Source organism: Salminus brasiliensis, chromosome 18 (assembly GCF_030463535.1).
Source record: "Salminus brasiliensis chromosome 18, fSalBra1.hap2, whole genome shotgun sequence".
Taxonomy (NCBI): Eukaryota; Metazoa; Chordata; class Actinopteri; order Characiformes; family Bryconidae; genus Salminus; species Salminus brasiliensis.
Window position 1 is genome coordinate 33,263,684 of NC_132895.1, and position 72,089 is coordinate 33,335,772.

General features: G+C 41.9%; 1 protein-coding gene and 2 long non-coding RNA genes across 5 annotated transcripts; all 3 read left to right on the plus strand.

The window, feature by feature from the left end:
* The first annotated feature begins 15,527 nt into the window (after positions 1 to 15,527).
* LOC140539647 (uncharacterized) lies at positions 15,528 to 19,031 on the plus strand. The gene is made up of 3 exons (XR_011977838.1): positions 15,528 to 15,929; positions 16,501 to 16,605; positions 18,050 to 19,031. It is a non-coding gene; the product is annotated as an uncharacterized lncRNA (long non-coding RNA).
* Positions 19,032 to 21,305: 2,274 nt separating this feature from the next.
* On the plus strand, positions 21,306 to 27,979 carry LOC140539441 (uncharacterized). Of its 2 annotated transcripts, XM_072662153.1 has the most exons (4): positions 21,306 to 21,391; positions 21,809 to 21,928; positions 25,475 to 25,555; positions 25,909 to 27,979. In XM_072662153.1, exons 1-4 carry the CDS (start codon positions 21,380 to 21,382, stop codon positions 26,470 to 26,472), a joined length of 777 nt encoding a protein of 258 aa, XP_072518254.1. In that variant the 5' UTR covers positions 21,306 to 21,379; the 3' UTR covers positions 26,473 to 27,979. The 2 variants fall into 2 exon arrangements, with proteins under 2 accessions (XP_072518254.1, XP_072518253.1); XM_072662152.1 differs by lacking the exon at positions 21,306 to 21,391 and having other exon boundaries at positions 21,468 to 21,928.
* Positions 27,980 to 29,303: 1,324 nt separating this feature from the next.
* On the plus strand, positions 29,304 to 35,525 carry LOC140539563 (uncharacterized). 2 transcript variants are annotated; one of them, XR_011977836.1, is made up of 4 exons: positions 29,304 to 29,389; positions 29,807 to 29,926; positions 32,714 to 32,794; positions 34,456 to 35,525. It is a non-coding gene; the product is annotated as an uncharacterized lncRNA (long non-coding RNA). The 2 variants fall into 2 exon arrangements; XR_011977835.1 differs by lacking the exon at positions 29,304 to 29,389 and having other exon boundaries at positions 29,466 to 29,926.
* The last annotated feature ends 36,564 nt before the right edge of the window (positions 35,526 to 72,089 follow it).

Genomic DNA, 72,089 nt, shown 5'->3' on the forward strand with positions numbered 1-72,089 from the left:
ATGAATTTACTTCTGAACAGTTCTGAACGTTATTCACCATTTTCCCTGCAAAAGTCTTGTAGGTCTGTGACTGTTCTTGGGGTTTCTTGCTGCTCTGCTCTTTTGAGATTTATTCACAAATATTTGATGATGTTTAGGTCTGTGAGAAGGTCTGGGGACTGTTGAGGACCATGACAAAACCTTTCTTCTGGAATACTTATTCCAGTATTCCATTGTGGATTTCGAGGTGTTTTAAGATCTTTATTCTCTTTTCATTTTTTAGCTTTTCCAAAATTCTGAGATGTTTGATTCCAGATTTTCCATTCTTCTCTCTATCAGTGAACACCCTTTGCCTTAATTCTGTATAATTTTTTTCTTTCATTTAATCCTTGCTCACTGTGCCCAAAAAGTTCTATTGAAACTTAACTTATCTTCAAGACCTGTTTCCAAATAGCATCAGGCTTGTTTAGATGTTCCTGAACTTTGTGGTGAGGAACAGGAAAGGTTTTCTTCTAATAACCTTCATCCATATTAGAGCAGGTATCGGTATGCAGTAGAACAGTGTTCCACCATTTCAGAGTCTGATCAATCTTCCAGAAGGTCTTTGCCATTAGACAGGATTGGATTGATTGATTTGCCAGCAGTCCTACAGGACGTTCTCTCTTAAAAGGTTTTCTCCACAAACTTGATCTCCACTATCAATGTCTTTAAACACAAGTTTTAGATTTACTTGACATATTCTGTCTTGTTATGTAGTCCCTGTAGAGAAGTACCTGTACTGCTCGTCTGATAGAAGAAGATTCTCTGGGGCAATTAAACACTGATGAACCTGTTGGCACCATGCCTAACGCCAGGCATGAGCTGAAGAGGGGTATAAAGCCCCCCAGCACTAAGATACCTGCTTGCCTTTGTAAAAAGGAAATATGCTTACAACAATTGTTTTAATTGTTTTGAATTGGTAAAAAATACAAAAAGTATATTTTCTATTTCATATTTTTCAGATTGTTATGTATTTCTATAATATGTTTTAAAATAATATTTGAAATTATACTTTAGTGTGCTGATGAAGAATACATGCACTTCTGAAGATACTAGAACATGTTTAACAAGAGTACATTTTATTATCATGTCAAATGAGGTGGATTATTCAAAAAATACATGCCAAAGAAGTACACTTAGAAGAAGTACAACATAGAACATGGACTTCAATTAATGCCTTTCTATCCATAATGAAGCACATTTTACCAAACCTATATTTAATTCATCATATTATTGTAACTGTTTTGTTAATAAAAAAGGTTTAGAGAAGTATTTTCTATGTAAAAATAAAGAAATGTCTTTTAAAACTTAGGAAGTATTAGGAAGATCTTTTAATGCATTTTATCACATCGTACAGTATAATTTTTAAAAGTAAACATTGAATTTCACTCACATACTAAAGTTCATAGTTCATACTTCAACAAATGTACTGAATGTAGATCTGTCAAATCAAATTAAATGAATTTATTTCTTACCATGTTTTGGCAATGAACTATTTTCTTGTCATGTAATCAGTAGGTATTATTAAAAGTGTGCTTAAAGTAAACATGGCTATCATATTAACACATACAATTTATTTTAAATCTGAAAAACCTGAGTAGGTTTTGTACATTGTGAAATCATGCAACATAACTTGCATAGTACAGACATTTGGGATTGCTAACTGAAAACCTGTTTCCCCTGTTCCCCTCCATTTCTTTAAAAGTCTCTTTGTTGCTTCACCTGCAAGAATGTTTTGAAAGTAATAAACAAAGAATCCAAAGAACAATAGGTTTCCATATCACTGCTGTCACGTTTCACACCACGCAGTTTTGGGTGTAGCATTGGACTAACATTGTGACGCTGCACTGCCATAATGATTGTGCAAGACACTTTCTGTCAGACATGAGAGAGCATACCTCTGTGGCTGTTTTCTTCGGGAAGACATTTCTCGAAAGGTTCCCATGACTATACTTTTACACTTTTACAGCAGTGCTTCACTGTTTACTCAGAAAATGCCCTTAGCTAGTTTGTATAGACTAGGATCCAAATGATCCCTTTTAAGCCTACGTTCTGCTGAATAATGTGGAAGTGAATGTGGAGACCATAAAACTCGACACTACTCTTCTCTTCGCCTGAATACTGAGTACTCAGAAGCAGAGGGTCTTCAGTCTGGGTTTGAGGACAGCGAGTGTTGGACTCTGCTGTTCGGACACCCAGGGGAAGTTTGTTCCTCCACTTCGGTGCAGGACAGAAAAAATCTGGACGCTCGTCTTCCATGGATCTTCGAGATCTGGGTCGAGCCGAGCCATACTTGAAGCTGGAAGGGCTCTCGGTGCAGATCAGACACTTCCTGTCAGACATGAGAAAGCAGACCTCTGTGGCTATTTTCTTCGGGAACACATTTCTCAAAAGGACACTTTTAGAGTCACTTAATTTGCTGCTTAATATGACCATCGTTTCTGTGTAAGCGACCGATTACAGATACTGTAGCAACTCTCTGCAAATACTTGACTCCAATACTCCTGTTGTGTGGAAGTTAGGAACTGAAGTGAATGTTAGGAGATTGACCACGCCCTTAACCTCTCAGTCTATCCCCTCCCCATCCCTCCTCTTCAGACCAGCACTCTAACGTGGGGGGTGGGGGTGGGGGTGGGGGGTGGGGGTGGGGGGACCGTTACAACCTGGCGGTGATTCGAAAGACTATGGTGGTGCGGATACTGGAGAGCAGTTCATCACCACCAGACTTTGCTGGTTCTGGGATTATGGGTTAATACGGGAAGAGGAGCTCAAAATTCAATGTTCTTTCGTAACATTGCTAAAAACAAAGCTGTGCTTTTTCTTTGTGAAAGTGAAATCTACATGTTTCGTGCTAAGATGAAATAACAGGGTGGTAAACAGTATTGTTAAAAAGTATCTAAAACTCATTTTAAATTAGTACATGTTGTGTGTTATATGTGGTGATTAAACATATAAAAAAGCAACATTTATATGCACATTTTTTGTTAAACTGTGTTTTACACAGAAATAAACCCTGTTAATGTCTAAGATAAGACTCGTCTTGAATGCACTGAACAAAGCTTTAAGTTTCCGGCTCTGGTTGGGTTTTGCTGGATGTTCTTGTGAAGAGGGAACAACAGTGGTTGTGGTTCACGGTTTGTCACTTGTACTGATCTCTTATTGTTCGATTAAGATCTTCGAAAGCATTCGTTCGAGGCCAGTGGCTCCACTCTGAGATAAGTACAACCCCTCTGGTGGAGGTATGACAGAAATAAAAGAGAAAGGAGGAAAAGCAAAAGTGAAAGAGAGGAAACCATGCTGAGAATTCCGGTCCTGTCGAGAAAAGGAAAGTGAAAGTGTTCAGTGCGTGTTCTTCAGTCAGAGAGGAAAGAATGCAGTCGGGTTGGTGAAATAGTGCTCTAGATTTGTACTTTCCCCAAAAGAGACCCAAAGCAACTGCTTAAACCCCCATAGCAAGAAATGTCCCCAGGCTCCTCACGCTCAGAGAAGAGCAATGGGCTTGGGTAGTAATGGGATACCCAATAGTAACGGTGTTGTGAAATCAAGATTTACAAATCAGGAAAAATGTAACTGTAATCCACTACAGTGTAAAAATTAGTAATTAGATTACAGGTATATTTCAAATGTTAAATAAGTGGGTGTTTGCGATGTTCAGCATGAGCTCTATCTTTTTTAATGACCCACACAGAGATCATTAATTCTAACAGCACCCCCCGGTAGAGAATCTTGAATTTTGATTCCTCCCTGGAGTACTGTGAAAATGCAGCAGCCCTGTACACTGCTATACTTGAAAACCCAGCATAGACAAGCAAACCAGATCAGCATAAACCAGTTTAGAGCACTTCACTGTTTACTCAGAAAATGTCCAAATGATCCCTTTTAAGCCTACGTTCTGCTGAACAACGTGGAAGTCAACGTGGAGACCATAATGCTCGACACTACTCTTCACCCAAGTACTCTCAGAAGAGGAGGGTCTTCAGTCTGGGTTTGAGGACAGTAAGTGTTAGACTCTGCTGTTTGGATACCCAGGGGAAGTTCACTCCACCACTTCGGTGCAGGACAGTAAAAAGTCTGGACGCTCGTCTTCTGTGGATCTTAAAGGACGGCGGGTCGAGCTGAGCCGTACTTGAAGCTGGAAGGGCTCTTGGTGCAGATCGGCTTTTGACCATCGCCATCAAATACGGAGGGGTTGGCTGGACCAGTCTTTGCTTTGTCGGCCAGAGTCAGGGTTCTGAATCTGATGACCTGGGCAGCAGCTACAGGAAGCTACAGTGAAAAGAGAACGCAGCAGCAGAGGAGGAGGAGCTGAACATGACTGAATTTAGGAGCGTTGAAGACGACCCGACCCATGTCGCTTTGTTCTGGATAAGTTGCAGGGGTCTGATGGTGTGCAGAAGGAGACCAGCTAGAAGAGAGCTGCAGTGGTGAAGTCTTGAAGTGACGAGAGACTGAACGAGCACCTGGACGACTCTCAAGAGAGGAAGAGTCAAAGTCAGAACTGCAACATGAATGACTACACCAAGGCTTTGTGCTTCAGTCTATGGATTGACCAGTGAGTTCCCAAAGTGAGTTCTGTGAAGTTCCCATTTTAACAATATGTCAATTGGTAGACTGGGGAGTTGCTTTAACAGGACACAAGATGGGTTTTGATGTGGAGAGGAGCTGGATTGATATTTGGTGTGGACACACAAAACAGTTTCAAGTGAATTTCTACTGAGAGGATTTTATTTGAATATTTGGCTTTAAAAATGAAACACTCCACCTCGCTGTTGTAACTCTATATGAATTACATCTCACTCAACACTAGGGTGGAGCCTGGCCATGGAAAACCTGAGAACAAAGGGCGCTGTGTTCCTCCCTGTACCCCACCTGTGGTGTTTCGGTTTCACAGAGACCATGTTCGAATCTGAATAAACTGCAGCGTTTTGCGAGTCGGTTCTTCTTACTTTAGACCAAGGTACAGTTCTGTCCACTACAGGAATCAGCGATGATTGACCAGTATATGCTAGAACCATTTATCGACTCCCATAAGGGGAAGAACATATGCCTTCTTTGTTCTTTGTCCTCATTGTGGCAGAAAAGTTTATTGAGGCTGACGCCAGGTACAACCTTTGCTGCCACATTTTACATTATAGGGAATGCGGATAAGCCTGCTACGGCAAGGTGGCAATCAAATATGGACACTGGTCGGACTAGGGCTTTCTTCTGTTTCAGTCAGCTAGCAGGAAAACAAAACAAAACCAAAAAGAGGAATGACTGGATTTTGGGAGGAGGAGCATCCCTGAAGCGTTTTCTCCACCCAGTTTAACGTCCTATAAATTCTGCATTTCTTCACCATCCATGCTAACTGCACTCTCATTCGTCCTTCTTCGTTTTTCAGTGTGCGCTACAATGACTTTGAATTTTTTTAAAAGCACCCTTAAAGAGAGCCCCATTGAGGCTTTTGTTTTGTTCAGTTTTATCCTCGCTGTTGTTGAGAAAATAGTGGAACATGACTTTGTTTGCCCTTGCAGGAATGATAGAAACATTAGTTTGTTCTGTTTCTATGTTTTTGTGCCAGCTTTCGCTTGTTTTGTTCTTACATATGTCCTCCTGGAGCCAGACAACAGAAATGCACTACATGACCGGAGTCAGAAGCGCATTGTTTACTCTTTTAGTTCGTCCCTCATTTGGCTGGCCATTCTCCTCCTCGATGGCAGATACGTAGCCTGTGCAGCTTCGGGCGTGGAAGGAACGTACACTGCAGATTTGGTTTCTTGGTGTAATCCAGCTGACAATACAACTTCGGCAACAGAGCACCGTCTTCGCACTCAAGCAGTGTTTTTTTACTCTGAGGTGAGTAATGACGTGGTGTTTATGGTTTTGTTTACTGTTTTATTTGATTACTGACTTTACTCCTTTCTTAAGCATATCAGAACAATCATTTACTGTGGCAGCTGATGCATAAAGAGTGGTATCATGAGCATACATCTGCAGCCTGGCTTTATTTAACAGCAGGTCGTTTATGTATGGTGAGAATAATAATAGACCAAGACAACTTTCTTCTATCTGAGAGAGAACTTTAAAGCATGCTATTTCAGTTGAATCCATCCCATATCAAACTAGCTTCTCTTCCAACAGATTTGACTTTCAAATGCAGCACTAAGGTCTAAAAGAACCACTCCAACTAACTTCTTTTCTTCTAGATCTTTTAACCAGTCATCATTTATCTTTATTAATGCAGTGCAGGTTAAATGTCCTCTCCTGTATGCATGCTGAGAGTTAGTCAACAGATCATTCTCGAATAAATAGCTTTGCATTCTCCATGTTATTACTTTCTCTAATAATTTGCCTAAGACTGGAAGTTCAACTTACAGGTCAGCTATTCGGACCTGCTGTCTTTTTAGGATGTGGTATCACTTACTTGCTTTCTTATAGCATATTATTAATAATACAAATTTGAAACCATTGAAACACATGCAAGGCAACAAAAAGGATTTTTACATTATAATGACTTCAGAAATCTGATCTTCTACAGGGACCGAGAAAAAACAGTCACAGAGACAAACACCAGACAGCACACAGAGTAATATGCCAGTTAATTGGAATTGGTTGATTTAATTTACTAACAAATTGCTCTTAAAGTACAAGAAAATCAATAATCAATAACATGGCCTCTATAAAGCCAGAAAATGAGATGTGTCCATATCGGGTTATGATAACGATGGCTTTTCTCTATTTTCTCTCTATTTTCACTTCTGTGAAATACAGTTTTACTATTGCAGTTGTTTTCATACTGTTCTAGCAGTTTCACTTCCATGGCTTTTCTCATGCTGGGATCCTTTGCATTGCCTTTTCATGCATAGGTTCTCTAGAATAGATATTGCCTTTTTAGTTTTGACTACAATAGAGGTTATGTTCATTTGGCTCCTCAGTTTATGGTTTAGATCTTTTTATGTGGGTCCTATATCGTGTCATATATATATATATATATATATATATATATATATATTATTGTTTGTTTGGTTTTTTTGCTTTCAGGTGGCTGGATTTCTCCTGATGACAGCAATCATTATCATGGTTATAGTATTGTATAAAAAAAAGTGGCACCGAGGCACAAGTGTGGAAATGAATCCCTTAAATCAAGAAAGAGAAGAAACACAATTCGATTCTTCACCCAATTTGCTCCTTCATTCCCTGCCAAATCCCCAACCCGTACAAACTCTCCCCCCAATTGCTGTACCCCTGACACCAATGAGGGTGGGCCAACACACCGATGCAATATCACTGCCTGAAGGGGACATACCCGGCTTCGACACACTTTGACAAACCAGCCTGCAGTGAGTGCCATCTACCCACCCTGCAGAGAGCAAGGCCAGTTGTGCTCTCTCGGCTGCCGATGGCCGGGATTTGAACCAGCGATCCTCATACTGACAGCACCGCTGGACCACTCGGGCCATTTAATGTTTTTTATGTTATTCTCTTTTTCTTTTATTTGTATTTTCTTTCTGTTAAGCACTTTGAGAAACATTGTTATTAAAAAGTTTTATATCACAGTGTTGTTGTTGTTGTTGTTATTATTGTTATTATTATAAATACTATTTCTTTATTTTACAGCTCATGATTCTAAAACCTTCTAAACCATTTAATAAAGTGTGGCTAATGTAGGAGGCTGCCTCTGTTATATCGAGTGGTGCTACCTTATCGAAGCATTTACCATAGTGTGTATTTCTACGTAAATCTGCCTAAATAAACCAGAGGGTGGGAAGTTTTGATAGGCTAAAAGCGTCTTAGAGATCACTGATCATCTGACAGGTCTAATAAAGACCATCTCAACACCCACAGCCAGCTGCTGTAGACCTGCTGCTGACACCAGTCTGGAACTGGAGACTAACTGGATTGGGCTGGGATTGAAGGGCCAGTGTGAGGGTTTTGGGTTAAGGTTAGGATTAGGATCAGGATTAGGGTTAGGTTGTGGGTAAGGCTGGGTTAAATTGTGGGTTAAGGTTAAGGTTAGGATCAAGGTTAGGGTTAGGTTTTGGGTTGATTTTAAGATTAGGATCAGGGTTAGGGTTAGGCTGTGGGCAAGGCTGGGTTAAGTTGTGGGTTGAGGTTAAGGTTAAGATTAGGATCAGGGTTAGGGTTAGGTTTTGGATTGATTTTAAGATTAGGATCAGGGTTAGGGTTAGATTGTGGGTTGATCTTAAGGTTAGGATCAGGGTTAGGGTTAGGCTGTGGGTACGGCTGGGTTAAGTTGTGGGTTAAGATTAAGGTTAGGATTAAGATCAGGGTTAGGGTTTGGGTTGATTTTAAGATTAGGATCAGGGTTAGGGTTAGGTTTTGGGTTGGTTTTAAGATCAGGGTTAGGGTTAGGTTGTGGGTTGATCTTAAGATTTAGGATCAGGGTTAGGATTAGGTTGTGGGTTAGGCTGGGTTAAGTTGTGGGTTGAGGTTAAGGTTAGGATTAGGAAAAGGGTAAGGGTTAGGTTTTGGGTTGATTTTAAGATTAGGATCAGGGTTAGGATTAGGTTGTGGGTAAGGCTGGGTTAGGTTGTGGGTTCAGGTTAAGGTTAGGATCAGGGTTAGGGTTAGGTTGTGGGTTCAGGTTAAGGTTAGGATCAGGCTTAGGGTTAGGTTTTGGGTTGAGGTTAAGATTATGAAACTTGATTCGCTATGCATTTTTCAATGCCTTACAGATTGTTGTGGTCCGGAAATCCCATCAGTTCAGCAGTTCTAGAAATCCTCAAACCAGCCAGTCTGTTTGTCAATCATAATGTCACGCTCAGAATCACAGATCATTTTTCTCCATTTTGATGGTCGATGTGAACATTACCTAAGCTGCGAGCTCGTATCTCCATGATGTCATGCATTGCAGTCGACTGTTCCTTAAAGAGTGTATGTCTGTATATATAATATGATATGATATAATATAATATAATGTTAGTTATTTATTATTAGGAGACAGCACTGATTTTACTATGCTGTTCTTGGTTTTACTATCCAGAGTTATTGCAAGGCTACTTCCTCCTGATCAGATTCAGACGGGTTACATTAGGGTTGTGTACATTAGGCCATTGTTTTGCATTCATTCCAATAGTCAGAATGAACTATGTTAGTAGTATGTTGTATGTTGGTATTGTTGGTAGTGATGATTAATTAATTTAGCACAAATTTTCTGTGCACTGTAACAATTGCACAATGCACCGTAATATACAGTGTAAAACGATATACACTAAACGGATTATAAAATACCCACAATCCATTGCGTTGTTTGCTTTTATGGATTTGCGTGCAGCTTCTCTGAGGAAGTCTGACATTTAGATAATGTTAATGTGGCACAATCACACATGACTAGGGGTCTAAAATCACTATACCTTTAATAGTGCTCTATATGGGGATCAGGATCTGGATCTGGATGGGGGGGTGGTCTGTTTTCCTTTTGTATCAAGCAGCGAAAAAGCAGGATGTCTTGACATGTGTCTTTGGTGATATTGCACATCCTACTATATGACTATTGTGCATGTACACGTTGCAATGATTCACTCACATTTACTGTAGTTATATTAAATAATCTTTGTTTGCTCTGAACACCAGCATGCATGTCGTTACCAGTAGCGTGACTGGGAGGCTTCCCGGTTTCAGCTGTGGCCGTTTGGTGTGATCTGAGCTATTTGTTTAATAATGTTTGTCTTATAGCCAGTTTTCAAACCATAAGGGCTAAGTCAAATTCCGGGTTGGTGGTGTTGAGCTCCTCAAGATCAGCTTCAGAAATGGTTCTGGCAAAGATTAGCATGTTTTTTGGACAACACCCTTTCAGCAGTAATGTGATATTTAGCATAATTCTTGTTGTTTTGGAAAAACTGATTGAGAATGGCTTCATCTGTCCCTGTAAAAGCAGATACACAGAGGCCGTTTTCTGCCTTTATCTCCTGACTCCGATATTTGTGACTTTTTCCTTCGGACTTTGCCTCATATTCTCTAATGAGGATTGGGAAAAACTCAGACAGACAACCTGCTGTTGGAAATTTCTTTCCTGTTTAATTCCACCTGTTGTTTGGCTGGCTGTGTTCTTAGTTGATGGACGATACATGTCTTGTTTGAAGACCACAATAAAGGTGGAGTATGATGACAGTGAAGAGAAGCCTCTGTGGAAATGGTGTGACAAAAACCAAACGCTGACCGATGACCAGATCCATGCCTGGGGATCATTTTATCATTCTCAGGTAAGCTACTTATCATAGCACACATGAGTGCAGTAAAATCACTGTAACACTGCTGTAACACAGTCACAAAGGGTGTTCAGTAAATCATTTATGCAACAGTTTTTCTACTCAGCAGAGTCCACTCTTACAAATACAGCTACTGCAAAATGTGCTTTGAGAGATTCTTTAAATGGGTAAAGAACCTCAACATCAATTTAAGGTTCTTTAGGCTGCAAATACGTTTTTTTATGCAGACAAAAATGGTACTTCTGGAACCTGTTGGAGCGCCTATGTTTTAAAGAGTGTAGTTGGTTACCAGCAGCTTTGTAGATGAAAAACTACACTAGCCTGTTTTATAGATGGACAGAGAGAGAGTATAATAAACAAATGCCAACATTTTCACCAATTTTTGTTTTAAGACATTTTAAAAATGTGGGAGATTTATGAGAAACTATGTAAAATATGGGAGATTGATAATGTTATGAGTCAAAGAACCCTTTTCCAATGCTATCTAGAACTCAGTCAGACTCTCTGTAGCTGCACTGCTTTACATTAGTATTTATTAGAACTTTTTAATAACCTAAGCTGTTGTTGTCTTTTGTTGCAGTTCAGTGGTTTTGGTCTCTTCCTCCTCATCTCAATTCTGGTGCTGTGTAATTCATGCTACAAGAGTTGCTGCAAGAAACAGCCACGCATGGACCTGAGTGATGAGGTGAGGCTCCAACCAACACTTCCGCAAATCCGCACACTTGATCAGGCGTGGGCGTGGTGGTGCACTGTTCTACTGTGGTTCCAGATGGGCATGGGTTCTGAGTGGGTTTGTACATGTGTTGTTAATCCATCCTAATCTCACATGGGTCATCTAGACATTGGGACACCTAGGCCTTGTGTGCAGTGTACAACCCAGATGGAGCCCATGTTTAATCCTCCTGGTCTAATCACTGATGGGCATCCATACATGGGGCCAATGTGGAACGCATGGATAAAACCCATGGTCTACCCATACTGGCCCCACCTGGGTATGTTATCTGGCTTCTTCCCCCAGGGCATCAGGCTCACCTCACCTGTCTCATCACACTGGATGTCTTATCACACCTTTAACACTAGAAGCGCTAGAATCTTCCTGTGGTCTTGCTTCATAATTGTTACTAAAGCAGAACTTGGATCTGTTGCTGGTCACTCGGTCAGCCGCTGATGCTTGAAATTCAGAGAGGCGGTGGTTTCTTATTATGCCTCCGAACTCTGGAACCCGTGGCACTGGCTGCCTAATCCTGTACTCACTGTGCCTGCATTTGTTGCGGTTTTGTTAATTTTGAACCATTCTTTCTCAGCAATAAAATTTTAAAATTGTGAATACAGCAGATCAGTTGGAATTTTGTTTATTAAATAATGAATGGTGTGTTTTTGGCCTTCAGTATTTGCTTCTTGTACGAGTTTATATGCAAAATCTTTACTTTTATTTACATTGATTAATGATAATCAGTATATTTATTTATTTACAGAAAAATAAATAAATAAATAAATAGATCTTTTTAAAAATCTTTGGCTCAAAGCCATTTCATGATCTTTCTCAGTTATATAAATTTGTTATTTTAAAGTATTTATTTTTTGCCTTTTAATGATTTTATCCATCTGTCCCTTTTTCAGTGTTTTTTCTATTTTTTTCTATTTTCTTAATATATTTTATTTATTAGATTTTTCTATAATTATTAACATTAGTTTTACATACTAAAACAGGGTCACTTGGTAGTTCTGTTTAAACCTCAATAGGAAATATCAATCACTGCACATAGAAATCACTACTACTACCAATAATATCATATACTGTTTTTTGTAACATTTCCATTTTTTCATGACACACAAAAATATTAAAACATTCTGGCAATCAAACAACTTAGGTGAAATCGGTCCAGGAAGGGATATTACTCCTTATCTTCCATCCTTGTGCACAGCTAAAGACAATAGCCCAGTATCCCCCAGTATTGGTCATCTCAGATGTTTTGCAAGATGTGCTATCAGCAGTCAGTGGCATTTCATTGTTTGTGTTATGTTTGATGTTTTATTATGTTGAACAGGTAATCAGAACTTCATAAATATCAATGTTTTATTGTATATAAGGTCATTAGTATATAAGGTCATAAAGGTCATGGAATGTTTTCTTAAAGCGATTAAAAGTGTTTTTTCAAAACTATATAGAACAATTTTTTTTGTATTTATAAAATAGAACCATATTATTCCTGTAAGAAATACAAAAACAATTATTTTATTGATTTATTTATTTTTACAGTGTTCATTTAAACATGTTATTCCTATGTGGTTTTCAGGTCCCCTGCTGCTCAGCCCATGGCCAGACATGTGGCTCAGCCCACTGCAGAACCTGCTGCTCAGAACACAATAACATTCACTGTTTAGCTCACCCACCCAGAAATGAAGACTCAGCCCCTGGAAACCCAGACTCTGGAAACCCAGACTCTGAAAGCTCAGAAAGAAATCCCCTTAACCATTTAAAAATGGAACCCAGAGGCAACACAACCAGCAATGTTGGCAGCCCCTGTGCCACAACCAGCGATGTGGGCTTGCACTGGGAACATGTGGAAAGGCATTACCAGTTGTGTTAGAGAACATCTGCCTGTCCATTGTGAGGAAAGTTTCAATGGGAAACAACAAAGATAAAGACTTGCAATGTATTTCTGTTGGTGTAAAGGTTCTACCCTATAACTGCAAGATTTACTACAGTCCAGCAGGGTCCTTCTGGTTTGGAGTCATTTACAACCTTGATAGACTAGAAACCATACCCACTGTGTGGTCATTACATCTGTGGTATAGTCGTTACCCTGATATCCCATTTGAGCTGTTGGATTGTTCACTGAGTTTGAGACGGGTCTCCTCCTATTGAGTGGGACCCCACCTTTGTAGTCAGACTTTAGCTCTCTGGGGCGGGGGTAGATGACTATTAGACTTTATTCTCAGGAAATTCTTTTTCTGCTATCTTTGCCACAGTTGGGGTGGTGAGTAGAACTTGATGGGGGCCTTCCCACCTCAGGCTAAACCAGTTCATGATAACTTTAATCAGGATTCTGGTTTCACCGTCTCAGCTACCGGCTCTACTGGCTCTCCTTGAGCACCGTGTTTGGGACAGACCGAGCAGGCTAAATAAATATTTGTTTCATTCATGTGCTGTAAAAAACCTTTTGTATGCTATCGATTCTGTCACCTTTCCCTCGCCCGGTGGTGACAGGCCTCTTAGACAGCAATTCAGCTGGAGGGCTTTTGTTAGGAGTCCCGGACTCACCCGTGCACATTTTCAGTCCCAATTCTGGGTAGTGGAAAGGGTCTTGGGATCCAACTCGAAGGACCAAGTTGTTAGAAGGATTTCCCAAAAGAGTCGCTGGAGTCACAGGTCTTCTCCATCATTTATTAATGCATATGCATATGAGAGTCACAGCAAAAGCCAGACAGGTCTTAGATGCAAGCAAAGCCTATGTTGGTTGGTTGGTTGGATAGATGGGTAGATGGTTGGATGGATGGACGGATGGATGCTTGGGTAGATGGATGAGAGGATGGTTGGGTAGATAGTTGGGTAGATGAATGGATAGATGGATGGAGGGTTGGATGGTTGGATGGATGAAGAGTTAGGTGGGTGGATGGATACATGGATAGTTGGATGGACTGATTGATAGATGTACCATAGTGATCACAGAGAGGCCATTTTCTTCTTTTCATTTAAATATCGTTAGTAATACAGTTATTCCTGTTGAATTTCCTGTTTTGAAATATGTTAGATTTGCAGTTTTCTTTCATGTTTTTATTTCTTAGGTTTAACTGGAACATTTATACTGAGATTGTAGCCTGCTTATGTGTTCATTATGTGTTCATTCAATTTTGGATGTATCAATATTATATTTAGGTAAAACAGTTTAAGTAAGTTTTCTTGTATGGATGTTCTATTGATATGTAAATAATGTTTGATATTTTCTGTTTTAATGTGGTGTAAACATAGATATGCGCTGAACTGAAACTGAGTTAGACTATATGTGTAAGGGTTCAGTCAACACCGCCGATCATCAGCAGGGGATCAAGACAATTTAGTAAGAAAGCAGCTGGGAGCAGCTCTGAAAACTCCATTTATCAGAACCCCCAGCGCTAACTACTGCTGATCAGCCACACCTGTTGGGCTCTGCATAAAAGCTCTCCCAAACAGTGGCTCAGTGCTGCACCTTTGAAGAAGGGCAGACGGTACTCGACGGTTAAGAGAAAACTTGAACAAGAGCAGAAGCACAGTATCTTCAGAATGTCATTCATTTTACTCCAATATTGGATATACAGCATATTATTAATATAATGACTTTGTTGGATCACTGACTCTAGGGACTCTAAATCACTCTAGGTCAGAGCTGTTTTGGTGGTCCTACATAATATTAGGCAGGTGGTTTTAATGTTATAGCTGATTGGTTAGGCAGGGTAAGGCATTTACATATAGGAAAGGTTAATAGTTTCTACTGTTCAGGAAATGAGTTGAGCAGCACTCTCAGATTTGGATAGTTTAATTTACAGAAGCATGAAGAGCACTGTTTTTTAGCCAGTACAGTACAAGTACAATTAAATAAAATCAGACAGTAACGTTTAATCTGCAGATGCTGCCGTCATCTACAACAGGATGTGGTTGACCTATGTGGTTGCAAATGCGCCGTCTAGCAGAAACAGAGAAGAGTGAAACTGAAAGGACGATACCAAATCAGATATGATTGAGAAAACATGTTCTACACACAATACACAAGAGTCATTTCATTAACCATTGCAGTGTAACACAAGGGAAGGATTGAATCTGCATTAAAACGTAAGATGAGTTTCTGAAAATCTGAAATGTTCCTCAGCATATTTACTGTAGTTGTATTTAATAATCTTTGTTTGCTCTGAAATTTAACTGCAGTTACACCAGCATGCATGTTGTTACCAGCAGTGTGGGACGTTTGGTGACTTGGAGGCTTCCTGTTTTCAGCAGTTTTCTGTGATCTGAATGTGCTGAAAGGTGGGGCAAACTTAAGAAAATCTCATGACATTAGTGACATACTCTCATGACATACTACAGCTGGTCTACAGCCATCAAGTTCAGAATCCGGGTTGGTGGTGTTGAGCTCCTCACGATCAGCTTCAGAAATGGTTCTTGAAAAGATTGCTATGTTTTTTGGAAAACAACCTTTCAGCAGTAATGTGATATTTAGCATAATTCTTGTTGTTTTGGAAAAACTGATTGAGAATGGCTTCATCTGTCCATGTAAAAGTGGATATACAGAGGCCGTTTTCTGCCTTTATCTCCTGACTCCGATATTTGTGACTTTTTTCTTCGGACTTTGCCTCATATATTCTAATGAAGATTGGAGAAAAGTCTATGTACCGGAGTGGAAGAAGTGGAAGGAGTGGGAAAATAATAAATGTTGTAAATGTTTCAGCAATATATATTTGAAGTATCAATGCTGCTGTGAAAAATTGATTGAAAATGGTGCAGATTGCGATAAAACTTGCTGTTGGAAATTATTTTCCTGCTTTATTCCACCTTTTGTTTGGTTGGCCGTATTCTTAATTGATGGGCGGTACGTGGCTTGTTTAAATACTACATCGAAGGTGGATTATGATGACAGTGATGAGAAGCTTCTGTGGAAATGGTGTGACAAAAATCAAACGCTGACCGAAGACCAGAAAAAAGCTTGGAGATCCTTTTTCCGTTCTCAGGTAAGCTCAGTGTAAAACTGCTGCAACACAGTCACAAAAGGTGTTCAGTAAATCATTTATATAACAAAGAGTGGATTGCACTCTTGCAAATACAGCTACTGCAAAATGTGCTTTGAACGATTACATAGAAGAACCCCTTTGATCTCATTGAGAAAATTAGATAAATAGACAGGCCCCATCTAGGTATGTCATCTACGTTCTTCCCCCAGGGCATCGGGCTCCTGAACAGTAGCACAGTGTTCCACAAACTCATTTCACCTATCTTATCACACCTTTAACATTAGAAGTACCACCCCTCCTTGACCTTCTGATACATAGAAGCGCCAAGAGACAGTTATTTGACCGCTGTGAGTATCTACTGTGAGCACTGCATTGTTTTCCTCTACTTATAGACTGCCTAGTCTTTCATTTTCATTCATGTTTATGTTACTAGAACATATGTGTGTGTTTATGTAACCTATTGTTATAAAATCATTGAGAAAATGAGATAGATAAATAGACAGACAGACATTTGCATTAATATTTATTAGAACTTTTTTTTAACCTGAGCTGTTGTTGTCTTTTGGTGCAGTTCAGTGGTTTTGGTCTCTTCCTCCTCATCTCAATTCTGGTGCTGTGTTATTCATGCTACAAGAGTTGCTGCAAAAAACAGCCATGCATGGACCTGAGTGATGAGGTGAGTGTTATAGAACCATACTGTTAGGCTTACATTTACACATTAGTAAAGGTTCCAACTGACTATTTTCTGCAGATCATTTAAGGAGTAATGGTTTATAAATAGGCAATCCCATTGAGTTCACTTACAAAAAATGCGAACAACAAAAATCCAATCCCTTGCATATGTATGTATGTATGTATGTATATGTATGTATATGTAAATATTGTTAAATGGTTAAATATGTTACTACAGCAGCACTTGGATCTGTTGCTGGTAGCTTGGTCAGCCGCTCACGGTTGAAATGCAGAGAGGCAGTGTTTTCTTATTATGCCTCAGAACCGTGGCACTGGCAGCCTAATGTGCCTACATTTGTTGTGGTGAACTGATTTTTCTCAGCCATAAAATCGTGAATACAGCTGATCAGTTTGGTGTTTATTAAATAATGTGCTTGAGAATGAGAGCTTGAGAATGTTTTTTGGCTGCAATGTTTTTTATGATCTTTTTACTAAACTTGTCCTGTTTATACGCAACATCTTTACTTTCATTTATGTTGATCAGTTTTTCTGAAATAGAGAAATAAATAAATAGATACTTTTTAAAATCATTTTTATTCTCCATAGCCATGGCCTCAAAACCATCTCTTTCATTTAGCTTTTAGTGTTCTGTATTATTTTATTTATTGTGTACTGTGAGCTCATTTAAATCCTAAATTTGATCAACTTGAGTTATATAAATCTGTTTTTAAAGTATTTACTTTTTGCCATTTAATACATCAATCCATGTGTCTTTTTTCAGTGCAATTTCATACTATTTTTTGTTTGATGTTTCTATAATTATATATTTTTATTCATTTTATATAATATCTATAACTTTTTTTTATAACATTTCATGAAACACAAAAATATATAAACATTCTGGCAATCAAGCAGCTTATGTGAAATCGGTCCAGGAAGGAATATTATTCCTTATTTTCCATCCTTGTGTTCAGCTAAAGACAATAGCCCAAGTCACTGTAGATGGGATCCCTCCTCAAACACAATCTGGTCATCTCGGATGTTCCCTATATAGTAGACTGCTTTGCAAGCTGTATCAGCATTTCATTGTTTGTATTATGTTTGATGTTGAACAGCTGATCAGAACTATAACTTAATGTTTTGTTGTACATAAAAAATAATATTTTTTTATTTATTTAAATACTGTTTAGCTTCTCTGTAATCCAAAAAAGTTTGCAAGATTATTATAAGTTATTAAAAGTCTGTTAGACATAAAAAAACTAATAATTTTTTTTATTTATAAAATAGATCCATTTTATTTCACTAGGAACTTCATTTGATATTTTTTTTATTTAGTTGTTTTTTTATTATGGTGTTTAACCACATGTTTATTTGTGTGTTCATGTGTATTCTGTTTGTACTGATTATGATGTGTGCATTTAAACATGTTATTCCTCTGTGGTTTTCAGGTCCTCTGCTGCTCAGCCCATGGCCAGACATGTGGCTCGGCCCACTGCAGAAACTGCTGTTTAAAACACAAACAAACCTGCTGCTCAGAACACAAAAACATTCACTGTTTAGCTCACCCACCCAGAAATAAAGGCTCTGGAAAATCAGCCTCTAAAAAAACAGACTCTGGAACCCCAGACTCTGGAAACCCAGACACTAGAAACCCAGAAAGACAGCCCCTTCAACAATTAAAAATGAAATCCAGAGGCAACACAACCAGCGATGTGAGCAGCCCCTGTGCCACAACCAGCGATGTGGGCAGCCCCTGTGCCACAACCAGCGATGTGGGCAGCCCCTGTGCCGAAATCAGCAATGTTGGCAGCCCCTGTGCCACAACCAGCGATGTGGGCAGCCCCTGTGCCAAAATCAGCAATGTTGGCAGCCCCTGTGCCACAACCAACACATGCAGCTGTCTCTGTCACCAAACCTGTGACTGTAAATGTCACAAGCCCAAGCCTTCACTCCCCCCTCACTGATTCAATTCCCTCCTTTTTACTGATTCAGTTTCTTCTGCATCACTGACTCTTTTCCCTCCTGGGTCACTGATTCAGTTTCTCCTGTTTTACTGACTCTTTTCCGTCCTGGTCACTGATTTATTGTCTCCTGGGTCACTAATTCTGTTCTCCCCTGGGTCACTGACTCTGTTCTCTCCTGTTTTACTGACTCTTTTCCCTCCTGGTCACTGATTTAGTGTCTCCTGGGTCACTAATTCTGTTCTCTCCTGGGTCACTAATTCTGTTCTCTCCTGGGTCACTGATTCTGTTCAGTAAACTGATGTAGTACAGTACACTGATTTAGCTTAAGTTGCTAAAATCTCTTTCAGGGTTTAGTAAACAGCTGTTAATACTCCAGTGATATACTGAAATTGTGTTCCGCAGGTGGGCCAGTACAGTGCACAGGTGTAGTAAAGCATTTTGTGAAAGGAGCGATGGACAGGTAGATAGTTGGGTGGGTGGTTGGATGAGTGGGTAGTTAGTTGGATGGGTGGATGGTTTGATGGATAGTTGAATGGACTGATAGATGTACAATAAAAGGCCATTTTTCCTTCTTTTCATTTAAAAATGATTAGATACAGTTTTCTTTCATGTTTTTATTTCTTAGGTTTAACTGGAACATTTAAACTGAGATTATCACCTGTGTATGTGTTCATTTTAAGGGTTTCTGTGATAGTGTTAACCTAAATAAGGTGCTGAACTGAAACTGAATTAGACTGTATGTGTAAGGGTTCAGTCCACACCGATTTGGTAAGAAAGCAGCTGGGAGCAGCTCTGAAAACTCCATTTCCCAGAAGCCCTAGTGCTGATTACTGCTGATCATTGCTGATCAGACACACCTGCTGGGCTCTGCATAAAAGCTCTCCCAAAGCGTGGCTTAGTGTTGCACCTTTGTAGAGGAGCAGATGCTGCTGCTCAGGTTAAGAGAAAACTAGAACAAGAGAAAACAAGTCAATTGATCTGTAATTTAGGTTTAAATTCTAGGTTTAAAGTGTGAGCTGAACCAATGGCTCAACTCGTTAATTAATTCCTGCAATCAAGTATTTTAGTTGCAGCCTTATTCTCAGTCCTTAGACTGAGGGTGGTTCTGTGCTGAACTCTGCGTTGTCTCCCTTTGTTTGAGGACGCCATTTTGTGAGTCTACTTTGTTTGCCATTCTTACCTTTTTGTCCCCCATCACTTCCTGGTGTGTTTTTGTGTTTTAAATCATTCTTGTCCCCTGGTCACCTTTTCACCTTAGTTGCCCATTTCTCAGTTTGTTTATTTATCTCTCTGTTTAAAATAAATAAACCAGGAGCTCAAGTGTTGGGTCCACCACTGGTGATATTACGTTCTTTAAGAAGGCTATTGTATACAATATATTGCATTGTAAAATATAAATAAACCATTTTAATGGCATTTCTTCACTGGAGTAAAGAGTTTTTCATGTCATACATATTAAGCAAAAACCACAGGTCTCAACCACCAGTATCGTGCCTAAAGTTTTTCTAATTTGTTCTACACCACATTTATTGATGTGTTTTTATAGAGCAGGATTGTTCACATCGCTGCTATTACAATGATGACGCCACTGTCCCCCTAAACACATCCTTAATAAGAAACCCTGAGGAATGTCAGAATATTTGTCACAACAGTGTAACCAACCACATCCTGTTGGAGAAGAGACTATCTATACTGCCCCAGATCACTCCACATTTCCTACATTTATAAATAGTGTGTAAATGGTAAATACTAAAACTATTGCTGAATATTAATGACTTTTGGTTAATAATATTATGCACGGTTTGGGTGGAGGTGCACCAAAAACCTTCATGTTGGCTTAAGAGGCAGGGCTGTGAAATATATTGTTTTAGCATTGTTATTGCAATTTGCAAATATTTAATAGTCTTGTGCAAATGTCAAATTGATACAAAACAAAAAATTCACACTATTACCATTTTCCATGACAGATCTAGCAAAACCTCATAATCTGCCCTGTAAAATTTTATTTTACTCCAATATTGGATTTTCAGTATCTTACAATATTGTTCACTGTAACTGTAACAACAACAACATCTCCTCAAGTCGCCATTGCATTTCACTTCAGCTTTGAAAAGGGCTTTCTGTAGTGGAAGAGTTTTATGTACATTTTGGGAGTGTAAACATAATTCAAGATTAAGATTATTACGTAACATTTTTGGGGTTTTGGAATTGGCGTTTTCTTAGAATTTGTTTGGGATTTGCTGGATTAATGAAGCCAATTGCTCCTATAGATCTTAATGGTTTGTCAAGATATGAAAGCAGAATCAGAATTTTAGTTTGTGAAACAGTAAAAGAGGCACAATAGAAGAGAGGAGTGAAAGTGAAAGGACTATAACAAACCAGATATGACTGAGAAAACATGTTCTACACACGATACACAAGAGTCATCTCATTAACCATTGCAGTATAACACAAGGGAAGGATTGAAGATAATCAGCTGCCTTAAATTTAAATGGAACTGTGATAATGAAATGCCTCCTAAAGGTATGACCGATCAGAAGCACTAGCTCAATTAACAGATCAATACAATAAATACTGTCAGAACTTTTCTAAACTCTGCATCTTGCTCTGTAGCAGAAGCATCAAAAAGCACAACATGAAGATCTGAGACCTTCCAAGGCATATTTACATACACACAAATTTATTGTAGTTATATTGAATAATCTTTCCTTGCTTGGATCTTTAACTGCCATTACACCAGCATGCACGTCATTACCAGCAGTGTGGGGATTGTGAGGCTTCCTGTTTTCAACTCTGTCAGTTTGCTGTGATCAGATGATGCTGGAGGTGGGGCAAACTATCTCAAAATGTTAGTCCTACATCTGGACTTCATTAAGTTCAGATTCTGGGTTGGTGGCGTTGAGCTCCGTGTGATAAGCTTCAAAAATGATTCTAGCAAAGATTATCAAGTTTTTTGGACAACACCCTTTCAGCAGTAATGTGCTCTTTGGCATAATTTTGACTGGTTTGGAAAAGATTATTGAGAATGACTTTATCTGTCCATGTAAAAGCGGATACACAGAGGCCATCTTCTGGCTGTACCTCCTGACTCCCACTGTTGCGTCTTTCATTTTTGGACTTTACCTTCAACACTGTGCAAAGTTGGATAAAACTTGCTGTCTGAATTTTTTTTCCTCTTTTATTCCACCTATCGTTTGGCTGGCCCTGTTCTTTCTGGATGGACGGTACATGTCCTGTTTAAAGACCACAATAAAGGTGGATTATGATGACAGCGATGAGAAGCCACCGTGGAAATGGTGTCACAAAAATCAAACGCTGACTGATGACCAAATCCATGCTTGGAGATGGTTTTTCATTTCTAGGGTAAGTTACTTTTTATAGCACACAAAACCACTGCAGTCTATGGGTTATTGGAAGAAATTGTCCCATGTTCGGAAGACACAGTGTGAAGTTGAGTGAAATCAGAATAATACTGCTACCTACGTGGTATCACACCTGAAACCATGCTTCTAAATGCCAAAGCCGGCTGAAACATAGGCTTCGCCACATTAAACTCACTATGCTTCAACCACGGCTGCAAAGACAGAGCATTGTGGTTGTTAACTGTGTTGTAACTGCAAAAATTAGTCCATTTGCAGCATTGCATGTTTAATAAGAAGTCGAATTAAACGAATTAAGAATGTTGCGACAATGCAGTATTGCCTTCAATCTGCTAACCTATTTGCAACAAGCAAAGCCTTTTACTATCAGCATATACGGTTTTATTTTTAACATTCTAACTTCTACTTTTAATCAGCTGTAGAATACCCTTTATCTGTTAGTGCTGGGGGGCTTTATACCCCTGACATTAGGCATGGTGCCTATAGATTCATCAATGATGATGATCTGCTCCTATTCTTTTGGCAGTACTTCTCTACAGGTACTAGACAAGCTGTGTATGCACTTCTGTTAGCAGTGCTTTCATTAGAATCAGTATCTACAAACTTTTGGACATGGTGTATATTTAGATTTATATTTTTATATTTAGGTATATTTTCATTTACTTAGTTTTTATGCTTTCATTCAGTGTTTCTGTAAATTCTTTAATTCCTCCAGCAAGCATTTGAGATACATTTTCTGGGTTTTCTGTTTGTGAGTTCAGAGATCAGAATTGTCTCCACAACGAAATTTATACATAGAATAACGAACAGTAACAATTATACATGTGGACAAAATTGTTGGTACCCCTCGGTTAATGAAAGAAAAACCCAGAATGGTCAAAGAAATAACTTGAATCTGACAAAAGTAATAATAAATAAAAATGCTATGAACATTAACAAATGAAAATCTGACATTAATTTTGGACAATGCTTAAACAGAATTATTTAACAAATTAAACTCATTAAACAGGCCTGGACAAAAATTATGGTACTCCTGAAAATAATGTGACCAAAGGGCCATGTTAAATCAAGGTCTGTCCACTAATTAGCATCACGTGTCTACAATCTTGTAATCAGTCAGTGGGCCTATACATAGGGCTACAGGTAGTTGCTGGGCTGTTTGGTCACATGGTGTGTACCACAATCAACATGAACCAGAGGAAGAGAAGGAAAGAGTTGTCTCAGAAGATTAGAAAGAAAATTATAGACAAGCATGGTAAAGCTAAAGGTTATAAGACCATCTCCAAGCAGCCTGATGTTCCTGTGACACAGTTGCACATTTTATTCAGAAATTTAAGATCCATGGGACTGTAGACAACCTCCCTGGACGTGGCCACAGGAGGAAAATTGATGACAAATCAAAGATGGATAATATGAATGATAATATGATAAACTTCTACAGAGATGATTAAAGGTGAACTTCAAGCTCAAGGAACATCAGTGTCAGATCACACCATCCATCATTGTTTAAGCCAAAGTGGACTTCATGGGAGACGACCAAGGAGGACACCATTGTTGAAAACAAATCATAAAAAAGCCAGACTGGAAACTAAATGTTGACAAGCCCCAAATTGAACTTTTTGTCAAGGCACATCAGCTCTATGTTCACAGATGGAAAACTGAAGCATATCAAGAAAATAACACTGTCCCTACTGTGAAACATGGAGGAGGCTCTGTTATGTTCTGGGGCTGCTTTGCTGCATCTGACACAGGGTGTCTTGAATCTGTGCAGGGTACAATGAAATCTCAAGACTATCAAGGGATTCTAGAGAGAAATGTGCTGCCCAGTGTCAGAAAGCTTGGTCTCAGTCGCAGGTCATGGGTCTTGAAACAGGAAAATGACCCAAAACACAGCTAAAAACACCCAAGAATGGCTAAGAGGAAAACATTGGACTATTCTGAAGTGGCCTTCTATGAGCCCTGACCTAAATCCTATTGAGCATCTTTGGAAGGAGCTAAAACATGCCGTCTGGAAAAGGCTCCCTTCAAACCTGAGACAACTGTAGCAGTTTGCTCATGAGGAGTGGGCCAAAATACCTGCTGAGAGGTGCAGAATTCTCATTGACAGTTACAGGAATCGTTTGATTGCAGTGATTGCTTCAAAATTTGTGCAACAACATATTAAATTAAGGGTGTCATCATTTCTGTCCAGGCCTGTTTAATGAATGTACTTTTTAAACTAATTCTGTTGAAGCATTGTTCAAAATCAATGTCAGATTTTCATTTGTTCATTTTCATAGAATTTCTATTTATTATTACTTTTGTCAGATTCAAGTTATTTCTGTGACCATTATGGGTTTTTCTTTTATTAACCAAGGGGTACTAACAATTTTGTCCATGTGTATATGATTTAATGCAGTTTAATTTCCATCGTTTCTGTTTAAGCGACCCGTTTACAGATTCTGTACCAACTTTTTGAGAAAAGTTATTTATGTTTAGAGTCAGTGTTGACTAGTTTATTTATTATGGGAAACTTTTACTGGTCAAATCTGATAAAAATGTTAAACATGATGGTGCAGCTCATCACCTCTATATTCTTCTAGTTTTGGGAATACAGGTTGCTATGAAAACCAGGCTTTATGACCACAGAAATCATAGGCTACTTTTCCACTGCAGGGCTGAACAGATCTAAACATGGAGGATAACCATTCCGGTGGCTTTTCCACAGCATGGAAAGCTTACAAACCTGGGCCCCTGGGATAAACCTGATGGATATTCTGTCCATGAATTTACATATCAGGCAAATAAATCGAAATGTCATCAATGCAAGCTATAAGAAATGTGCCTGTCATTTCATGAAGAACATTGTTGTTAAAAGCTTGAACCACAGAAGGGGCATTCTGTAACCCAAACAGCATAACCAGGTACTCATAGTGTCCACTACTGGTGCAGAAGGCAGTTTTCCACTTGTTTCCAGCCTTTGCCTGGACTAGATTGCATGCACTGTGGAGATCCAGTTTTGTGTATACTGTGGCTCCTAAGTTGTTAAGGGGGCAGGGACCAAAAGGCAAGGAATAAGCTTGTGGTTTCATGATTGGATTGAGTCCTCTGTAATCAGCCAGATGTAGGTTGAATCTAAGGTGTCTACTGATGATCTGGAATTTGGGTCAATCAGTCAATCAATGCTGAAAAGACAGAAGCTGAAAAGACAGTACTGCAGGTCCTTCCTTCCTGCTGCTGTCAGACTCTATAACCAGCACTACTCCCAGCGGACCACATACACTCACAACTCATATACAGGTAATAGAGCTCCTTTAATGCATCAGACAGGTAGGCAATACTTTGCAAAGTGACAGAGAGGTTTAAGAACAAAAGGGACCAAGAACAGGCAACACTGATTAGAACTCTGGGGGGTGAGAACAAGTGAACTTTGCATGATTGGTGGAGAGGGGACAAATGGAGGTTATCAAACTCTGATTCTGGCAATTGGAGTTTGTAGAGTCTGTACTGTAAGATCCATTAAGCAAAGCTGTGTTTTCTTTTATTGCAGTTGATTGGTTTGGGTATCTTCATCTTCATCTTGATTCTGGTGCTGTTTTATAAATGCTACAAGTGTATGTACCAGAAAAAGGTGAGTGTCCCGACCAATAAATCTGCACAGCTAAGCTTGCATGTTAAAGTGGTTGAGTTCACAGTTGTGATTTGGTTGCTGTATCACTACAATAAGTTTGGTGTAGTGTAGAGGGTAACAACAACATCTTAACTGGAACAAATTTTGGTTTCCAAGCTGGACAAGCACTTAATAAGAGAGTCATTAGGCAAGACTCCTGACTCTACATTCTTTTACCATTGTAACATGATCCACATGTAAAAGCTTTGGATTATTAAGTGTAAATAAGTCAAACAAACATCACTCTACAAATACACACTTCTGCATATTCCAAATATGTGTGCATTTAAATGTTATTCCTCTGTGGTTTTCAGGTCCTCTGCTGCTCAGCCCATGGCCAGACATGTGGCTCGGCCCACTGCAGAAACTGCTGTTTAAAACACAAACGAACCTGCTGCTCAGAACACAATAACATTCACTGTTTAGCTCACCCACCCAGAAATAAAGGCTCTGGAAAATCAGCCTCTAAAAAAACAGACTCTGGAAACACAGACTCTGAAAACCAACAAGAAAGACAGCCCCTTCAACAATTAAAAATGAAATCCAGAGGCAACACAACCAGCGATGTGAGCAGCCCCTGTGCCACAACCAGCGATGTGAGCAGCCCCTGTGCCACAACCAGCGATGTGAGCAGCCCCTGTGCCACAACCAGCGATGTGGGCAGCCCCTGTGCCACAACCAGCGATGTGGGCAGCCCCTGTGCCACAACCAGCGATGTGGGCAGCCCCTGTGCCAAAATCAGCGATGTGGGCAGCCCCTGTGCCAAAATCAGCAATGTTGGCAGCCCCTGTGCCAAAACCAACACATGCAGCTGTCTCTGTCACCAAACCTGTGACTGTAAATGTCACAAGCCCAAGCCTTCACTCCCCCCTCACTGATTCAATTCCCTCCTTTTTACTGATTCAGTTTCTTCTGCATCACTGACTCTTTTCCCTCCTGGGTCACTGATTCAGTTTCTCCTGTTTTACTGACTCTTTTCCGTCCTGGTCACTGATTTATTGTCTCCTGGGTCACTAATTCTGTTCTCTCCTGGGTCACTGACTCTGTTCTCTCCTGTTTTACTGACTCTTTTCCCTCCTGGTCACTGATTTAGTGTCTCCTGGGTCACTAATTCTGTTCTCTCCTGGGTCACTAATTCTGTTCTCTCCTGGGTCACTGATTCTGTTCAGTAAACTGATTTAGTACAGTACACTGATTTAGCTTAAGCTGCTAAAATCTCAGGGTTTAGTAAACAGCTGTTAATACTGCAGTGATATACTGAAATTGTGTTCCGCAGGTGGGCCAGTGCAGTGCACAGGTGTAGTAAAGCATTTTGTGAAAGGAGGGATGGACAGGTAGATAGTTGGGTGGGTGGTTGGATGAGTGGGTAGTTAGTTGGATGGGTGGATGGTTTGATGGATAGTTGAATGGACTGATGGATGTACAATAAAAGGCCATTTTTCCTTCTTTTCATTTAAAAATTATTAGATACAGTTTTCTTTCATGTTTTTATTTCTTAGGTTTAACTGGAACATTTAAACTGAGATTATCACCTGTGTATGTGTTCATTTTAAGGGTTTCTGTGATAGTGTTAACCTAAATAAGGTGCTGAACTGAAACTGAATTAGACTGTATGTGTAAAGGTTCAGTCCACACCGATTTGGTAAGAAAGCAGCTGGGAGCAGCTCTGAAAACTCCATTTCCCAGAAGCCCTAGTACTGATTACTGCTGATCATTGCTGATCAGACACACCTGCTGGGCTCTGCATAAAAGCTCTCCCAAAGCGTGGCTTAGTGTTGCACCTTTGTAGAGGGGCAGACGCTGCTCAGGTTAAGAGAAAACTAGAACAAGAGAAAACAAGTCAATTGATCTGTAATTTAGGGGGAACATTCTAGGTTTAAAGTGTGAGCTGAACCAATGGCTCAACTCGTTAATTAATTCCTGCAATCAAGTATTTTAGTTGCAGTCTTATTCTCAGTCCTCAGACTGAGGGTGGTTCTGTGCTGAACTCTGTGTTGTCTCCCTTTGTTTGAGGACGCCATTTTGTGAGTCTACTTTGTTTGCCATTCTTACCTTTTTGTCCCCCATCACTTCCTGGTGTGTTTTTTCCATTTCTTTTCACGCCTCCCCTATAGTGCAGTGGTACCACACTGCCCCTGGTTCGAGTGTGTTGCTGGTTCAAACCTGGTTGCTCACTAAGCAAAACACACCAAATCATTCTTGTCCCCTGGTCACCTTTTCACCTTAGTTGCCCATTTCTCAGTTTGTTTATTTATCTCTCTGTTTAAAATAAATAAACCAGGAGCTCTAGTGTTGGGTCCACCACTGGTGATATTACGTTTTTTAAGAAGGCTATTATATACAATATATTGCATTGTAAAATATAAATAAACCATTTTAATGGCATTTCTTCACTGGAGTAAAGAGTTTTTCATGTCATACATATTAAGCAAAAACCACAGGTCTCAACCACCAGTATCGTGCCTAAAGTTTTTTTAATTTGTTCTACACCACATTTATTGATGTGTTTTTATAGAGCAGGATTGTTCACATCGCTGCTATTACAATGATGACGCCACTGTCCCCCTAAACACATCCTTAATAAGAAACCCTGAGGAATGTCAGAATATTTGTCACAACAGTGTAACCAACCACATCCTGTTGGAGAAGAGACTATCTATACTGACCCAGATCACTCCACATTTCCTACATTTATAAATAGTGTGTAAATGGTAAATACTAAAACTATTGCTGAATATTAATGACTTTTGGTTAATAATATTATGCACGGTTTGGGTGTTGGTGCACCAAAAACCTTCATGTTGGCTTAAGAGGCAGGGCTGTGAAATATATTGTTTTAGCATTGTTATTGCAATTTGCAAATATTTAATAGTCTTGTGCAAATGTCAAATTGATACAAAACAAAAAATTCACACTATTACCATTTTCCATGACAGATCTAGCAAAACCTCATAATCTGCCCTGTAAAATTTTATTTTACTCCAATATTGGATTTTCAGTATCTTACAATATTGTTCACTGTAACTATAACAACAACAACATCTCCTCAAGTCGCCATTGCATTTCACTTCAGCTTTGAAAAGGGCTTTCTGTAGTGGAAGAGTTTTATGTACATTTTGGGAGTGTAAACATAATTCAAGATTAAGATTATTACGTAACATTTTTGGGGTTTTGGAATTGGCGTTTTCTTAGAATTTGTTTGGGATTTGCTGGATTAATGAAGCCAATTGCTCCTATAGATCTTAATGGTTTGTCAAGATATGAAAGCAGAATCAGAATTTTAGTTTGTGAAACAGTAAAAGAGGCACAATAGAAGAGAGGAGTGAAAGTGAAAGGACTATAACAAACCAGATATGACTGAGAAAACATGTTCTACACACGATACACAAGAGTCATCTCATTAACCATTGCAGTATAACACAAGGGAAGGATTGAAGATAATCAGCTGCCTTAAATTTAAATGGAACTGTGATAATGAAATGCCTCCTAAAGGTATGACCGATCAGAAGCACTAGCTCAATTAACAGATCAATACAATAAATACTGTCAGAACTTTTCTAAACTCTGCATCTTGCTCTGTAGCAGAAGCATCAAAAAGCACAACATGAAGATCTGAGACCTTCCAAGGCATATTTACATACACACAAATTTATTGTAGTTATATTGAATAATCTTTCCTTGCTTGGATCTTTAACTGCCATTACACCAGCATGCACGTCATTACCAGCAGTGTGGGGATTGTGAGGCTTCCTGTTTTCAACTCTGTCAGTTTGCTGTGATCAGATGATGCTGGAGGTGGGGCAAACTATCTCAAAATGTTAGTCCTACATCTGGACTTCATTAAGTTCAGATTCTGGGTTGGTGGCGTTGAGCTCCGTGTGATAAGCTTCAAAAATGATTCTAGCAAAGATTATCAAGTTTTTTGGACAACACCCTTTCAGCAGTAATGTGCTCTTTGGCATAATTTTGACTGGTTTGGAAAAGATTATTGAGAATGACTTTATCTGTCCATGTAAAAGCGGATACACAGAGGCCATCTTCTGGCTGTACCTCCTGACTCCCACTGTTGCGTCTTTCATTTTTGGACTTTACCTTCAACACTGTGCAAAGTTGGATAAAACTTGCTGTCTGAATTTTTTTTCCTCTTTTATTCCACCTATCGTTTGGCTGGCCCTGTTCTTTCTGGATGGACGGTACATGTCCTGTTTAAAGACCACAATAAAGGTGGATTATGATGACAGCGATGAGAAGCCACCGTGGAAATGGTGTCACAAAAATCAAACGCTGACTGATGACCAAATCCATGCTTGGAGATGGTTTTTCATTTCTAGGGTAAGTTACTTTTTATAGCACACAAAACCACTGCAGTCTATGGGTTATTGGAAGAAATTGTCCCATGTTCGGAAGACACAGTGTGAAGTTGAGTGAAATCAGAATAATACTGCTACCTACGTGGTATCACACCTGAAACCATGCTTCTAAATGCCAAAGCCGGCTGAAACATAGGCTTCGCCACATTAAACTCACTATGCTTCAACCACGGCTGCAAAGACAGAGCATTGTGGTTGTTAACTGTGTTGTAACTGCAAAAATTAGTCCATTTGCAGCATTGCATGTTTAATAAGAAGTCGAATTAAACGAATTAAGAATGTTGCGACAATGCAGTATTGCCTTCAATCTGCTAACCTATTTGCAACAAGCAAAGCCTTTTACTATCAGCATATACGGTTTTATTTTTAACATTCTAACTTCTACTTTTAATCAGCTGTAGAATACCCTTTATCTGTTAGTGCTGGGGGGCTTTATACCCCTGACATTAGGCATGGTGCCTATAGATTCATCAATGATGATGATCTGCTCCTATTCTTTTGGCAGTACTTCTCTACAGGTACTAGACAAGCTGTGTATGCACTTCTGTTAGCAGTGCTTTCATTAGAATCAGTATCTACAAACTTTTGGACATGGTGTATATTTAGATTTATATTTTTATATTTAGGTATATTTTCATTGACTTAGTTTTTATGCTTTCATTCAGTGTTTCTGTGAATTCTGTAATTCCTCCAGCAAGCATTTGAGATACATTTTCTGGGTTTTCTGTTTGTGAGTTCAGAGATCAGAATTGTCTCCACAACGAAATTTATACATAGAATAACGAACAGTAACAATTACACATGTGGACAAAATTGTTGGTACCCCTCAGTTAATGAAAGAAAAACCCACAATGGTCACAGAAATAACTTGAATCTTTTTGTCAAGGCACATCAGATCTATATTCACAGATGGAAAAATTAAGCATATCAAGAAAAGAACACTGTCCTGACTGTGAAACATGGAGGAGGCTCTGTTATGTTCTGGGGCTGCTTTGCTGCATCTGACACAGGGTGTCTTGAATCTGTGCAGGGTACAATGAAATCTCAAGACTATCAAGGGATTCTAGAGAGAAATGTGCTGCCCAGTGTCAGAAAGCTTGGTCTCAGTCGCAGGTCATGGGTCTTGCAAAATGACCCAAAACACAGCTAAAAACACCCAAGAATGGCTAAGAGGAAAACATTGGACTATTCTGAAGTGGCCTTCTATGAGCCCTGACCTAAATCCTATTGAGCATCTTTGGAAGGAGCTGAAACATGCCGTCTGGAAAAGGCTCCCTTCAAACCAGAGACAACTGTAGCAGTTTGCTCATAAGGAGTGGGCCAAAATACCTACTGAGAGGTGCAGAAGTCTCATTGACAGTTACAGGAATCGTTTGATTGCAGTGATTGCTTCAAAATTTGTGCAACAACATATTAAATTAAGGGTGTCATCATTTCTGTCCAGGCCTGTTTAATGAATTTACTTTTTAAACTAATTCTGTTGAAGCATTGTTCAAAATCAATGTCGGATTTTCATTTGTTCATTTTCATAGAATTTCTATTTATTATTACTTTTGTCAGATTTAAGTTATTTCTCTGACCATTATGGGTTTTTCTTTTATTAACCAAGGGGTACTAACAATTTTGTCCATGTGTATATGCTTTAATGCAGTTTAATATCCATCGTTTCTGTTTAAGCGACCCCTTTACAGATTCTGTACCAACCTTTTGAGAAAAGTTATTTATGTTTAGAGTCAGTGTTGACTAGTTTATTTATTATGGGAAACTTTTACTGGTCAAAGCTGGTAAAAATGTTAAACATGATGGTGCAGCTCATCACCTCCATATTCTTCTAGTTTTGGGAATACAGGTTGCTATGGAAACCAGGCTTTATGACCACAGAAATCATAGGCTACTTTTCCACTGCAGGGCTGAACAGATCTAAACATGGAGGATAACCATTCCGGTGGCTTTTCCACAGCATGGAAAGCTTACAAACCTGGGCCCCTGGGATAAACCTGATGGATATTCTGTCCATGAATTTACATATCAGGCAAATAAATCGAAATGTCATCAATGCAAGCTATAAGAAATGTGCCTGTCATTTCATGAAGAACATTGTTGTTAAAAGCTTGAACCACAGAAGGGGCATTCTGTAACCCAAACAGCATAACCAGGTACTCATAGTGTCCACTACTGGTGCAGAAGGCAGTTTTCCACTTGTTTCCAGCCTTTGCCTGGACTAGATTGCATGCGCTGTGGAGGTCCAGTTTTGTGTATACTGTGGCACCTAAGTTGTTAAGGGGGCAGGGACCAAAGGCAAGGAATAAGCTTGTGGTTTCATGATTGGATTGAGTCCTCTGTAATCAGCCAGATGTAGGTTGAATCTAAGGTGTCTACTGATGATCTGGAATTTGGGTCAATCAGTCAATCAATGCTGAAAAGACAGAAGCTGAAAAGACAGTACTGCAGGTCCTTCCTTCCTGCTGCTGTCCACATACACTCACAACTCATATACAGGTAATAGAGCTCCTTTAATGCATCAGACAGGTAGGCAATACTTTGCAAAGTGACAGAGAGGTTTAAGAACAAAAGGGACCAAGAACAGGAAATACTGATTAGAACTCTGGGGGGTGAGAACAAGTGAACTTTGCATGATTGGTGGAGAGGGGACAAATGGAGGTTATCAAACTCTGATTCTGGCAATTGGAGTTTGTAGAGTCTGTACTGTAAGATCCATTAAGCAAAGCTGTGTTTTCTTTTATTGCAGTTGATTGGTTTGGGTATCTTCATCTTCATCTTGATTCTGGTGCTGTTTTATAAATGCTACAAGTGTATGTACCAGAAAAAGGTGAGTGTCCCGACCAATAAATCTGCACAGCTAAGCTTGCATGTTAAAGTGGTTGAGTTCACAGTTGTGATTTGGTTGCTGTATCACTACAATAAGTTTGGTGTAGTGTAGAGGGTAACAACAACATCTTAACTGGAACAAATTTTGGTTTCCAAGCTGGACAAGCACTTAATAAGAGAGTCATTAGGCAAGACTCCTGACTCTACATTCTTTTACCATTGTAACATGATCCACATGTAAAAGCTTTTTATATTATTAAGTGTAAATAAGCCAAACAAACATCACTCTTCTGCATATTCCAAAACACTTACTTTATTTTGAAATAAAGTTTTATGTTTACTATTGTTTAATATTGTTTAGAAGAATAATCCTTATTATTAATAATATTTTGTTGTAATTGTGAATATATAATTTTATATTTGTTTATTTATATATATATGTTTTATTTATTTTCATGTTGCTCCCTTCCCCCAATAATTAGCATCCCCTGGCTTTTAGGTGCACACAGGGAAATCCACTCTGTGCTTTGTGAAAACAAGAGTTCAAGTAATAATATATATATATATTTTAAATGCTCATTAGTTAACAAACATTCTTCAGAACTAGTTAACAAATTGCTTAGTGTTGCAAAGCTTTTAGAAAGATAACTAAAACTACTAAAATTACTAAAATTATATGAATAATAGGCCTTAGTGTGTAATAAACCTTGAAGGGTCAAGGGTTTAATATTTTCAGGGAGCTGCCTAAAGCAGCAAAAAGTTGTCTTTGGTATCAGTCAACCCTCCACTTGTTGTGAGGGGGAAACCCCACTCTGTCTGCTCACTGCTCACATGTGCAGTCCAATAATCAACCCTTCCCCAGCGACTTCCACAACCATCATCATCATTATCATCTTCACCCACTTTCCCAACCTAGATCTCCTAGATCTTTTTTCAAGTAGGAATGAATGGATGAATGTTAAAAACATTTTTAAATAAATGCCACTGATGATGCTGATGATACTTCTCCCAGTGACCCTTAAATACACTCAAGTCTTTGGAAACACCACACACCCTGGCATTACTTTAGCAACAATCTGGCAAATCATAGTGTTCACCCAGCAACACTTTTGCAACCAAACAAAATACCACAGTAACTGCCCAGCAAAAACATGCAACACCACAGCAACCACTTAGGATTTTGCACACACCAGCTTCACTTTAGCCACCAATTATCAACTCCATAGCAAATGTTATTATTGTTGTTGTTGTTGTTGTATACTATAGTAGAGTATTGTTTTGCACTGACCCTTTTGAGAATTCCAGTTATTAACATTTTCTTATTTCAGTAAATCTTTAAACCTCAGAGCTTCACAAGTGTTGATGTTGATAAGCAGTTCTGTATAGTTTTAGTATTTTAGTGTTTTTATTATTAATTTCAATTGTGGAAACATTTTAGAGCTGCATCAGGGTACATTTGTGCAGCCCCTGCAGTAATGCATCTGCTCCATGAGGGGTCAGGTTTGTGTTTTCAGTTCACTTAGGCTTTACTGTACTGTCACTAAAAACTGTGAAATCATCACCCCGGTGCTGCTCTGTCATAGATATGTCCTGCGTCTGACAATTACTGTGTTCTGTTTGTGCTAATGTGAATTTAAAAGTGTTGTTCCTCTGTGGTTTTAGACCCCCTGCTGTTCAGCCCATGGCCAAACCTGTGGCTCCTCCCACTGCAAAGACTGCTGTGGAGTACACATACGAGACTGCTGCCAAGCACACAAGAGTGTTTCCTGTTTAGCTCACCTCAACTCAACTCAATCCAACTGTTTAGTTAGCTCTAAAACTGGAGCGCCCCCCTGTGCCAATACCAACACCTGCACCTGTCTCTGTCACCAAACCTGTAAATGTGAATGTCACAAGCCCTAGCCTTCACTGTCCCCGGTCACTGATTCAGTTTCGGCACCGATGTAGTAAAATATGGTGCAAAATATTCAAGCAAAATCAAAGGTTGTTAACATCTTAATCTTAAACAGGAGCAAAAATAAGATCTCTGTAAACAGGACATTTATTTATAAGCAGAGAGCCTCTGTGCATTACTGCACATCTGTATTTTATGATGATGCATGCCTTTCTATATGAACAAATTTAGCTTCTTTCTCAGTTAAAAACTGATGGATAGGTGGATGGTGGTTAGGTGGATGATTGGATAGGTAGATGGATGGATGGATGGAAGGATGTTTTAATGGATAGTTGGATGGACTGATAGATGTACCATAATGATCACAGAGAGTGTTTGTTTTTTTCTTTGCATTTAAATATTGTTAGTAATACAGTTTCCTGTTATAAGCTCACTGTTAGATTTACTGTTTTTAAATGTTAGATTTGCAGTTTTCTTTTCTACATTTATACTGAGACTGTCTGCTGCTTGTGTGTTCATTTGAAAATTTCTGATTATCAAAGTTTTATTTAGGTATAACATAGGTAAAGATAAAGCTTAAGTACGCTTTCCTGCCCAGATCTTCTTTTCTCTTCAGATCAACTTTCTCACCACTATCAACTTTCTGTTGATCATTAATGTTTAAATAGTCTGGCCAGAGGAGGATGGGTCCCCCTTGTGAGTCTTGGTTCCCCCCAAGGTTTCTTCCTTCAGCTCTGAGGGAGTTTTTCCTTGCCACTGTTGCTGTTGGCTCGCTCATGTTATTTCTTCTTTCTTCTCTGTCTCTGTCCTTTATTTAGTAATAATTATGTAAAGCTGCTTTGTGATGACAACAGTTGTAAAAAGCGCTATACAAATAAATTTGACTTGACTTGATATGAAAATGTTGTATGATATTTTCAGTTTTCATGTTTTTCTTACATTGAATAGAGGAGATAATGGAAGTTTTAAGAAATAAAGTTCCGAAATAAGGTTCATAAATAAGGTACCAAGCTTTCACTGGGTGGGACCCTCAAGGAAGGGTACTGTTGATATTATGGCTAAATAATCTCCATCAATTTCAAATACAGTCAAGCAGCTGGCCTGCAGGCACAAGGTAACAATGAGGCAGGGTCAAGATCAAGACCATGGACACCATATTAAGTGGAGCAGCAAGGCAGAGTGAAGGTTGAGACCAGAACTCATTCTCCATTGCCTTCTGGTAGGAGATCTAAGAGAACTCCACTGATGAGACACAGAAAAAGGCCTTAAGAATTTTCCCAGAGGAAGCCAATGTCCTCCTGGGAGAATGATCTGTAGACAGATGAGACCAAATTAGAGGTTTTTGATAAAGCACAATATTTACAGAAAATTAAAAGAGGCCTTCAAGGACATCCTAGACCCAACGGTCAAACATGGTAGAAGTTTATAGATGTTTTGGGGTTGTTTTTGCTGCTTCTGGCACTGGAGGCATTAACTGTAAGTAATGAGTCCAGACCTTAATTCTATAGAAAATAATCAATAATAAATATAAAATAAATCAATAATAAATACAAAATAAATGAACATGTGAAGGCCATGGACTCATGCACTGGTCTTGATCTTGATTCAGATTCAATGTGTTTTGCTCTCTGTTTTGACTCAGACTTGATGTGCCCTGGTCTCAATCTTGACTCGGCCTTACTGCTCCACTCAATGTGTCCTGGTCTTGCTCTTGACTCCAACTCAGTGTGTCCTGGTATTGGTATTGATCCAGGCATTGTCTTTTCACTTTGTGAGTCCTGGTCTTAATCTTGACTCCGCCTTGCTTCTCCACTCAATGTGTCCTGTTCTTAATCCTGACTCAACCTCACCACTACTGGTGTCCTAGTGATGGCCTTAAATCGGTTTCTCCTCTTATGGTCCAAAGCCTGCAATTTGAGCAAATTTTTGAGCATAGTTTTAGCTCATTTGTACAGAAACCAATCACCTTTACATGCACTGTCCGGTTCTCACCAGCTGAAGCTGGAGAGTTCTGCTCTTTGAGGTTGGTGGTTTGGTGGTGTATAACTGAATGCTTACTCACTCAGAGACTCAGAAGAATTCAGAGACTCAGAAGGTTCAGAAGGTGCATTTCGTTTTATGCCTAGCGTGAATCAGAAATGGGAGCGCCACAGATGCTTCAGAGATTTTCCCCAAAGATGAACAAGAAGAATGGATTTTTAATCCTAATCTTAGTTGGCCTTGTCGTTGCAGCCGAATTCGTTGAGAAGGACTTTATATGCCCTTGTGAAGAACCCCTCAGAACGGTATTTTTCACCTTCTACTTGTTGATCCCTGCCATCATCACGTTAACTATCACGTATTGCATTATGTGTGAGCTGCACAAAGAGGATTCCGAGAGTCAGAAATCGGATGTGGAAAATGAAAGTCAGAAATCAAATGAAGAAACTGCACGACGGACATCCAGAAGGACTGAGGAAACTAAAATTGAGGAAGCTGAAGGACCTTGGAATTACAGATTTTTCCTGAAGTGCTGTATTCCCAGTGTAGTTTGGATACTCCTGTTCTTCAGTGATGGAAGATTTTTGGCATGTTTGCAAACTGAGTTAAAGGGAGGACATGCTGACAGCATTCCTCATCCTCCATGGGAATGGTGTGACAAAAACCGAACCCTGACCACTACACAGGAACGTGCAGTGATGTCATATAACTATTCCAAGGTAAGCTGCTAGTCATTTTTTTCCTGTTGCTAGGATGAATAGAAATTCTATAAATTACGTGGAATGAACACTCATTTAACATTAACTTCCATTTAAAGTTAAGAGCATTTTGCATTCTCCTGTTAAGGCAATTTTGGACAGCGATTAAGAAAGCTACACTGCTGTTGTCTTTTGTCTCCAGGTGGCAGGTTTTGGTTGTCTCCTTGTCCTCTCACTTGGAATACTGATTTATAAATGCTGTAAAGAACGCTGCGCTGCCAATCGCCAGGTCAGTAAACCAATCAATGCAAGTGTTAAACTGCAGGGGTGATGACTGACAGTTCTAACCATCACACTGTTCTCTTCACAGAGTGGAGAACAAACTGGTGCACTAGCTGAGTGCATACCATTGCAGTAAGGTGCCAGGACGCATGGAAGCGGAAAGCTACAGCTGTAGATTTAGATAGCTGAGCCATCAACGACCTTAGCTCCACAAAGAAAGAGATAAAAAGATCACGCAAGAATTCATCCATTCGTTATTGTCAACATTTTATCTTATTTATTTCTTTTTTTGGTTGGTTTGTTTTTGATTTGAGGGGATTAGTCTTAGATTTCTCCCACTTGGGAGGGTGAAGGCTAGCACTACATCTTCTCAAACAATTGGCACCGCTAAAACTCAACATACTTGAAGGAGAATGCTAATTTTGCAGGCACCTGCACTAGACAGTGCCACTCGGAAGACCCTTCTTTTAAATTCTTTTTATACTATATAGACAGATAATCTAATTTCTATACAGTTTTTTTTGTGATTAACTAGTGTAAGTCTAGTAAGAAAAGATCCTTTTCATTTTAATTAGAAAATGCAAGTAAATAATAGCAGTTATATTATTCTAACAGTTGTGAATGGTTGCTCTGCATTTTTGTGTTGGAATTTCTTAGGGCTTCTTAACCATTATAAAGTTGGCCAGCTGGTAAACAGTGTTAATATATTTTTAGTAATTGCTCTGGTCTGTTGAAGGATGGAGGTGTGTGTGCATCAAATAAAAATGTTAAAAAGAGTTTTGATTCTGTTCAATGAAAAAAGAAATAAACAAATTAAAGTTTCACTTACACACATGGACAAAATTGTTGGTACCCCTCGGTTGAAAGAAAAGACCCACAATGAAAGAAAACCCACAATGGTCACGGAAATAACTTGAATCTGATAAAAGTAATAAATAACAATGCTGTGAAAATTAACCAATGAAAGTCATACATTGCTTTTCAACCATGCTTCAACAGAATTAGTTTAAAAAATAAACTCATGAAACAGGCCTGGACAGAAATTATGGTATCCATAACTTAATATTTTGTTGCACAACCTTTTGAGGCAATCAATGCAATCAAACGATTCTGTCAATGAGACTTCTGCACCTCACAGCAGGTATTCTGGCACACTTCTCATAAGCAAACTGCTGCAGTTGTCTCAGGTTTGAAGGGTGCCTTGAAAATAGAGCTGATGTGCCTTGGCAAAAAGTTTAATTTTTGTCTCATCTGTCCTTCGGATATTCTTCCAGAAGCTTTGGGGCTTGTCAACCTGTAGTTTGGCAAATTCCAGTCTGGCTTTTTGATGATTTGTTTTCAACAATGGTGTCCTCCTTGGTCGTCTCCCATGAAGTCCACTTTGGCTCAAACAAAGATGAATGGTGCGATTGAAGTTTTTCTGGGCTTTTTTGTTACCATTTGTATTATTCATCTCTTTAAATTGTCATCAATTTTCCTCCTGCTGCCACGCCCAGGGAGGTTGGCTACAGGTCACATTATTTTCAGGGGTACCATCATTTTTGTCCAGGCCTGACATACACACTCATTTACACACACACACACAGCAGGACAATTTCATGTCTTAGATCTTGGGCAGGAGGTTTGAAAACATCTCCTGTAGTTTCACTGAAATGCACATTTTTAGCGACATTTTGTGTAAAGATGGTTCATGTACTCCAACACCTACATCCAACACCAACACCAAGTCTGTCAGCTTTTTTTTTACACATTGATAAATAGCTAATCATTGAAAAAATGTTACAAAAAACATCATACAGAGGTTTGACCATGTTTATATATAAACAACAACCTATCTTCTTTTCATATCCTTAGTTTTTCATCTAATCTTATGTTATTAACCAAGTTTTCAAGCATCATCTCCAAACTTACTGGTTAAGGTAACATGGGCTTAGACAACATCAGCGCTAACACAAGCTAATTAAGGCGAGACCGTTACAGGGCAACACAGTTTGTTGTTACACAAAGGAAGCAAAAACACAAAAACAGTAGATACGTTTGCACTGCAGTTTCACAGTTGGGTTTCGTTCAGTTTTCACGGTTCTGCTAGACGCTGCATATGCAAATGCATATGTCAACCACATCCTGCCATAGACGATAAGTTGGATGGCATAAATCTCAATGGTTCCCACGGGTAGCTTTGTGTAAACAGTCACTCAGTAACACAACTACAACTACATTAGGATTCAGCTTTATACAACCAGTGTTCACATTTTGCAGATTTAACAACAGAACAGACAGTCACTGGTAGAATCACTTTAGCTAGTAAACCTCTTCATCTTCATTTAAACATTACAGATTGTTGGTCAACCCTCATCTTAATCTGAACATTACAGAGTGATGGTCAGCCCTTGTATTAATAACTACTAACGACAGTATAGTCGTTAGTCAACCTTCACCTTAATGAAAACAGAAAAGATCATTAGTCAATCCTCATCTCAATGTAAACAGCACAGACTGTTAGTCAGCTCATATTAATGTAAATAGAACAGATCCCCCCTTATCTTAAACTAAACAGTGCAGGTCTTTAGTTAACCCTCGTCTTAATAGAAGCAGTACAGATAATTAGTTAACATCATAATCTAAACAGAACAGATTGCTGTGGTGGAGATTTTTATCTTTATAAAGAAGAAAAACTCTTTCAAATATTTTGCAAGTGTTTTTATTCATTTTTTTGTGAGTGTGTGTGTTTGTAATGGGCGGGGTTATATTTGTGTTAAGGAGGGGTTGTATGCATTAGTTAGGGTGGGGTCGTATGCATAAGTTAGGGAGGGGTTGTAACCGTGTGTTACGTTGGGGTCATATGCATGTGAAAGGGTGGGGCCGTAGGTGTGTGTAAGGGTGGGGTTGTAGGCGTGTGTTAGGGTGGGGTTGTGTGCATATGTTAGGGTGGGGTTGTAGGCGTGTGTAAGGGTGGGGTTGTAGGCGTGTGTTAGGGTGGGGTTGTAGGCGTGTGTAAGGGTGGGGTTGTAGGCGTGTGTTAGGGTGGGGTTGTGTGCATATGTTAGGGTGGGGTTGTAGGCATGTGTAAGGGTGGGGTTGTGTGCATGTGTTAAGGTGGGGTTGTAAGCATGTGTTAGGGTGGGGTTGTATGCATTTGTCAGGGTGGGGTAGTATGCGTATGTCAGGGTGGGGTCATATGTGTGTGTTAGTGGGGCTGTATGTGTGTAGTACTGTGTTGTAGGTTGTGTTACAGTGTGTGTTGGAGTGTGTGTTGTAGATTCAGTGCTGGTGAGCCCATTCTCTGTGTCTCTGCTCTCTATGGGGCGCTCTTGCTTCTGAGAGCCTCCTCGTCCCTCAAGCTCGTTTCTGTCAGTGGGTGGAGGAGTGGACTCTCCTCTGACCTGAGCACAAGATTGGAGCAAAATACACAAATTTAACATCCTGATACCTGAAGATCTGCTCCTGCTTTTTCTGGAGGGTTTCTGTGGGACTTTAGGTGGATGTTTGGAGGGCAGTGGCAGGTGGTTACTACAGTATTCCTAATGCAAGATGTTTCCTTTGTGGTTCAAAAGGGTTCCTTGTGCATCGCTTGGTGTTGCTAAGTGGTTGATCCAAAAGGAAGCTCAAGGAACTGTGTTTTTTAGTTTCCCAAATTGTGAGAGGTTATTGGAGGTTCTCTTTTGTGGGTCTGAAGGCTCTTGCAGGAACCTCTAGCAACCTGTCTGAGCTCCATGAAGGAACATCTTCCAGCTGGAGCTTCTGTTCTGTAACTTCCTGATGATGGAGTGAACCTTTTCACCTCTCAGGAGGTGGGGAGGGTGTTGTGGAGTACTTCATACCTGTACGCTTTGGCAGTTGTCCCCATCATCCAGTTTGAGGTCTTTATGGACCTCTGGCTCATTTCCGAGAAGATGCTCTACAGCACTTTCTGCCTTGGCTGGAGCGTCCTCTACTTTCAGCTCCTGTCCTGCTGTTACAAGAAGATGAATCAGCATCTGCCCAGATGTTCCTCTGGGTCTTTTTTGAAAGTTTGATTAGTTTGATTCTATCTCAGATTACTTTACTCACCTTGAAGCTGGTCAGGTGGTGTAGTGGACACGTCTGGAACAACTTTCCTGTAGATTATTTTACGCCCGTTTCCGCGTGTACCCCTTTTCTTTATCCTGTTTTTCTGGGAGGCCTCTGGTTCGACTGCCCTCTGCTTCTGTTCGACGCTTGGAAGTTGGTTCACATGGGCCTCCGTCTCATTGGCGACAGGATGCTCAACAGCCCTTGCATTCTCAGCTGGAGCGTCCTTTAAATCCTCTGCTGATATTACAACGTAAAGAATTAACATCTGCCCAGATGTTCTTATGGGTCTTTCTTGTTTGATCAATTGATTGTGTCTCAGTGTACTCACCTGGAAGCTGCTCAGGATGATGCCCAACAGCACTTTTGTCATTGGCTGGAGCGTCCTCCACCTTCAGCTCCTGTCCTGCTGTTACAAGAAGATGAATCAGCATCTGTTCTTCTGGGTCTGTTTTATATGTTTGATTAGTTTGATTATGTCTCGGTTTACTTTACACACCTAGAATCTGGTCAGCTGTTGTTGTTGTTGTCATGGGCGGGAAGTTTGTCTGAGCCCTGAGATCTTCTTGCTCAGTTCCTGGATCGCCTTTCCTGTAGGCTATCTTGCGGCCTTTTCCACGTGTCCCCCTCCTTTTATTTCTCTTTTTAGTGTCCACTGTGGTGTCAGTAACAGCGGACACTTTATCCAGCACATCTGTTAACACATACGAACAACACATCAAGAAGTCAGGAGCTGAGCTTCAGGAATCTGATCAGGTCTCTACTGAAGTTGTACATCCCATATTGTGCTTATTTATATGGACTTTTTTAGTGGTTGGAAAGCTGGAGGTATAGATGTTGGTTTGCTGAACTGCTGAGATGCTGATCTTTAGTGTGTGATGTGTGTGTGTGTGTACTCACCCAGTGGTCCAGCACTCTCACTGCATTCTCCTCCTCGTCCCTCATCACCGTTACTCAGGGTGGGTGGAGGAGTGGACCCTCCTCTGACCTGAGAACAAGACTGGAGCACAAACACAAATTTAATATCATGATACTTGAAGATCTTTTCCTGGTTCTTCTAGATGGTGTCTGTAGAACGTTAGATTTGTGTTGGTAGGTTAGTGCCAAGTGTTTAGAATGGTGTTTCTAATGGTCTCTCCTGTCTTGGAGATGTTTGCTATGTGGTTCTAAATGATTTCTATTTTATTGATGTGGGGTTGCTAAGTGGTGTATCCAATAGGACACTCAAAGAGTAGAGTTTTTAGTTGCTAAAATCATGAGGGAATTGGAGGATCCCTCGTTAGTCTATAAGCTCTTGCAGGAACCTTCAGACACTGATGGCTGCAGATTGGGATTCCTGGTCTTCGTACCTGTTCTCTTTGGACATTGTCGTCATCACGCTCTGCCCTCGTCTGCTGAAGGGGCTGAGCAGTGATTGCTTGTTCATGTTCCACATTAAAAGGTTGAGTCTTGGCCTCATTTTCTGGAGGATGCTCCACAGCACTTTCTTCATTGGCTGGAGCTTCTTCCACCTTCAGGTCCTCTCCTGCAGTTACAAGAAAGTACATGAACATCTGCCCAGATGTTCTTCTAGGTCTTTTTTGTTCGATTGACTGATTTACTTCAGTTTATTTACCTGGAAGCTGCTCAACTGGTGTCCTCAGTGCATCCAGTGAGGTCGAATCATCCTCAGGAGGATGCTCAACAGCCTTGTCCTCGGCTGGAGCTTCATCCACCTTCAGGTCCTCTCCTGCAGTTACAGGAAAATACATCAACATCTGCCCAGATGTTCTTATAGGTCTTTTTTGTTCAAATGACTGGTTCTGTCTCAGTTTACTTACCTGGAAGCTGCTCATCTGCTGTCCTTAGTGTATCCAGTGAGGTCAAATTATCCTCTTGAGGATGCTCAACAGTCCTGTCGTACATGACTGGAGCGTCCTCCACCTTCAGGTTCTCTCCTGCAGAGACAAGATGATTAATCGACATCTGCCCAGATGTTCTCATAGGTCTTTTTTGTTTGATTCATTGATTCTATCTATGTTTACTTACCTGGAATCTGGTCAGCTGGTGTCTTTATTGCATCCAGTGAGGCCCTGTCATCCTCAGGAGGATGCTCAACAGCCCTGTCGTCCTTGGCTGGAGCTTCCTCCACTTTCAGGTCCTGTCCTGCAGTTACAAGAAAGTACATCAACATCTGCCCAGATGTTCTTATAGGTCTTTTTTGTTCAAATGATTGGTTCTGTTTCAGTTTACTTACCTGAAAGCTGCTCAACTGGTGTCCTCAGTGTATCCAGTGAGACGGCATCATCCTCTGGAGGATGCTCAACAGCCTTGTCATCCTCGGCTGGAGCTTCCTCCACCTTCAAGTCCTCTTCTGCAGTTTCAAGAATATGAAATAACATCTGCCCAAATATTCTCATGTTTTTTTTTTTTTTGGATTGATTAATTCTGTCTTAGTTTACTTACCTGGAAGCTGGTCACCTGCTGTCCTCAGTGCATCCAGTGAGACGGCATCATCCTCTGGAGGATGCTCAACAGTCCTGTCGTACATGACTGGAGCGTCCTCCACCTTCAGGTCCTCTCCTGCAGAGACAAGATGATTAATCAACATCTGCCCAGATGTTCTCATAGGTCTTTTTGTTTGATTCATTGATTCTATCTATGTTTACTCACTTGGAATCTGGTCAGCTGGTGTCTTTATCGCATCCAGTGAAACCCTGTCATCCTCTGGAGGATGCTCAACAGCCCTGTCATCCTTGGCTGGAGCTTCCACCACTTTCAATTTCTCTCCTGCGGTTTCAAGAACATGAAATAACATCTGCCCAAATGTTCTCATGTTTTTTTTTTTTGATTGATTAATTCTGACTTAGTTCACTTACCTGGAAGCTGGTCACCTGCTGTCCTCAGTGCATCCAGTGAGACGGCATCATCCTCTGGAAGATGCTCAACAGTCCTGTCATCCTCGGCTGGAGCGTCCTCCTCCTTCAGGTCCTTTCCTGCAGTTACAAGGAAATACATCAACATCTGTCCAGATGTTCTTAAAGGTCTTTTTTATTCGATTGACTGATTTACTTCAGTTTATTTACCTGGAAGCTGCTCAACTGGTGTCCTCAGTGCATCCAGTGAGTTTATATCATCCTTTGGAGGATGCTCAACAGTCCTGTTGTCCTTGGCTGGAGCGTCCTCCACCTTCAAGTTCTCTCCTGCAGTTTCAAGAATATGAAATAACATCTGCCCAAATGTTCTCATGTTTTTTTTTTTTTTTGGATTGATTAATTCTGTCTTAGTTCACTTACCTAGAAACTGGTTACCTGCTGTCCTCAGTGCATCCAGTGAGACGGCATCATGCTCTGGAGGATGCTCCACAGCCCTGTCATTCTCGGCTGGAGCTTCCTCCTCCTTCAGGTCCTCTCCTGCAGTTACAAGGAAATACATCAGCATCTGCCCAGATGTTCTTATAGGTCTTTTTTGTTCAAATGATTGGTTCTGTCTCAGTTTACTTACCTGGAAGCTGCTCATCTGCTGTCCTTAGTGTGTCCAGTGAGGTCAAATCATCCTCTGGAGGATGCTCAACAGTCCTGTCGTCCTTGGCTGGAGCGTCCTTCACCTTCAAGTCCTCTCCTGCAGTTTCAAGAATATGAAACAACATCTGACCAAATGTTCTTATGGGTATTATCATGAGAACTGAACAGTGGATTGGCAACAGTAGTAGATCCCTTTCCGGTGCTGTAAAGAAGACTTGTATACAAAAGAGCTCCCATCATTGCAGTGGTTCTTTTGGATTTTAGAGTGATATGTAGAACCATAGTAACTGCTGGGGATACTGTAGCATCTGCTTATCAACACTGTAGCAATCACCTGTGATAATGTGATAGTGGCCAAATACAGTAGCAACACCATAGCAACCACCTAGCAAAAACAATTTCACCTCACTGAGCACATATCAAGAGCCCTGTCTAACCTAGCAAGGAATGCTTTTGTGGGCGGAGCATGGAGGGGTTGCTTCCTGTCACTTAGGATGTTGAAGATGTGTTGAGGGTAAAACAGGAAAGCATATGAATGAAGCTCAATCACTGACACTCATGTACTCACTCAGTGACTGGCCGCTGGTGCTGAGTGCCTCATCAGTGTGACCGGCGAGGTCATCCACCATCTGCCTGGCACTGGTCACATCTCCAAGTGGAGTCTCCACGTACTCCACCGTGTCTGCAGATGTGCTGATGGAGAGTCTCTGTTCCTCAACCCTCCAGCGTTTCCTCCATCTCCTCCACCATCCTCTCTTTTTCTTTTTTCCTGCTCTTTTCTCCACCGCTTTCTCCTCCCACCGCGGCCTCTCTGTGTCCGAGTCGTCCAAGTCACCGCTGCAGTTGCAGCAGCACAAGGACTGCAGGCAGCTCATTGGTGCAGCTGTCCTCTCCGATGTCTGAACACAGGATGAGGGAAAGAGCCCAGTGGACGGAACCTCCACGCCCCTCTCGCACTGTGACCTCACACACTCTGAGCTCTGATCCACTGTGACGTCACAGCGGATGGGTCTCTATGGAGACGGAATGCTGCCTTCCCTGACACTCCCGGTTGCCCCAAGAGTGGCTTTCCTGGCTTTAGTGTAGGGAATTCTGGGACACCTATTAGTTTAATACCTCAGCTGTTTGCTTTGAACAGGTAGCGGGAGTCAGGATCAGTTCTCAGTAGTTTGTCCCGCTGATGATTTCAGGAATGAGGGCTCGGAATTCCACTTTGGATGGACTTTAGTTTGTTCTCTGAAGCTTTCTGCTTCATTTGTAGCTTTTATTGATCATGACGAAGGACAGCTTCCTTCACCAGTATGACCTGGTAACCTTGAGGAAAACCAGGGTCATAAAACCTTATGTTTCGTTCCAAATACACTACAATTTCCCAACTTCCAAAAGCTTAAAGATTATTGTATTACATATTATAATAGAAACATCATATTATATTAGGTTATAATGACATCTGCAATTCTGGAAGAAATTTGGTTCTTCAGATTTGTCCTTAGATACAGTTTGCATTTATTACATATAAAATGATGGACAATTTCATTCATCTGAAATGTGTGTGTAATTAAACAGAGTAAACAGGACACAGGATGGGCATACAGTGTGGTTTCACTGTGACTGAAGCTGGACTTTGTGGTGCATGTGTTGCCCCTTAGTTCCTTTATATTAGCCCTCTGGAGTCTAAAGGCTCAGATTGTTTCAGATCTTCTTCAATTGGTCTTTAAAGGCTCCTGCATATGAACATAATACCCACTCTCACCTGATGTTGATCCATTTCATCCCCTACATTCATCACCATTTACCCCCCAACAGTGGGAGGGAGTGGGATGGCTTATTAAATTAAGAGATGAATGTATTAAAGGGAGGGAAGTGTTTATGCCTGTAACTGTTATTTCTTTATTAAATATTATCTGTATGGTTGTAAAGTTTAGAGCCGGGTTTATTACAGGGTCATGTGCACAGTAAACCTGAACATGTTTCTATCAGTCCACGCTGAATTGAGTTTTATCCAGACTGTGTTTTTACACTGATATTCAAGCTACTTTTGAACTACAGGGAATGAAGAGCTTATCATTGCAGATGCAGTGCCTTTAGTACTCTAAGACCCCACTTCCTTTTTCTGCACTGTGTTCTCTTTTGGACTCTGGTCATATGTAGTTCAACTATATGCAGTATTTCCTTATGGTTCATTCATATCCTAAACTAAACCTGCCATCAGACGTCCAATCTAATCCAGGCTCGGCAGTTTAAGAGAGCCTTTGCTCGGTTCTCTCCTTATTGAAGTCTGAATAAACTCTCAAATGTTTATTGTGTTGTACAGATGAACATGGCTAAAGTGGTGAGTGATCCACTGAAGAAACTGAATGAGGAGAAACTGACCAACAGGAACTTGGAGAGGGAAAGCTGTCCCACCACAGACGCCCCATCCAAGAGATCTTTACAGCTCTGAAAGTTTTGACTGGATCAGCATTTATACAAGAAGGAACTATCCAAAAAAAATCTGTGGACTGAGCTGTCAAGGTATAGAGCATAAATCCACTGTGGAAATATATGGATCATGGCACATGAACAAGGTGCTGGGCATCACTTTTACTGTACTCAGATCACACGTTCTCCTCGTTTGTCCATCAGTAGCTTGAATAGGTTTATATTGTATTTGTAAAAGAAGAGAGATTAAAACCCACCACCAACAACAACCTTATTCTTCTCATCTTTCTCTCCCTCCACTTCTCCTCTCTCTACTTCCACCCAGGGGCAGAGCCAGACATTTTAAACAGGGTGGAGAGAGCCTGCCAATTTTCTGTGCCTCTCTTTTCTCTCTCCATAGACAAAAGAACACTTCAGGTTTACTACCCTACTACTGCGTTTACTACTGCGTTTACTACCCTACTACTGTTTTCCACCACAAGTGAAACTGTACCTACTCCAATAGCTCAGCTTAAGCTGTTATTTTATTTACATATTGTCCTTCTCTTCCAGCTCTGACTTAACTAGTAAAAACGACCTCACTTGCTGATCGAATGCAGTTTACAGTGGTTAAAATCCAAATGTTTTATTTTAAACAGCTTAGGAATTGCAAGAAGAGGAGCTCCGCGGAACAAAGCAAAAACACACCTTGTAAACTCCTGTTTCATTTTGATTTCCCAGTTTTCCACGTATACATATGACTTTACTGGCTGATCGGGTGTCATTTAACTTTCTTACAAATGGTAATTTCCATTTTTTAACTGCCAAGAACCTTACCATGACCCAATGGAGCGGATGCAGCGTATGAAAAGTGTGATTGTTTTTATTATATATATATTTTTATAATAATTCAAATGTTTTTTCGCAGTGGTCCTCACATTTTTTTTTCACAAATTGTTCTTCTACTCCAGAGTCCTGTTTATTCTTTTATTCTTTACTGCCTTCTTGCTGAGTTCCCGCATCATTCTTCTTGATATGTGTACATTTTCTGATTTTTATACCACAGTTACACATTACATCTTGTTAAGTTGTGTTTTTTCCTACTTGTAACATGGACCTAACTGGCTGATCGAATGTAATTTACAATTCTTAAACATCGTCTATTTCCCCCTCTTTAAACATTCTAGGAGCGTGCCATGACCCATTGGACCAGACCGTTGTTCTCCAATGAATAGGAAAGGTTTTATTTTAATAATCTTTAATAACCTGAAGGTCATATTAGAGTAGGTTTGTGTAAAAGGTGGCTCTACGGCAAGGCCTCCCCCTGCCACCAGGGGGAGGCCCAGAGTCACCTCAGCCAGTAATTGAGCCCAATTCTCTACACCTGGGCAGTAGGCTATATAGGCACACAGATCCAGTTGCCCCACTGCTGGATCTTTTGACTCTGGTGGTGTGTGTGTCTGTGTGTCAGTCAGTGGTTTTCGAGTGGAAGGCTGAGTGTGTGTCACTCCCCTTCATGTGTTTCTCCTGAGTCTGTTATCCTGTGTCTGTGCAGTGTGTGTGTCTGTGCAGTGTGTGTGTGTGTTTGCACACATATACTTGGTTTTACAGCGGAAGGCAGGAGTGTTGGTCACGTGATCGTGGTAGCTCACTCAGTAGTGCGCCGGCTTGCCAACACGGCGGCGTGGGTTTAAACCCCACTGTAAGTGAGCACCACATTACAGAAAGATCCAGCCAAAGACATGGACCCAGCAGAGCCATTTGATCTAGAGCAGGCAAAGGTCGCTCTAGTTAGTCAGGGGGCAATCGTAGGGAGGCATGAGCAGGCCCTGCAGCAGATTCTTTCTCAGCTGCAGGGTCTGACAACACTGGTAGCTCAGCTCACTTTCCAGCAACCTCCTGAACCTCCCCAGGAGGAGGCCGTGGCTGCCGGAGCAGCCGTAGCTGCTGAAGCAGCCGTGGTGCCTTGTGCTGAACCCTCTCTACCGACCCCATAGCACTACGCTGGTTATCCTGGAAGCTGTAGAGGGTTCCTCCTCCAATGTTCGCTGGTATTCGAGCAGCAGCCATCCCGCTTTCCGTCTGAGCGTGCTAAGGGGGAGTATATCATCTCTCTCCTCACCGGTAGGGCATTAGCCTGGGCCACCCCAGTGTGGGAGTACCAAACTGACGTATGTGCCTCTGCGGCAGGGTCCCGCCTCCTGCACCTGCATCAGGGAAAAAGGTTGGTGGCTGATTACGCCATCGAATTCCGCACAGTATCGGAGGAGAGTGGATGGAATGCCAGCGCTCTCACCTCGGCTTTCCACCATGGCCTAAGTGAGGAGCTCAAGGATGAGCTGGCCTACCATGACCCTTCTGCCTCCCTCGATCAGCTCATTGAGTTGGCCCAACGGGTTGGTAACCGCCTCGAGGAGAGGCAAAGGGCGCGAGAGTAAGGCCTCTCGAGCTCCTCATGGCCCGCCTGCTGTTTCAGGCTCTTTTCGGAGGTTAGAAGAGCCTCCCGACAGTGGTGTCCAACCCATGCAGTTGGGGCACACTCACGGCAGGAGCGTGAGGCCCGCATGCGCAGGCAGGTGCCTCTACTGTGGGGTCTCCGAGCACCTCCGTTCTGCGTGCCCCGAACTCTCGGGAAATGCCAACCTGACGGTTCTCCCTCGGGCCCAGGGGGTGTTCTTCAATACCACGCTAGTATCAGGATTGTCTGAGGTCCGCCTGCCTGCCTTTTTGGACTCCGGAGTTTTTAGATGCCGGCCTCGCCAGGAAGTTGGCTCTGCCGCTGGTCCCCTTTAAGGGTGCCCATGCCCATAGCAGCCATAGACGGTCGGTCACTGGAGCCCGGGTTGGTGTCCCACCAAACCCACCCTCTCACGCTGCGAGTCGGTCCTCACACCGAGCAGATAGTGTTCTTCATTATCAGTGCTCCTGACTTGCAGTTGGTGTGTCATAACCCCCATGTGGACTGGCTATCCCGGTCTGTACCCCCGGTCCAGGGGGGGGGGTAGTGCGTCAGAGCGTCAGGCAATGGAGGACTATGTCCAGGAGACCTTGGCCTTAGGGTTCATCCGGCCATCCACTTCCCCCGCTGGGGCCGGCTTCTTCTTCGTGGGGAAGAAGGATGGAGGGTTGAGGCCCTGTATTTACTACAGAGGCCTCAATAAAATAACGGTCAAAGACTGCTACCCGTTACCCCTCATGACCTCAGCCTTTGAGGCACTGCAGCAGGCCTCCATCTTCACCAAGCTGGACCTGTGCAGTACCTACAACCTGGTCAGGGTCAAAGAGGGTGATGAGTGGAAGACGGCGTTCATCACCCTGTCTGAGCATTACGAAAAAAGTGGAAAACTGGCCCAGGCCAACCTCTCTGTGCCTTGTCCAGCGCTTCCTGGGTTTTGCCCACTTCTTCTGAAGGTTCGTGAGGAATTTTGGCTTCGTGGCAGCCCCTTTGACCGCTTTGACAAGGGAGACATCAGGGGGGTTCGTTTGGTCCACGGAGTCCCAGGAAGCGTTCGACACTCTAAGGCGCCTGTTGACCACGGCCCCGGTTCTCCAGTTACCCGACCCGGACCTTCCGTTCATCGTGGAGGTCGACGCCTCTGAGGTAGGCGTGGGTGCAGTCCTCTCCCAGCAGTCTGGTCCTGGCCAAAATCTGCACCCCTGCGCCTACTTCTCCCACCGCCTTACCCCGGCTGAACGGAATTATGATGTGGGTGACCGCAAGTTATTGGCGGTTAAGCTTGCATTAGAGGAGTGGAGACACTGGCTTGAGGGAGCAAAACACCCCTTTCTGGTCTGGATGGATCACAAGAATTTGGCCTACATCCAACAGGTCAAACGTCTTAATCCGCGCCAGGACAGATGGGGATTGTTCTTCATTCGGTTCGGTTTCGTGTTATCGTTCCAACCGGGCTCGAAGAACACCAAGCCCGATGCTCTCTCTTGCCAGTGGGAGCCCCCTCCTCTATCAAGCACACCCACAACTATAGTCCCCAAAGCCCAGATTGTGGCGCCCATCCGATGGGGACTAGAGGTCGCGATCAAACGAACCACCTCACTGAACCTGATCCGGGTGGTGGCCACCCGGATCGACTTTACGTACCCGGGCCTGTAAGGGAATAGGTGCTTCAGTGGGGCCATGCGTCCTCCCAGGCAGCACACCCAGGGACTACACGCACGCTTGAGCTTCTGCGACGGCGATTCTGGTGGCCTGGCATGGAAGGCGACGTGCATGCTCATGTAGCTTCCTGTTTGGTGTGCTCCCAATGCAAAGATCCCAGAACCAGGCCCACTGGAGTGCTGCTCCCTCTGGCTGTCCCCACACGTCCTTGGTCCCACCTGTCCCTTGACTGTCCGCTTTGATCCCCTTGCCACCAGGGGGAGGCCCCGAGTCACCCCAGCCAGGAATTGAGCCCACTTCCCTACACCTGGGCAGTAGGCTATATAGGCACACAGATCCAGTTGCCCCACTGCTGGATCTTTTGACTCTGGTGGTGTGTGTGTGTGTGTGTTTGTGTGTGTGTGTGTGTGTGTGTGTGTGTGTGTGTGTGTGTGTGTGTGTTTGCACACATACACTTGTTTTTACAGAGGAAGGAAGGAGTGTCTGCCTTCCCTGTAACTTCCCAGTTTTCTCGTTTCTTTTGGGAGATCCTTTTTGCCCTTAGTTGTATTTCCCTCTAGTGTTAAAGAGGTAGCCAGATCTCCCCTGGTGTCCTTTGTTTGTTTGTTTGTTTTCCCACCTTTATTTCGCGTTAGACGCAACGTCTCCTCATTTATTAAATCCACCCCTTTACGTTTCTTTTGTTGGCCGCTTTGATAACTGCCGCAGCAGAGCGTCAGTTTCGCGATGCGGTGGCCTGGGTTCGAGTCCCGAGTGCTTTACTTCTCATTTCCGTTTTACCTGCTCTAAGATTAAAGACTCTGCACTTGGGCCCGTTGGTCAGGTGATCGTGGTAGCTCACTCAGTAGTGCGCTGGCCCGCCAACACGGCGGCATGGGTTCAAACCCTGCTGTAAGTGAGCACCACATTACAGTTTGGCTACGCTGTAGAACCATTTCAGAGTCTGATCAATCTTCCAGAATGTCTTTGCAGTCAGACAGGGGTTTTGATTGATTGATTTGCCAGCAGTCCTACAGGACATTCTCTCTTGAAACTTTTTCTCCACAAACTTGATCTTCATAACAGAGCCTCCTCCATGTTTCACAGTAGGGACAGTGTTCTTTTCTTGATATGCTTCATTTTTCTGTCTGTAAACATAGAGCTCATGTGCCTTGGCAAAAAGTTTCATTTTTGTCTCATCTGTCCTTCAGATATTCTCCCAGAAGCTTTGGGGCTTGTCAACTTGTAGTTTGGCAAATTCCAGTCTGGCTTTTTGATGATTTGTTTTCAACAATGGTGTCCTCCTTGGTCGTCTCCCAAGAAGTCCACTTTGGCTCAAACAATGACGGATGGTGTTCCTTGAGCTTGAAGTTTACCTTTAATCTCTAGTTTTTCTGGGCTCTTTTGTTACGATTCATATTATCTGTCTCTTTGATCTGTCATCAATTTTCCTCCTGTGGCCACGTCCAGGGAGGTTGGCTATAGGTCACATTATTTTCAGGGGTACCATCATTTTTGTCCAGGCCTGACATAAACACTCATTCACACACACACAGCAGGACAATTTCATGTCTTAGATCTTGGGCAGGAAGTTTGAAAACATCTCCTGTAGTTTCACTGAAATGCAAATTTTTAGTGACATTTTGTGTAAAGATGGTTCATGTACTCCAACACCTACATCCAACACCAACACCATGTCCGTCAGCTTTTTTTTACACATTGATAAATAGCTAATCATTAAAAAAATGTTACAAAAAACATCATACAGAGGTTCGACCATGTTTATATATAAACAACAACCCATCTTCTTTTCATATCCGTAGTTTTTCATCTAATCTTATGTTATCAACCAAGTCTTCAAGCCTCATCTCCAAACTTACTATATAAGGTATCATGGGTTTAGACAACATCAGTGCTAACACAAGCTAATTAAGGCTAAACCGTTACAGGGCAACACAGCTTGTTGTTACACAGATGAAGCTTTCGGTTCATCTTTCTCCGGAGGAGGACTTCTTATTTAAAAAGAAGACTCTGTAACCACAGTCTTTTAGTTGCAACAATGAAATATTTTATTCCAATCAAAAGTACAGTGTGGAGAGTCTGCCAACTCGGAGTGCCCCTCGATCTCTCTCTCTTCTACATAGGAATGCCTTGAGTTTTTATACCCTACTACATGTCATATTCTGTTGGATTGTTCCCATTTGCAGAATGTTTGCATTTCATCCATAAGGAACACTCATTAGCCCCCACCATTACATACGTGGTCCAAATCTATGTCATGTACACCCAAAGGGATGTCCAATCTAAACAGCATCTTATGTTCATTCAATTCATGTACAGTTTAAACATTTGGTCAGGAAACGGGGCCCCCTTTCTTTTTCACATCTACCCCATGGGCCTCACCATACCATTCCTTCAGGCCTATGAACATCTGCATAGCCAATATACACCATAGTACTCAGGAGTGTGCACCCAGATCTTCAGAGAGGAGCATGAGCTGCACTTGGGGAAGGTCTTCAGCTTTGTACATCTGAGCGTTCAGGAGTTCCTTGCTGCTTTATTTGTGTTTCTCTACTTGATCAACAGAAAGGTTCTGAATCAGCAAATCACTGAACAGGAAACCAGTGAACTATCTGAGCTTTTCAGCAGGTCAACCATGAGTGAATTCCTCAACAGAAAGGTTTAGAATCAGCAAACCAGTAAACTCTCCAAGCTTTCCAGTAGGTCAAAGAGGACTGACTTCCTCGACAGAAAGGTTCTGAATCAGCTAATCGCTGAACAGGAAACCAGTGAACCATCTGAGCTTTTCAGCTGGTCAACCATGATGGACATCCTCAACAGTGCAGTGGATAAAGCCTTACAGAGTGAGAGTGGACACCTGGACCTGTTCCTTCATTTCCTTCTGGGTCTCTCACTGGAGTCTAATCAGACTCTCTTACCAGGTGTTCTGACACCTACAGAGAGGAGCTCTCACAGCAATGAGGAAACAGTCAAATACATCAAGGAGAAGACTATTGAGAACATCTCTCCTGAGAATTCTAGCAATCTCTCCTGGTCAGTGGTCAGCTCTGGTGTTTGTGTTGCTGAACTCTGGAGGTGGAGGAGTTTGAGAGAAAATACGCCCCATTCTAAGATCATATATAAGATCACCCCCTACTGTTGACACTCCAAGTGCCCTCAAATTCACCGACCTTCTATCTCTCTTTAAAGATATAACTATCCCCCCTACTGTTGACACTCCAAGTGACCTGTCCTTCATCCCCCTCCTACCCCTCCTTAAACTCCTCTTCATCAACCTTTCCCCTCCCACAATTTCCAATGTATATAAGGCCCTCTCAAATTACCCCTAATCAGACTGGATTTTGTTTTAGACTGGATTCTGTTTTTAGACTGGGTTGACCATGACTGATCGAGTTGTACATCTCTGTGTGTATCAATAAACTCATCAACACTGAAGATCCAGTCTCCTGACTCCTGAATCTGCCTCCTGTACGCCGGATTTCTAACAATGTGGTGCCGTGACCCGGATGGCCTACTAAAACCTTCTTGGTGAGTAAACGCCATTTCGAATCTGAGAGAAATTCTGGTTTCCTAAGACAGAGGAGTCAGTAATTGTTAGCCTCTCTGAAAGAAGAGAAGTTATCTGTTTGTCACTGATAAAAACCTAGTGTTTTGTGGCTGTTATCCTCTCTGTTTGTGAAGGAAGTTTTGTTGTTTGTCACTGATAAAAACCTAGTGTTTTGTGGCTGTTATCCTCTCTAAAGGAGAGAAGTTTGTTTTGTTACTGTTAAACGTAACGTTTGTTACTGGAATCCTCTCTGAACGGAGAGAGGTCTGTTTGTTACTGATGAGTTGTGTTTTTGTTTTTCTGTAGTTTAGTTAATAAGAAGAAAACTTGGTTTTGTTCTCCTGTTTCCTCACCATGTCCAGAAAAGGCCAACATACTCAGAATCTTGGTAAAGAATCATGGAAGCCTCTTAACTATAAAAGCAGCACCTTAGTTAAGGGAGGGACTGAAATGCCTCAGTGGACTAATTCTGTATTTGAAAAGGTAATCAATGGCATAGTGAAGAAACATATTAATGAGCAAAAGATAACAGTACTTTTCAACCAAAGGTTTCTCTGCTGATAGAGAATGGACTTTTGCTGAGTGTAAGGTAGCTTTAGGTTATGGCCTTAAGCATGACTCAGTGAAGAAGTGTCTTTTTGTAATTAAGCAATATTGGAAATGCAAGTTAAAGTCTATGGAAGATGAGTTAAAGGAAGCTCAGGGAAGCTCTTAGATGGCATAAAACAGCTACCATAAATGACAAAAGAACATGTAAGACACTTCAGCAAAACCTGACAGAAGTTGAACAGCAGCATGCTAGTTGTAAAACTAAATCAAGGTGCAAGTGTCCTTCTGTTGCCCCTCCAGCAGGTCAGCCATGTTACACAGAGGATGGAGAATCTCAAGTAACTGTAAGGCTGTATCTGAATTATCTGTAAATTACAAAGGCAATGAGACTGTTCATTCTGATGGATCAGAATCTTCATCTTCTGACGAGGGTTCTGAACATGCTAGTGCAAGGCGAGTTCAGATGAGACCATTGTATTGTAACCATTGTATCTTCTGAGGTACTTAATCATGCAAAATGCAGAGGTACTGAAACCAGAGTAGAAATTGGTCATGTTCCTTTAGATGCAGATACTTTGGACAAGTTGTCCAAGGAATTTAAGCATCCAAGGAAAATGGGGCTTGATTTCATTGACCTCATGCATAAGAAAAGGATCTCTACTCTCTGCACCCCAATGATGCTGTAGCTATAGCAAGCCAGGTACTTAACGTTGCAGACACTAGACAGCTTGCTAAAAAGGTGTTGAATGCTATAAGTAACAATGGCCAGAACCTTGAAGGGGGATGGAAAGCTTTCAATGATTGGATTAGCTGTCAATGCCATAAAACAAATGACTGGGGACAGATAACCAAATGTAGACAAAGAAAGGGAGAGTCTGCAGCAGACTTCTGTGAGAGGTTTGAAAGAGTCTTTTTGTGTCACTCAGGTATTAATCAATACAGTGGTGATAACATTGAAAATACAACTGATGGTCCCCATTTTGGACAGCTGGTCGAGTCACTACGGACAGATCTAAAACAAGCTCTGGTGACTGCTGTTCCAAATTGGCGGCAAACTAAATGGAGTGACCTTAAGAATGAACTTGATCGATTGGACATTGATCTAGAACCATGCCATGTTCCAGCATCAATCCATGTCCTTACCGAGACTAGCTCTAACTCAGATGCAAGCAAGAGGTTCTCTAATCAGAAGAAACAGTGTCATTACTGTCATCAAATTGGTCACTTTTCTAGAGTATGTCGCAAAAAGTGGGCAGATAGCCACAATATGGGTGCAAGGTTGAGAGACAACCTAGTGGGAAATTCTTCTGGGGGGTTTTCACAGGGAAGCCCAGCAGGGATTTCACAAGAGCAATTGTCTTTGACGTTAAGGACCTTGCAGGGAGTCAGAGAGCAGTTGTTTTTGATATTCAATGCAATACAGGGAGTCATAGGGACATCAACAGTTCCTCCTGCTGTGGTTTAAACTAAACGGTCCACAGAATTGAACTCACCATACTTTCTGTAGCATGTTAGTGACCCCCAAAGTAGTGTGAATGAGAAAATGCATGTCAAATGCATAAATGCACTTATTGATTCTTTTTTTTTTTTTTTTTTTTTTTTTTTACAGTTTTTTACAGTGACACAAGGTCAGTCCTGATGCAGTTCAGTTGTGTTGTGCTGGTGTACATGGACAATTTCTGGACAATTTGTTCCCCAGGGTTCTAGAGGAATTGTGCCTTGTAGAGAAGCTGCAGTTATCGCAATGTCACTGCCAAGCACAGTGCACTAATTGCCAAGCTTTCTTATGCCTTGTGAGTAATGCTACATTTTTTAAAACCACTATACGATCTGCTTAAAGATAACCCTGGGCAACATGACCCTATTGTACATTTAGAGTGAACACTAGAGTGAATCACTGATCTGTGGAATAATAGATATGGCTAAATAATGGTGTGAAAAGGTCTCCAGATGATGTGACACTAGCATCACACTACCTGGTTACACTAATGTAGCAAAAATGTTTTCACACTTTTGAGAAATGCTAAGTTCATAGAACTAACAAGATTAGTTGGCTAATACTGTGCTACTTGCTGAAAGGTCAATGGATCTTGGTGAGGAAACATGACGAACAGTCCTTAGAACCTAGATGGGGTGCCCCATTTCAGGCTCTGCTAATCACTGATTCAGCAGTGAAATGATTTCTACTGTAAGGTTGTACCTGCTCATCAGAGCTAAATAATAGGGTCAGTAAAGAGAAGAGGTGAGTAATGCACAGAGCCTCAGGGAAGAACTATGTTTTTTATGCCATAGGGGCCAACCCTTTGGTGAAGACTTTCAACACACTATGCATTACCATAGCAGCCTCCTCTGAGGGACAGATAGTGGGGATGAGCAGGTCAATTAATGCTTAAAAAACAATTCTTAACAACAATGAACAGTTTACTGTGCAATTTTACTTCTGTGTTACAGATCAGTTGGAGCCAGACAGTGCTCCTGTTCATTGAGAATGGCAAGAATAGTTTTTGACACATTGCACCCAAGCTTCAGACTCGAAGAACCAACTGACCACTGTGCAAACCTGGATGATCTACCATCAGCTGATGTTCATAAACATAACTTGGACACACACTGTGACTGCTCACAGACACAGAAGAAAACTCTCTATGTTTTTTTTTAAGGAAGTTGCAGCCATGGACAACTTCAATATGACATTCTTTAGCATAATAATATAGAAATAGGCACTGCCCTGTTTTTGTATAGTTATTGCCTTTTATTTTGTTTATTTTGTTTGTTTTTGTTTTCAACTTCTTATTGTACATATGTTTCATACTTGTAATTATAATATAGTTTTGTGATTCTCCATGAGGAAGAATCAAAGGGGGAATTGAGAGAAAATATGCCCCATTCTAAGATCAAGCATACGATGACCTTTGATGTGTGATGACCATCAACCCTCCTCAACTTCACCCACCTCCTACCCCTCTTTAAAGTAATAACTATCACCCCCTACTGTTGACACTCCAAGTGCCCTCAACTTCACCCACCTCCTATCTCTCTTTAAAGATATAAGTAACCCCCCTACTGTTGATACTCCAAGTGACATGTCCTTCATCCCCCTCCTATCCCTCCTTAAACTCCTCTTCATCAACCTTTCCCCTCCCACAATTTCCAATGTATATAAGGCCCTCTCAAAATACCCCTTATCAGACTGGATTTTGTTTTAGACTGGATTCTGCTTTTAGACTGGGTTGACCATGACCGATCGAGTTGAACATGTCTGTGTGTATCAGTAAACTCATCAACACTGAAGACCCAGTCTCCTGACTCCTGAATCTGCCTCCTGTACGCCAGATTTCTAACAAGTTTGACCTCAGTAAATAGGAGCCATCAGAGAAGTGTTTTCTGAGGCTGCTGCCAGTAGTTAAAGTATCCAGAAGAGCTGTGTGAGGATTTTTATTCAGGTGTTTCCACAGTTTTTAATGAACTGCTGATGATTGCAATAATAGATAGAACAGACAGTCACTGGTAGAATCACTTTAGCTAGTAAACCTCTTCATCTTCATTTAAACATTACAGATTGTTGGTCAACCCTCATCTTAATCTGAACATTACAGAGCGATGGTCAGCCCTTGTATTAATAACTACTAACGACAGTATAGTCGTTAGTCAAACTTCACCTTAATGAAAACAGAAAAGATCATTAGTCAATCCTCATCTCAATGTAAACAGCACAGACTGTTAGTCAGCTCATATTAATGTAAATAGAACAGATCCCCCCTTATCTTAAAGTAAACAGTGCAGGTCTTTAGTTAACCCTCGTCTTAATCGAAGCAGTACAGATAATTAGTTAACATCATAATCTAAACAGAACAGATTGCTGTGGTGGAGATTTTTATCTTTATAAAGAAGAAAAACCATTTCAAATATTTTGCAAGTGTTTTATTCATTTTTTTGTGAATAAAAACACTGTGTGTGTGTTTGTAATGGGCGGGGTTATATTTGTGTTAAGGAGGGGTTGTATGCATTAGTTAGGGTGGGGTCATATGCATAAGTTAGGGAGGGGTTGTAACCGTGTGTTACGTTGGGGTCATATGCATGTGTTAGGGTGGGGCCGTAGGTGTATATTAGGGAGGTGTTGTATGCATATGTTGGGGTGGGGTTGTAGGCATGTGTTAGGGTGGGGTTGTGTGCATATGTTGGGGTGGGGTTATAGGCATGTGTAAGGGTGGGGTTGAAGGCATGTGTTAGGGTGGGGTTGTGTGCATGTGTTAGGGTGGGGTTGTGTGCATATGTTAGGGTGGGGTTGTAGGCATGTGTTAGGGTGGGGTTGTATGCGTTTGTCAGGGTGGGGTCATATGTGTGTGTTAGTGGGGCTGTATGTGTATAGTACTGTGTTGTAGGTTGTGTTACAGTGTGTGTTGGTGTGTGTTGAAGTTTCAGTGCTGGTGAGCCCATTGTCTGTGTCTCTGCTTTCTAGGGGACGCTCTTGCTGCTGAGAGCCTCCTCGTCCCTCAAGCTTGTTTCTGTCAGTGGGTGGAGGAGTGGACTCTCCTCTGACCTGAGCACAAGATTGGAGCAAAATACACAAATTTAACATCCTGATACCTGAAGATCTGCTCCTGCTTTTTCTGGAGGGTTTCTGTAGGACTTTAGGCGGATGTTTGGAGGGCAGTGGCATGTGGTTACTACAGTATTCCTAATGGAAGATGTTTCCTGTGTGGTTCAAAAGGGTTTCTTGTGCATCGCTTGGTGTTGCTAAGTGGTTTATCCAAAAGGAAGCTCAAAGAACTGTGTTTTTTAGTTGCCCAAATTGTGAGAGGTTATTGGAGGTTCTCTTTTGTGGGTCTGAAGGCTCTTGCAAGAACCTCTAGCAACCTGTCTGGGCTCCATGAAGGAACATCTTCCAGCTGGAGCTTCTGCTCTGTAACTTCCTGATGATGGAGTGAACCCTTTCACCTCTCAGGAGGTGGGGAGGGTGTTGTGGAGTACTTCATACCTGTACTCTTTGGCAGTTGTCCCCATCATCCAGTTTGAGGTCTTTATGGACCTCCGGCTCATTTCTGAGAAGATGCTCTACAGCACTTTCTGCCTTGGCTGGAGCGTCCTCTACTTTCAGCTCCTGTCCTGCTGTTACAAGAAGATGAATCAGCATCTGCCCAGATGTTCTTCTGGGTCTTTTTTGAAAGTTTGATTAGTTTGATTCTATCTCAGATTACTTTACTCACCTTGAAGCTGGTCAGGTGGTGTAGTGGACACGTCTGGAACAACTTTCCTGTAGATTATTTTACGCCCTTTTCCGCGTGTACCCCTTTTCTTTATCCTGTTTTTCTGGGAGGCCTCTGGTTCGACTGCCCTCTGCTTCCGTTCGACGCTTGGAAGTTGGTTCACATGGGCCTCCGTCTCATTGGCGACAGGATGCTCAACAGCCCTTGCATTCTCAGCTGGAGCGTCCTTTAACTCCTCTGCTGATATTACAACGTAAAGAATTAACATCTGCCCAGATGTTCTTATGGGTCTTTCTTGTTTGATCAATTGATTGTGTCTCAGTGTACTCACCTGGAAGCTGCTCAGCAGGATGCCCAACAGCACTTTTGTCATTGGCTGGAGCGTCCTCCACCTTCAGCTCCTGTCCTGCTGTTACAAGAAGATGAATCAGCATCTGTTCTTCTGGGTCTGTTTTATATGTTTGATTAGTTTGATTATGTCTCGGTTTACTTTACACACCTAGAATCTGGTCAGCTGTTGTTGTTGTTGTCATGGGCGGGAAGTTTGTCTGAGCCCTGAGATCTTCTTGCTCAGTTCCTAGATTGCCTTTCCTGTAGGCTATCTTGCGGCCTTTTCCACGTGTCCCCCTCCTTTTATTTCTCTTTTTAGTGTCCACTGTGGTGTCAGTAACAGCGGACACTTTATCCAGCACATCTGTTAACACATACGAACAACACATCAAGAAGTCAGGAGCTGAGCTTCAGGAATCTCATCAGGTCTCTACTGAAGTTGTACATTCTTGTATTGTGCTTATTTAGTGGTTGGAAAGCTGGAGGTAAAGATGTTGGTTTGCTGAACTGCTGAGATGCTGATCTTTAGTGTGTGTGATGTGTGTGTGTGTGTGTGTGTGTGTGTGTGTGTGTGTGTACTCACCCAGTGGTCCAGCACTCTCACTGCATTCTCCTCCTCGTCCCTCATCACTGTTACTCAGGGTGGGTGGAGGAGTGGACCCTCCTCTGACCTGAGAACAAGACTGGAGCACAAACACAAATTTAATATCATGATACTTGAAGATCTTTTCCTGGTTCTTCTAGATGGTGTCTGTTGAACGTTAGATTTGTGTTGGTAGGTTAGTGCCAAGTGTTTAGAATGGTGTTTCTAATGGTCTAATGGTACTGTCTTAAGATGTTTGCTATGTGGTTCCTATTTTATTGATGTGGGGTTGCTAAGTGGTGTATCCAATAGGACACTCAAAGAGTAGAGTTTTTAGTTGCTAAAATCATGAGGGAATTCGAGGATCCCTCGTTAGTCTATAAGCTCTTGCAGGAACCTTCAGACACTGATGGCTGCAGATTGGGATTCCTGGTCTTCGTACCTGTTCTCTTTGGACATTGTCTTCATCACGCTCTGCCCTCGTCTGCTGAAGGGGCTGAGCAGTGATTGCTTGTTCATGTTCCACATTGAAAGTTTGAGTCTTGGCCTCATTTTCTGGAGGATGCTCCACAGCACTTTCTTCATCGGCTGGAGCTTCCTCCACCTTCAGGTCCACTCCTGCAGAGAAAATACATCAACATCTGCCCAGATGTTCTTATAGGTCTTTTTTGTTTGATTCATTTATTCTATCTATGTGTATTTACCTGGAAGCTGCTCAACTGGTGTCATTATCGCATCCAGTGAGGTCGTATCATCCTCAGGAGGATGCTCCACAGCCCTGTCATCCTTGGCTGGAGCTTCCTCCTCCTTCAGGTCCTCTCCTGCAGTTACAAGAAAATACATCAACATCTGCCCAGATGTTCTTATACGTCTTTTTTGTTCAAATGATTGGTTCTTTCTCAGTTTATTTACCTGGAAGCTGCTCAACTGGTGTCCTCAGTGTATCCAGTGAGACGGCATCATCCTCTGGAGGATGCTCAACAGCCTTGTCATCCTCGGCTGGAGCTTCCTCCACCTTCAAGTCCTCTTCTGCAGTTTCAAGAATATGAAATAACATCTGCCCAAATGTTCTCATGTTTTTTTTTGGATTGATTAATTCTGTCTTAGTTCACTTACCTGGAAGCTGGTCACCTGCTGTCCTCAGTGCATCCAGTGAGACGGCATCATCCTCTGGAGGATGCTCAACAGTCCTGTCGTACATGACTGGAGCGTCCTCCACCTTCAGGTCCTCTCCTGCAGAGACAAGATGAGTAATCGACAACTTTCCAGATGTTCTCATAGGTCTTTTTGTTTTATTCATTGATTCTATCTATGTTTACTCACCTGGAATCTGCTCAGCTGGTGTCTTTATCGCATCCAGTGAGACCCTGTCATCCTCAGGAGGATGCTTAACAGCCCTGTTGTCCTCAGCTGGAGCGTCCTCCACTTTCAGGTCCTCTCCTGCAGTTACAAGAATGTACATCAACATCTGCCCAGATGTTCTTATAGGTCTTTTTTTTGTTCGATTGACTGATTTACTTCAGTTTACTTACCTGGAAGCTGCTCATCTGCTGTCCTCAGTCCATCCAGTGAGGTTATATCATCCTGAGGAGGATGCTCTACAGCCTTGTCCTCAGATGGAGCGTCCTCCACCTTCAGGTCCTCTCCTGCAGTTACAAGGAAATACATCAGCATCTGCCCAGATGTTCTTATAGGTCTTTTTTGTTCAAATGATTGGTTCTGTCTCAGTTTACTTACCTGGAAGCTGCTCACCTGCTGTCCTTAGTGTATCCAGTGAGGTCGAATCATCCTCTGGAGGATGCTTAACAGCCCTGTCGTACATGACTGGAGCGTCCTCCACCTTCAGGTCCTCTCCTGCAAAGACAAGATGATTAATCAAAATCTGCCCAGATGTTCTCATAGATCTTTTTTGTTTGATTCATTGATTCTATCTATGTTTACTCACCTGGAATCTGCTCAGCTGGTGTCTTTATCGCATCCAGTGAGACCCTGTCATCCTGAGGAGGATGCTCAACAGTCCTGTCGTACATGACTGGAGCGTCCTCCTCCTTCAGGTCCTCTCCTGCAGTTACAAGGAAATACATCAACATCTGCCCAGATGTTCTTATAGGTCACTGTTGTTTGATTGACTGATTTACTTCAGTTTATTTACCTGCAAGCTGCTTAACTGCTGTCCTCAGTGCATCCAGTGAGGTTATATCATCCTGAGGAAGATGCTCAACAGCCTTGTCCTCGGCTGGAGCGTCCTCCACCTTCAAGTCCTCTCCTGCAGTTAGAAGAATATGAAACAACATCTGACCAAATGTTTTTATGGGTATTATCATGAGAACTGAACAGTGGATTGGCGGTGCTGTAAAGAAGACTTGTATACAAAAGAGCTCCCATCATTGCAGTGGTTCTTTTGGATTTTATAGTGATATGTAGAACCGTAGTAACTGCTGGGGATACTGTAGCATCTGCTTATCAACACTGTAGCAACCACTTGTGATAATGTGATAGTGGCCAAATACAGTAGCAACACCATAGCAACCACCTAGCAAAAACAATTTCACCCCACTGAGCACATATCAAGAGCCCTGTCCAACCTAGCAATGAATGCTTTTGTGGGCGGAGCATGGAGGGGATGCTTCCTGTCACTTAGGATGTTGAAGATGTGTTGAGGGTGAAACAGGAAAGCATATGAATGAAGCTCCATCACTGACACTCATGTACTCACTCAGTGACTGGCTGCTGGTGCTGAGTGCCTCATCAGTGTGACCGGCGAGGTCATCCACCATCTGCCTGGCACTGGTCACATCTCCAAGTGGAGTCTCCACGTACTCCACCGTGTCTGCAGATGTGCTGATGGAGAGTCTCTGTTCCTCAACCCTCCAGCGTTTCCTCCATCTCCTCCACCATCCTCTCTTTTTCTTTTTTCCCGCTCTTTTCTCTGCCGCTTTCTCCTCCCACCGCGGCCTCTCTGTGTCCGAGTCGTCCAAGTCACCGCTGCGGTTGCAGCAGCACAAGGACTGCAGGCAGCTCATTGGTGCAGCTGTCCTCTCCGATGTCTGAACACAGGATGAGGGAAAGAGCCCAGTGCACGGAACCTCCACGCCCCTCTCGCACTGTGACCTCACACACTCTGAGCTCTGATCCACTGTGACGTCACAGCGGATGGGTCTCTATGGAGACGGAATGCTGCCTTCCCTGCCACTCCCGGTTGCCCCAAGAGTGGCTTTCCTGGCTTTAGTGTAGGGAATTCTGGGACACCTATTAGTTTAATACCTCAGCTGTTTGCTTTGAACAGGTAGCGGGAGTCAGGATCAGTTCTCAGTAGTTTGTCCCGCTGATGATTTCAGGAATGAGGGCTCGGAATTCCACTTTGGATGGACTTTAGTTTGTTCTCTGAAGCTTTCTGCTTCATTTGTAGCTTTTATTGATCATGACGAAGGATAGCTTCCTTCACCAGTATGACCTGGTAACCTTGAGGAAAACAAGGGTCATAAAACCTTATGTTTCGTTCCAAATACACTACAACTTCCCAACTTCCAAAAGCTTAAAGATTATTGTATTACATATTATTATAGAAACATCATATTATATTAGGTTATAATGACTTCTGCAATTCTGAAAGAAATTTGGTTCTTCAGATTTGTCCTTAGATACAGTTTGCATTTATTACATATAAAATGATGGACAATTTAATTCATCTGAAATGTGTGTAATTAAACAGAGTAAACAGGACACAGGGGTGCAGGGTGGACATACAGTGTGGTTTCACTGTGACTGAAGCTGGACTTTGTGGTGCATGTGTTGCCCCTTAGTTCCTTCATATTAGCTCTCTGGAGTCTAAAGGCTCAGATTGTTTCAGATCTTCTTCAATTGGTCTTTAAAGGCTCCTGCATATGAACATAATACCCACTCTCACCTGATGTTGATCCATTTCATCCCCTACATTCATCACCATTTACCCCCCAACAGTGGGAGGGAGTGGGATGGCTTATTAAATTAAGAGATGAATGTATTAAAGGGAGGGAAGTGCTTATGCCTGTAACTGTTATTTCTTTATCAAATATTATCTGTATGGTTGTAAAGTTTAGAGCCGGGTTTATTACAGGGTCATGTGCACAGTAAACCTGAACATGTTTCTATCAGTCCACGCTGAATTGAGTTTTATCCAGACTGTGTTTTTACACTGATATTCAAGCTACTTTTGAACTACAGGGAATGAAGAGCTTATCATTGCAGATGCAGTGCCTTTAGTACTCTAAGACCCCACTTCCTTTTTCTGCACTGAAGTCTGAATAAACTCTCAAATGTTTATTGTGTTGTACAGATGAACATGGCTGAAGTGGTGAGTGATCCACTGAAGAAACTGAATGAGGAGAAACGGACCAACAGGAGCTTGGAGAGGGAAAGCTGTCCCACCACAGACGCCCCATCCAAGAGATCTTTACAGCTCTGAAAGTTTTGACTGGATCAGAGTGGCAGCACTGCAGGCAGCATTTGTACAAGAAGGAACTATCCAAAGCAAATCTGTGGACTGAGCTGTACTAAGGTATAGAGCATAAATCCACTGTGGAAATATATGGATCATGGCACATGAACAAGGTGCTGGGCATCACTTTTACTGTACTCAGATCACACGTACAGTCAACAACCTTCACTGGAATGTAGAGAAGACCAAGGAAATGGTTGTTGACTTCAGGAAATCAAGACCGGACCACCCTCCGCTTAACATCAACGGCTCCTCTGTGGAGATCGTTAAGAGCACCACGTTCCTTGGTGTCCACCTAGCGGAGAACCTCACCTGGTCCCTGAACACCAGCTCTACAGCCAAGAAAGCCCAACAGCGTCTCTACTTCCTCCGGAAGCTGAGAAAGGCCCGTCTCCCTCCACCCATCCTCACCCTCTTCTATAGGGGAACCATAGAGAGCATCCTAAGCAGCTGCATCACTGCCTGGTTTGGGACCTGCACAGCCTCTGACCGCAAGTCCCTCCAACGCATTGTGAGGACAGCTGAGAGGATCATCGGAGTCTCTCTCCCCTCCGTCATGGACATTTACACCACCCGCTGCATCCGCAAAGCAACCAGCATTGTGGATGACTCCACCCACCATTCACACAGACAGTCCTCCCTCCTGCCATCAGGAAGAAGGTACCGCAGCATCCGGTCCAACACGACCAGACTCTGTAACAGCTTCTTCCCCCAAGCCATCAGACTTCTCAACTCAACTCAACTTCTGAACTGATATCTTTCTGGTACATGTACACTCTCCCTCTCTCTCTCTCCAACCAACCATTTACCCCAGATAACATGGGAAGCATTTTTTGCACAAGCTTTTGCACTAATAACGTTACTACCTCACTGGACTCTATTTATGGGCAGTGGTGGCTCAGCGGTTAGAGCACCGGGATATCGATAACAGGGTTGTGGGTTCGATTCCCGGGCTCGGCAAGCTGCCACTGTTTGGCCCTTGAGCAAGGCCCTTTACCCTCTCTGCTCCCCGGGCGCTGGAGTTGGCTGCCCACCGCTCTGGGTGTGTGTGTGTGTGTGTACTCACTGCCCCTAACACGTGTGAGTGTGTGTTCACTACCAGATGGGTTAAATGCGGAGGACACATTTCGCTGTACAGTGTACACTGTACAGTGACAAATACGTGCACCTTTATCCTTTAATACGTGCACAAATACGTGCACCTTTATTGCACATTGCACAATTTGCACACTACCGTCATTATTTATTGTTCTCTGGTCTGTACTGTGTTGTGTTGTCTGTCCGCACTTGTTTGTTTGTGTTGCACTTGTGTCTTGTATGCACTGTCTATGTTGCACCATGGTCCTGGAGGAACGTTGTTTCGTTTCACTGTGTACTCCGTATGTAGTTGAAATGACAATAAAATCCGCTTGACTTGACTTGACGTTCTCCTCGTTTGTCCATCAGTAGCTTGAATAGGTTTATATTGTATTTGTAAAAGCAGAGACATTAAAACCCACCAAAAACAACAACTTTATTCTTCTCTTCTTTCTCTCCTTCCACTTCTCCTCTCTCTACTTCCACCCAGGGGCAGAGCCAGACATTTTAAACAGGGTGGAGAGAGCCTGCCAATTCTTGGTGCCTCTCTATTCTCTCTCCATAAACAAAAGAACACTTAAGGTTTACTACCCTACTACTGCGTTTACTACTGCGTTTACTACCCTACTACTGTTTTCCACCACAAGTGAAACTGTACCTACTCCAATAGCTCAGCTTAAGCTGTTATTTTATTTACATATTGTCCTTCTCCTCCAGCTCTGACTTAACTAGTTAAAACGACCTCTCTTGCTGATCGAATGCAGTTTACAGTGGTTAAAATCAAAATGTTTCATTTTAAACAGCTTAGGAATTGCAAGAAGAGGAGCTCCACAGAACAAAGCAAAAACACACCTTGTAAACTCCTGTTTCATTTTGATTTCCCAGTTTTCCATGTGTACATACGACTTTACTGGCTGATTGGGTGTCATTTAACTTTCTTACAAATGGTCATTTCCATTTTTTTGAACTGCCAAGAACCATACCATGACCCAATGGAGCGGATGCAGCGTATGAAAAGTGTGATTGTTTTTATTAGATATATTTTTTATAATAATTCAAATGTTTTTTTCGAACACTGCAAGACCTCACAGTGGTTCTGGGTTCAGGACAGGTCAAAAGTATTGCCACCTTTTCAAAATTATTAGAACTGTTGATGTGATGCTTCTATAGATATTGCATTATTCAACCAGTTTAAATGGAGAAATGCTGACTTAGTCTAAAATATGGACATGTTTAAGGCTACAGGTTCACCTCCGAAGATCTTAACGTTACAGTCCTTCTGGGAGAATGTGCTGTGGACAGATGAGACCTAAAAGATGCCTTCAGCTTAGCCAAAGCAAGACCCACTGAGGCCAGGAGTTGTCCCCTCATGAGTTGGGGATGGTGAGGTGGGGTGGTGAACATCCTGACCTCACTAACTTATGCTTTCTTTGCTGAATGTAGTCGAATCCATATGTATTAGCACAGTTATTACTTATGTGCCACTTTACTGTAGTCATATCATTTATACATATGTACGTTTCAATTTGTTTGTCCTAAATTTGATTTTATTTCATGGAGTGTTCATGTATAGAGTGTTTATACTTACACAAACAGTTGCAATTTCCCTCCTGGGATCAAGAAAATATTTCTGATTCTGATTCTATGTACATTATGTGGTGTTTATAGGTCTCTCCACTAGAGGGCGGTGTAAGCTGGTGCTGGATCAGGTGAGCAAAATGAAAGTGAAAGCATTTCTGAGCTTCATCTTTGGAGACCAGAGCAGATCTCAGAGCTCTGAATTCACACTGTAAGTTCATTTCCTGTTTAAACCGGATCAGGTAGAAGATCACTGGAAAATTACTGGAAAAGCAGGTGTTTGTCTGTAGGAGTCGATTCTTTAAGTGAACAAAGGTGTGGATTCAACGTTTAGATCGGAGGAAAAGACTGTAAAAGTGTGGAGAGTAAGTCTAGATTTAAGGATTCATTTCTGATTCTGATTCTGATTCAAGAATGACTTGTTCAGGGGGATGTCTGTAAAAACGTCTCTTCAGTAATAAAACTCTCACATCCGGACTGCATGTAGTTTTGTCCATATCGGGCACTCTGGGTCTAACCTCGATTTTGAATGCTAGAAATGAATGGGGTTTTCAGAAACTCGCCTCTGTCCCACTATGTGGCAAGTAAGTCTGTTCAGAACCCTGTACTACAATGACCAAGTTCAGTAAAAATCAGCAGGTAGTTCATCCTGTAATTGTCTCAGAGGACAACGGATATGTCTGTTAGGATATCATTAGGATAATGATGAAATATCATAAATAAATAAATGATGAATAAATGAAAAAAAATCACCTTTTCCCGCCCCCTTTCTGTGGTGGCAATCTGAGTGCCATTATTGACGGATTGGTCATTGTGGGCACTGCCCTCTTTCAGACTCGACCTCCCCTCCGACAGAGAGTGGCTGAGACAACAGAACAGTGCGACTGGCTAAAATACACATAAGTAAACACAATGGACAATATTGAGGTCAGCAACGATGCTCGAGGTCATGTCCATTTACTGTATGAACTGTATACTGTACTGTATTTTCTTCCAGACTGAATCAGGCCACTAATAGAAAAACCCCGTCTGCAGCTGTGTCTCATATCTGTTGTAAATGATCTGTTCAAGGATTCAAGGATTCAAGGAGACTTTATTGTCATTCGCATCACATGTGGTACATGGGGTGGAACGAAATTGTGGTACCCAAGGACCCAGTTTTACCCAGACAGCAGTACTTAAATAAATAAAATATACATAAATATAGAAAAATATATGTAAAAATGAAAATAAAATACAGAGAGAACATCAGTAAATGGAGAAGGTAGCAGCAGAGTGTATTTAAAGTGACTAGTGTCGTCAAAGTGTCGTTGCAGTGGTTCCACTAAGTGGCGTTTAAAAGTCTTACAGCTTCCGGAATGAAGCTGTTCCTCAGTCTGTTTGTTCTACACTTAATGCTCCGCAGCCTCCTGCCTGAGGGGAGCGGGACAAACAGTGAGTGTGCTGGGTGAGTGGGGTCCTTCATGATGCAGGTAGCCCTCTTCCTGCATCTGGAGGTGTATATGTCCGTGGTGGTGGGGAGGCTGACTCCGACAGACCTCTGTGCAGCCTTCACCACCCTCTGCAGAGCTTTCCTGTCTGCAGCAGAGCAGCTTCCGTGCCACACGTTGATGCTGGAGCATAGGACGCTCTCCACCACACATCTGTAGAAGGAGGTGAGGACCGAGCTCCCGAGCCCAGCTCGCCTCAACCGCCTGAGGAAGTAGAGCCGCTGATGTGCCTTCCTGACCAGGCTGGAAGTGTTGTTGCTCCAGGTGAGGTTGTTGCTCAGGTGAACACCCAAGTACCTGTAGCTGGAGACCACTTCCACCGCAGACCCTCCGACATGCAGGGGGAGGTGGGCATGTCTGCCCCTTCTGAAGTCCACAATCATCTCCTTCGTCTTCTTTATGTTGATGCAGAGGTTGTTCTTTCTGCACCAACCCTCCAGGTGTTCTACCTCCTGCCTGTAGCCACACTCATCACTGTTTGTGATGCATCCGACCACTGCCGTGTCATCTGCAAACTTCACAATATGACAGCCTGGGTGGATGGGTGAGCAGTCATATGTGAGCAGCGTGAACAAGAGGGGGCTCAACACACAGCCCTGAGGGGAGCCAGTGCTGAGGATTGTGGTGGAGGAGGAGAGGTTGTGGATCCTCACAGACTGCGGCCTGTTGGTCAGGAAGTCCAGGACCCAGTTGCAGAGAGAAGAGCGCAGACCAAGTAAGGAGAGCTTATCTGTCAGGGTCTGGGGTATCATGGTGTTGAAGGCGGAAGTGAAGTCCACAAAGAGCATACGGACATAAGAGTCCTTCTGCTCCAGGTGGGTGAGGGCAGTGTGGACCACAGAAGAAATGGCATCATCTGTGGATCGGTTCCTCCTGTAGGCATACTGGTGTGGGTCCACAGTGACGTCGATGGTGGCTTTGATGTGGGTCATAACCAGTCTTTCAAAGCATTTAGTGACTATCGGCGTGAGAGCTATCGGCCGGTAGTCATTCAGACCTGTCACTGTGGAGCTCTTGGGGACCGGGATGATGGTGGCGGTCTTCAGGCAGGTGGGAACAGCTGCCTGGGTGAGGGAGACATTGAAAATGTCTGCCAGTACCTCGGAGATCTGATCAGCGCACTCCCGTAGTACTCGTCCGGGGATGTTATCCGGACCAGCACTTTTCCGGGGGTTGATCCTCCTGAGGGTCCTCCTTACCTCTGCTGGTGTCACACTGAGGGGTACTTCTCCAGGTGTAGGGGTGAGTCTTATGCTGGGCGGGGTGTCAGGGTCCTCAAAGCGGGCATAGAATTTGTTGAGAGCCTCGGGCAGGGAGGGGTCTTTGGAACATTGTGCATCTCTGGTTTTATAGTCTGTGATGCACTTAATTCCCCTCCACATGCTCCTAGGATCCTGGGAGGAGAAGTGTCCCTGGACTTTCAGAGCATATGCAGCTTTGGCCCTCTTAACACCTGCGGTCAGCTCTCTTCTAGCCCTCCTGAGTTCCTGTGAGTCGCCAGACCTGAAGGCAGCATCCCTGGCTTTCAGTAGAG

Coding starts and splice junctions, on each gene's coding strand:
- LOC140539441 (XM_072662152.1), top strand. CDS start 21,491: ATGATTCTAGCAAAGATTATCAAGTTTTTTGGACAACACCCTTTCAGC. Junction 21,929..25,474: donor GATGGTTTTTCATTTCTAGG/GTAAGTTACTTT, acceptor CTTTTATTGCAG/TTGATTGGTTTGGGTATCTT. Junction 25,556..25,908: donor AGTGTATGTACCAGAAAAAG/GTGAGTGTCCCG, acceptor TGTGGTTTTCAG/GTCCTCTGCTGCTCAGCCCA.